Below are 67,461 nucleotides of genomic sequence, written 5' to 3' on the forward strand. Positions count from 1 at the left end.
TAAATTACTGTATTCCTTGTAATACGTCAAAATTACTCATATTTTAAGTCAAACAATATTCGCCGTAGGCTACTTAGTTATGACTAATGTGTATAGAATTCTTTATCATTTCGTCCCAATGTGCTTTTAGGATAAACAATATTCGCCGTAGGCTTACTTAGTTATGACTAATGTGTAGAATTCCTTTGTCTTGTTTATCATTTCGTTCCAATGCGCTATGTGTGCTCTCTGTTATTTACTTCCACGGTATAATACGTCAAAATTACTCACATTTTAGGATAAACAATATTCGCCGTAGGCTACTTAGTTATGACTAATGTGTAGAATTCCTTTGTCTTGTTTATCATTTCGTCCCAATGCGCTATATATGCTCTCTGTTATTTACTTCCGCCACACATAAAGGTTGTATTGAAACATTAACCGGCAAAGTAATAATAATCAAAAACAGGTTATTTGGTAAGTGTTACCACAGGAGCCGGTAGAGTAATTACAAGAGGTACTGCTTTTGATTATTATTCAGCAAAGTTGATTCCATAACTTTGGTCTCATGACCAGCTTAAAAGCTTGCCCTTTTAATGAGGTTATACTTAAAACAATTTGTTTTCCGTTTATTGTACAAGCGTTCAGCGTCATTCACCTTGACGAAGGCGGCTTGAATAGCTTGCCGAAACGTTGGTCGAAAATTCAAATTACCAGAGGAGCTGTTTTTTCATTTGTATTACTATGCCTGGTAGCAACAGTTTATATGTTGGGAGCCACTAGTTTAAATCCCAACAAAACGAAGTGCTGCAACAAAAAATATTACAGAAACGTTTCAACTTCTTGGCCTTGGTTTAAACTTGAATTATTTGCTATACACTAAATTTGAAAACTAAATTTTTTTTCGTTCTACCTTAAAAAAGTGGATTTAAGCAGAACTCTTTAGTAAGAAAGCGTTGGTAAACATCTCGTTTAAATCGCATTTGCCATAATCTTTCTTGCAGAAATTGAATGCAGTGACCCTCTGCCATCTATGGTAAGCATGGGTGGAGGAATCAAAGACTATTTTCCCGGTCCTTTTTACGTCGGACAAACCTTTACCTTCACCTGTCCTCCAACCCACAACCTGTTGGGTGATCCGAATAGAACTTGCGAAGAGGATGGAACCTGGAGCGGAAAACCCACTGTTTGCTCGTTAAAAGGTGTCGTTTAACAGCTAAACAAAAATAAAATATTAAATTACAATTCCTTACAAAAATAAAGATGTAACTTGAACAAAGCTAAATCTCAAACGTTTACCAAAAGCTAGCTACTTTTATGGGCTTTGTAATTTGTTCTACGTTTGATTACAAACTTCAGAGTTTCTTCGCCAATGTGAAATCAATCAAATTAATTAAAGTTCTGAGAAAATTTAGGTTTAATTTACTTTTTCTCCTATATAAATACTCTCTCTTAAATTTAAACACAATTTTTAAAAATATTGTCCTTTTGTTTTTAAGTGTGTCTTTTAGCACAAGGCTTCGCAATATCGCCAAAACTTCTCATCTAGCGTCATTTTTTTGGCTTGTCTTATACTTATTTTAATACTTAGATTCTGGCAACATGAACAACGCGGCAAACTGTCCACATCCGGGAGTCCCTATAAACGGCCGTATAAAGTCGCAGGCCAACTTCAGTGTAAAAAGCCTTGTTCAGTTTGAGTGCGATGACAGTTACTTGATGGTGGGAGATCAAACGCAGGAGTGCTTGTATTTTCTTCAGTGGAGTGGAGGCGCCGCTCCCAAGTGCATCAGTGAGTACAGTTTAATGGACGAGAAGCTTTTTCTTTTAAAGTTACGCAAAACGTCCGATAGCGCTTGTCTTAAATAATTTTGTTATTTCTAGTTCTGGGTAGCAAAAAATTTCGACAAAAAAATTTTCGTAAATTTTTTAGTTGGTAGGCTATATTCCTTAGTTGTTTTGCAACGTGAATGGAAAATATATAGGATAATAAATTACAGTAACTATACTAAAATACCATATGTAAATTATATAGCGGTGATATTTAGACGGTTTATAAAAACAGGTATTAAACAAAAGAAATGCTTTATGTTTATAAAAATATAAATTCAAAGTTTACATAAATCAATATTTCCGTATGAATACAGGTATTATCAGTTGTACCAAATGTGGGAAATGCGATCTTAGTGGCATTTTTTACAAACACCAAACGATTGTGCCACACACTTTACTCTTTCAACAACACCTATACGTAGTGTGCAGCTAGGCTAAAATTTAACATGCAGCAATTATGGCATTTATGTTGCCACCTGCCAAAAGTGGAACAAGCGGTATGTCGGTCAAACTAAAAACAAGTTTTTCTTACGTTGAAAGGTCCATCGCTCAACTCGGTTTAATTGTTAATAGCCAACAACGACAGAGCTACGCCTTTGTGGCGCTGTGAGATCAACGTATTGCCGTACCGCATTTAGACTATTGCTTTAATGTTGTTTTCGTACAAATTACACCAGCCAAGCTTCTGGATATCTTTAAAGATAAAATGCCCAACCGCGAGGAGTTCGTTACCGGTCCGCTTACTACGTAAAATACCATTTTTAAGGACAGTCCGTGATATAATGTCAGTTTTAATCCGGTCCGCAATGCAATAAGCATAGCTGATTCCAGCTCAACCACACTGGATGATAAAATTCTAATCAGTTGCGTGCTTATCTCTTTTTTCTCTCCTCGTTTTTTTCAAGCTAATTATCGTTTGTTGCCATTCTATGTTGTGAGTTGATGGACTCTACACTCTACAGGTGTTTGAGAATTTCACAGGCGGTTTTACATAATATTTACATTTTAGCCACCTTTTTGTCATTTTATACATGTTTGTTTGTTTTGTTTTTTCTGTACAGTAACTGATGTGTACGGCAAATAAAAAGTAAAAATTTACGAAATTATTTAATGCCTTATACCTGTTTATTTAAACATTCTAAATATCATCAGATCCGTAAGAAAGAATATTTCTTCTACATTTTCTTGACTGCGTGAGATTCCATAGGTTCGAAAGTATTTCAGCGTATACCTACAGCAGATTATATATCTCGTAATCGATTAAAATACCACAACCACAACATTTACTCGTTTTTTTATTGTTCTTCTTGCCCCAGATCCAGATTACAGATCACAGTCACGCAACGGAATTGAAAGGATCCAATCCGACGTGGAAACATTTTTTCGAAAATCTTACGACCAAAGTCCTGATCGTTCATCGGGAGGCTCAGGCTCAACAGAGCTGTACTTTGTTATTGACGCTTCGTCGGGAGATGAAAACGATTACCTGATGGACAACCTTCCAATTATTGTAAAAAGCTTTCTACAAAAGGTGATATCAAACCGCGTTGAAATAGATTTAAATATATTTGTCTTTTGGAGACTTTTCAGTTCCGCAGGACTAGACATTATTATATCCTTACAGTTTGTTTATCATAAGGTGGTCCTTACGGTCAACCTGGTGCCCTCACCTGCTGGAACTCTATTGGGGAACCCTGCTCTTAAAAACTAAAAATGAAAAATACAAATGTCTATTACAATTACCAAACCAGATAAACACACTCGATATGGAAAATAGAGCAAACCTCCTGTTGAATAACTGTATATATGTCCTTCATTACATTTACTGTATCATCGGAATATCATGCATGGTTTGTTTAACAGGTATTAAACGAGTCGATCAGTGAGCACCGTGTAGGAATTATTATGTTTGCTGCAAAAAGCGTAGTGCTGCAAGAAATCAAAGAGAAAGTCTATTCAACAACACAAATTGTCAATACGATGTCTCGAATTTCTAAAGATAAAGGTACCAAAAAATGAATATAAGAGTTTCCCTTCCGTATCTAAGCTTATACCTATAAGGATCTAGTAAAAGCCAACCAACCGATATTTATTAACGACTCGAAGTTGTATCGCGCTTTATCAAAGGCCTAAAGCAGGGGTTCTCAAACGTGGCCCTCGGCGCCCCCCGAAGGTCACGGAGCGGTCATTGGGTGGCCACGGGCATAACTCTCATGGATGTTAACCTTTTGTGTAACGCTTTCTAACACATTTTTCTGACACACTTTTAGACTCGTCAGTAGGGATGTTTAAAGTAGAGTATTCGATCCATTTATTTGTGCTGTTAGCCGAGCAACTAACGTGTAATGCAAGGTACAGAGGTTTTGAAATTTCTCTAAAGGGCGGTAAGTTGAAAATGATATATTCAATCGTATAACGCATTAAGTACGCTACAGCTGCAGGGTCAATTTTTCTCAAGGTCAATTTTAGGTTAATTTTAGGCCAATTTTCAGCGAGGTTATGTACACTACAGGTCATTCGTCAAGTAATAGAAATACATTAATAAAACGAAAATCGAGAAATCATTGACCAATGTTGTGAATATAAAAATACTTTGGCGGAGTCCAAGAACAAGCTTTGTAATGACTAACTAAGTTAATTTAAGTTCAATTTACTAATTGACTGATTTATTAATTTTTTAGAAAGTAAGCGCATTTATTTGTTAGTTAATGGCTATATTTTTTACATACATGAAGAAGTCAAACAAGTGAAAACACGTTAAATAGTATGCTAGGTTTTTTTTACAAGCAGGTGGGCATGGGGGTTGAGAGCCTTTCAAAGGGAGCCACGAGGGTTGAGAGCCTTTAAAAGGGGGCCACGAAGCATAAAAGGTTGAGAACCACTGGCCTAAAGAATACAATAGCGCCAAAAGACACAAAACAATGTAAAATAATAAACAAACATCCCAGAAAGGTAATAGACGCCTTTCGTTGAGTGTTAGTTGTTAAAACAAAAATAAACGCTTATTGTTGTAATTTCCTGGTCATCCTTGCCACACGTAATGCAACAAAATTTGTTTAATATTGTAACTATGGTTTCTGCAGAGAATATTCGTGATCGATTGGGAAGAGTAAGTTTAATTCGTCAAGGAGTAGCAAAATTGTCAGAAACTATTGAAAAGTCGTTCAACGAGATCGATAGTCGGATGAAACCAAGGCTTGTTTTTTTTCTATTAAACGGTTTGTTATGATCTTTATATGGACTGTGGTTGTACATTGTTTGTTATATATTACTATCGTAGATTTTACCAGTCTTGTATATGTTTTATATTATACCAGAGCAAACCAGAGTTGACGAAACAACATTGGGCTATATGACAAAAATGCATTCTATTTTCCGTGCAAACATTCCTACGGTAAATATTACATCTTCGTCAAGTATTTTAAGAAAACTTGTAAGACAATAATTCTGTTCCTCTTAGTTTTTTGTCCACTTTACATGCGACGGATGCAAGCTCCTTTTGAGAAGGCTTAAACGTGGCTTCCTTAAACTACTTTCCTCTGAAAGCCACTTGAGTATCTCTCAACCTCCGTTTGGATTGGATGATGAAGAGTCTTCGCTAATTCCAAAACGCAAAGGTAATAAACCTTCAATGCGCACCGTGCATTTCCATCACAGTGTACAAAATACTTAAATGCAAGTCGCGAAATACCTACAACTATTAACATTTTACAACACAATATATAATGTATTTGCTTCAATGCGCACCGTGCATTTCCATCACAGTGTACAAAATACTTAAATGCAAGTCGCGAAATACGTACAACTATTAACATTTTACAACACAATATATAATGTATTTGTAACTTTCGTATTGTAACACCTAGCTAATCTAATACAATTAAGCGCAGTGTATGATATTCTTCATTAGGCCTATGACATCATGTATAGATGTAACGTTACGTCTCCCCTAAATACCCCCAAAAATAAACTCGCCCCTGGTCATCATATTATGTTTGGCTGATATGAAACTAATTGTTTTGCAGAGCCTTCGTTAAATATATCTAGTTGTGGAAAGGCTGGCAACCTGCAAAAACTTAAAAAAAGTTTGTCATCAGTTGCAAAAATTTATTCGGGTTCGGAAGCTAAAAAAGGAGCTTGGCCCTGGCACGTTTTGATTTCCAAAAACAACTCTTCTCCGAATGTAAGTTTTGTTTTTGTTTAATTTGTTTAAAATCTGCAACGGCGTGATTTTACAGCAGACGCCACGGTGCAAGAATTATTGCGCAGACGAGAAAGTTTGATATAGCTACTCTAATCATTTAAAATTGTGCATTGAGAATATAGCTAATGCGACGAAAATATAATGTGCACAAATGAGTAACAAAATTGACTCACTTGTCTATCTTAAATCAACGAAGTGTAGTAATTAAGACAACTGCTGTTTAATCTGTCCTGCAATTTAATCCTTGCAGCGTAGCCAAAATTGTTTAATATAATGAAAAAATTTGCTGTGGCTTTCTAAAATGTTTACGGTTTTTAAAATTTGTTTAAATTCTATTTGTCGCGACTGAATTTTACACAATCATTAACACCAAATTGCACGAACAACCCCTTTAATTGATTTTGAAACCAAGGTTTATTATAATTCGAGATGCAGAAGTTTTACAATATTATTACCACGTTCGCCACCTGAACTATAAGGATTGTGGAGAACAAAGTTACCAATCTTTTCGTCATTTTCGGAGAGGTGGTATCATCACCACTTAGTGTAAGAAGCATATGGTTTAAGTCAGTCCATGAGCAATTTGATAACATCTTCCGTTATGGACTGTTTATCACGACAGTCGTTCGTGAAGTCAGTAGGTCCCCTATTACCTAAGAGTATTTGCAATAAAAGTCCTAATATATATTACCATAACAATAAATTTGTTTTCGTAAGTTATTATATTAATATATAACGGAACATTTTCAGGTGTTTGGCAAGTCTCTGTATTTAGGATCCATACTAAAAATGTATCTTCCCATTCAAGAAGTTTATGCGTAAATTTATTCTACAAAATCCAAAAAATAAAAAATACATTGAATGAGCTATTCTAGGATTCTGCTGCCTTGTTCTATGTAGTGGACATAAATTTCTTCTTTCGCTATTGTTTTGCTTGTGCTAATCATGTAATTATCTTGCTGTGTGTGGTGTCATACAAGAGTAACGTGGTGAAAAATTTACACACTAAAAGTTAAATTAAAAAATGTTTTTTTTTTAATATGGAGATTCTAAACGGATATATCGGAGGAGGTTCGCTAGTCAATCATCAGTGGGTTCTCACAGCAGCGCACATCTTTAACGACTTCGTCGGTAGAAATAAAATTCCCAGTCACTGGTTGGTAATGGGTGAGTAAGAAGAAAACATGATAAAACTAAATTCCAGGGTTGATTAGGTGTGTGATCAACTTAACGTACACTATATATATCTTGTCCAGACTATTTTCTAATAGTTTGTTGGACAAAAGAAAAAGTAGCCTTGAATAATATTATTAAAAAAATCGCAAGATAAAATTAAGTTTACTAAAGTTTTTTTTCTAAAATTCATTTTACAAATGTTCGCAAAAGAAATCGATACAATCAAATGTTTCGTGAAAAACAATGCTAGATCTAATTCATTTTTCTTGGATTTATTAGGTTTTATCAACTAAATTACTTTTATTTGTTTAAATTTCAAACAGCAAGCGCACAGCTCTTTCTCGTTAGTTTTACTGTAGAGCGACAAAAAACTAACAAATTCCACACCAGGGCGCTTTTTTGCAGAAAATTGTCTCAAGTGCACTGCCGAAATAAATATATAACGAAAATTTAGTTTAAAACTACAAACAATATCACTCACTTTTGAAATATTGACCAATGTTTTTTTCAAGCGTACTCCATTTATAATCCTAATTTACCATGAAGTGATTTTGTTTTTCAGGGACCAATAAAATAAACTTGGAGAATGAAAAGCCAAAGGCGTTTTTAGCCGAAAGGATTGTTCTTCATCCTGAATACAAGCAATTTAACAGTTCTTACATAATCTTAGATTTCGATGTTGCTCTGGTAAGTTAGCTGACTTCCAAGCTATTATTAAACGTTTCATGTTTTTACTACGATTACATCGTTTTTACGCACATGTAGATAAGAATTGGAAGGGAATATATCAGGCACGGAGAGGTGTTTCAACCACTGCAAAATGTCGGTTGGGTGGATTACGGAGAGTTCGTTAAACCAGTTTGTCTTCCATGTTCGCCTAATAACTGCTTAAGCAAGCTTGTATTATCACCTAACACCCGGGAGCACGATAGATGCCGGAAGGAAGGTAAACTTTGTTTAGTGACTCTTACAGAAACAATAGCAGTGTAAATGGAATAGAAAAAAAATAAATACTTTAGATGAAAATGAAGTTGTTTGTACTAACGGATTGAGCAAGCATTGGCGTATGGTTGTTTCTCGACTCGTTCCTTTTCTGAGCCCGTATATTTCAATTGGTAGAGCGAGGGTCCCGGCTTGACCGGAGGTCGTGAGTTCGAACCTCACTGCAGGCTAGTTATTTTCTAGCTTGTCCTGCTTGCATCATAGATCAACAGATTCGGTGAGTCTGTAATGACTTTCGCTGTACTAATTATACGTAAGCCGTAATCGTTGGTCAAAAAGCAGCTTCAGAAGGGCTAGATCTCAGTTATTAACACATTGTGTCTGCATGTTTCATACTTTAGATAAATCAAAAGTCTCCTTATTTCCCGGCAACCTTCGCCAGCTCATTGCTCAAACAAAATAGATTTTATCCCGAATCGTAGTTTTAATACTAATGATTTGGATTCCTAAATTTCGAGCTACTAAACCTGTGTTTGTTTGAGGTGCCTACATGTCCAGCATTCGAAATCGCAGTTTGGACATCGTCACTGGGTTCGGAGTGACGAGCGCTGATAATTGGTTTAATTCTGACGTTCTTCGTCAAGGAGCAATCCGGGTGAAATCAAAGGAGAAGTAAGCAATTTAAGGGATGCGTTTATTGTAACTAATTTCAAACAATTGGAAAATCAATCAAAACCATTGGACGATAATAATTAATCAACTTCCTGAAGTTCGCTTAACGCAAAAGTTTATTTGAGTTTTATATTATTTTATATATAACTACACCATGCATAATTATTTGAAGTGTGATTCCATTTAATATAGCCTACTTCTTAACATTTCTCTACAATTTTAACTTTGTAACGATAATTCGGTAGGCTTAACACTATTAAACAACAATTCAAACTGTATTAAGAAAAAAAATATTTGAAGTGTTTGTCATCATTGTAATACAATTTTTTCTATAACGGTAACACCTGATTTCCATATTTTGAGTTCGACCTATAAAACGATACTTTATAACTATTCAGTTACATTTTCCTTCGTTTACACCATAACTAAATTATTGTTTTCCTTTTCGTTTATACCGCAATTACGTAATGTTTGGTCGCAGGTGTACAATGGCAGTCTCGTCAATGAGCAATGAGCGCAAACAAACTTTTAAGTTCACAGAACGTATGTTGTGTGCACTTGGAGGGTCAAGGCACAACCCTGTCGACGCTTGCAAAGGGGATAGTGGAGGTCCATTAGTAAGAGAGGTGAAGTTCAACAAATAAAATGCTATTTGTTTTCTTCTTAAAATCAGGACAACCTTTTACGACGTACTTTTAATGTCATTTTTGACACACAATCAGATACTATTATATTATAAAAGAACAAAATAATGTATATACATGAAATTTACTGTCAATGTAAATATTAGCTTGTATATAAGATAATATCACTCATGTCTCACATAATTATGTTTTTTTTTACTATTTATTAAGTCACCGAATTGTTACTACGTCCCGATCTTACAGAAAACTGGAGGTGGAGGTCTATCATTTTAAAACTCGCAGATCACTTGAGATACACCCTATACAAGTGCTTCTTAAACTTTCTTAGTTTTGTTCACCCCTAGCATATATATATCTCCAGATTTCATTCACCCTTGTTCATGATATGATTAAACTATCTCGTCTATATATAACAGCACAAAATGACTTAGGTTGTTTTGATTTTTGTGAAGTTCAATTCAAGCTAAGTTTTACCATTGAAAATCTACAATTCCTCGAGTCCAGAGATATAAAGCTACAAAAGCACAAAACACAGTCACCAATTTTTTTGTAATATACACTCAGTGCAAACCAACTTCACTATTACAAAAAGCCAAAAAAAGCATTTCTGACGGTTCACCATTCACCAGATTAAGAAACACTGCCCTATACCCCTGCTGGTTTGAAAGCATCGATTAACGCATTCGTTAAAAGAAGAAGCATGCATTATTTTAATATATTTTTTGTTACAAACGTATGTTTTTTAATAACTATAAGGGCCATCAGTAGTGAATATTTAATCCTGGTCATGCAGTTCGCCACTTGATCCACTCGTGCAGGCTGCTTTTCATTGTTGGTTTTATGTAGTATATATTTTCTAAATGAAAGGTACTACAAACAACAAAAAGGGTTTAAGTGCAATACGGCGATGGGATCTGCTATTTGTTCTTAATAACATAGCCGTCATTTTAAAATATTGCAGATTGTTAATCGATTCACACATGAAAGCTGCTGGGTACAATATGGCATCGTCAGTTGGGGAGCACCTTGTGGAACTACAGATTATCCTGGTTTTTACACCAATATATTTACTGTTTTACCTTGGATTAAGAAAACCATGTTCAAGTCGACTGGAAATACTGTTGCAAGTACTAACGACGGTAATGTTCGTTAAAAAAATAAAATCAAGCTTGAATTTATTTTGAAAGTTCGATAGGTGGTTTACTTTATTGGTATAAAACAATGAGAAAATATATCTTCTATCTCAGAAGCGTATTCTGTGAGGTATTCACATACCTTTGTCGTATGCTCAAAACAACTGTTGCGTAGAAAACAGTTTTTTAACTCATATCAGTTGGTTAAGCATCACAAAAACATAAAACCAAGCTAGGTGACACAGCGGGTTAGAAATGATTGTTAGGTTTAATTTACAACAAGAGTTTCCATTGATCTGTTAAGTCTGATGGAGAATTAATGACTTTCATTGTAGGATCGTTGACTTCTACTTAATTGCTTATGCAGTAAATCTTTTTCCAGAAATTTGTTTCTCAAATCCAGAAGCTATAGAACCGGGCCGCAAATGCCGCAAGCCTTGTCAAACTAATGCTGATTGCAAAGGTCAGCTGAAACGGTGTTTGTGCGATGGCTTATGCGGAAAATCCTGCTACAATCCAGGTAGGAAACGACACCTTTTCGTTCCTTACTAGTTTATTCATATTTGATTTATACATCCATAACGAAGTGAACTATTTCACAGCATTGGAATATTATTTAATTGTAATTAAATATTTGTTATCGGTTTTGCACTGTAGTTGCGATCTGTTCTGACCTACCTCCGTTTCCAAACGGCCATATTAAGGGCGATCGCACTTACAACAAATCGGTAACGTACACTTGTTCTAATGGATACTTCCTCGTTGGAAATAGCACCAGGCAATGCAGATCAGATAAGCGATGGAGCGGAAAGCCACCTAAGTGTGAAAGTAAATTTGGTTTGTACTTATCACCAATGCTTGTAATTCTACTGTTCATAATCACGCATTCTGTATTGTATTATCTACGTTTCGTAACCCCAACGTATCTTGATTTTTTTAGCACTTAAATTGTTCAAACTTGACGTTGGCGAACAGAATAAAAAGGTATAGATTACTGTCCAATAGAAAACAATTACTGAAAAAATAACTTCAAGTGTGTTTTAATTTTTTGATAGAAAAATAACCAGCCAATGTGTTGCTCTGAATTAAAAAAAGAAGAAAATATTACACAAATTTTTCCATAATTTTAGACTTGATACCCATAGTGTGTTTAGTATATCCAACGTTATAATTTTTTTGCAGAGTCTCGATGCAATAACATTCAAAGTTTACCGAACGGATTAGTTGAAACAGATCGAGATGTTGGCGGCATTACAATCTTCTTGTGCAATCCAGGATACCAATTGGTTGGTTTACGGTATATTACCTGCCAAACAAACGCCACCTGGAGCAATCAACCACCCACATGCCACCGTAGGCTTATAGATTTTGCGTAAATTTAATAGTAGAAAAAATACATATAGACTGATCTTTTTGATTTAAAACAAGTTATTTCATCAAAAGGGCGCAATAACGAAGTGTATCACAGAAACTCTATAAATGTTTTTTTTAATTTAGATTAAAATGCCATCAAATGCTCAACTTGTAATTTTAGCGATTTCATGTTTTAACCTGCCACCAATCAAGCACGGTTACATAAAGGGAAACAATACTTTCGAAGGAACGGTTACTTATCATTGCAACGATGGATATGAAATTATGGGACGCTTTCACAATAGAACTTGCAACTCGGACGGTACATGGAGCGACGAGGCTCCGCGTTGTCAAAGTAAGAGAAAACGGTGTTACTTTGATTCAATAAATGAAACTTAAAGTAAAGACCGACGTTTTTTGCCAAAATTAAAACCAATTTTTTGTCAATTGTTTTCATACAATAGTGAGTTTTTCCGGCTTGAAAACAAGTCTGACTTACTACCAATATGTGCAGAACGTCTTTGCAGTGAGCTGGAATCAATTCAAAACGGCAAAATAGAGTACTCGACTAGTATTGGCAGCATAGCAATCTACGTTTGTAACATTGGTTATACACTCAACGGAGCACGATATCAAATCTGCGGTCCGAATGCATTATGGAGTGGTTCTGTTCCGACTTGCAATCGTGAGTATGGTTAAAATATGATCCGCAGTATCCATCAAATGTCGTTCTAAGGCTGTGCTCCGCAACCTTTTTTACGAGGCACCCTAACAAAGCTAAAACGATGCAGCGCAAACCTACGAAATATATTTCGATTGGCCCTGGACTACATCAGTAAATATTCTAGGAGCTATTTATGATTAAACCTGCCGAAGGCACCAAAAGTTAACGTGTAACATTTTTTATCGTTTGATTTTGTGGTTTTACGGTTATTCCAAAACCTTTTAAGTGCTGAATTGAAGCCCTTGCAATAGCGGATCAAACAACATTGAAGACTGGTATCAACATATCCAAAACAATTATACCTGACACATGTGCCTTTTACATTTTTGCTTAATTTTTTGCACCTATACTGGATTATTTCACAAAAATTGTAATTTTTTTGTGTTAATATACTGATTTTACCCTGAAAAACTTAAGTAAAACCCTCAGGAACTGCGCGATACACCTGTTGGCATGGTCTCGACATACCGGTTGCGCAGCGCTGTTCGATACCCGATATCATATCACTAAAACGTTATTTCTAAAGTGAAACATATTCTATAGTAGTTTGGTGTTTTTGTCAACTTTACGCGTTGTTTGGTGTCGGTTCAAATATGCAGTAATGCCTAATATTATATGACTAAGGATTTGCCTTCACAAACAAACTCCAAAATATAAATTAAAAGTAACGGTGCTTCAATATATGTTTTCAATCATGCATGTTTATAGCAATCACATGTGTGATTCCTTCGATTCGAAATGGAAAATTTACCGGGAAGCGAACGTATGGTCAAACTATTAAACATACTTGCAATGTTGGGTACACCCTTCAAGGTCGCAAAACAAGAACATGTAGATCAGATCGACGTTGGAGCGGGGTTTCTCCGATTTGTCAAGGCTAGTAAATGTATCTATTGTATTTTTCATATAACTGAAGTAATTTAACCGTTTAATCGATGTAAACTTGGATTTGTAGTTGTGACATGTCAGTCTCCTTCTCCCATATTAAACGGACAAGTATATGGAGCGACAAACTACCGCGATACAGTACGCTATGTGTGCAATTCGGACTTTACTTTAAACGGAACAAGTAGTAGAACTTGCAGATCGGATGGAACCTGGAGTGGAGAGCAACCTTTTTGTCAAGGTACGGGTTTTTATTACAGATGGCCAATGTTACAATTAAATTATGCTGAGGTGTTCCACTCTGTCGACTCTTTAGAACCGTCAAGCAAAGCAAGCTTCATTCTTCCAGGTTTTATGGAAAATATTATTTATGTATAAATTGCTAGACAAAATTTTGCATCTATAAATGCAAGAAAATTATTACACCAATACAATTGTAACTAATTTTATTCAGGTTAGTACTTATACCGAAGTTGTACATAAGCTTTTGCATCGAACGTTTAGAAACTATAGGGGGTAAGTTTTCCACATAACTTTCCATCTTTAGCGTATCATTAAAATAATTTAAAATGGGAAAGTTTTTGTATTTGAGAATTTATACCTTTCTATAAGGAAACACAAATCGCGGAATACTTTCTAAAGCAACTAAACCGTGATCCTAACCCTTCAAGACGGATAAGCGTTAGGTAAATAACTTTAACATTATAATTTTTTAATAGATAGTGGGCATTCATGCCTCGCATACGCCGATATGTTTATTTCTGATACGAATAGGTTATTTTTCCGACTTACAAAACGTTTCTCTACATTACATTTGCCTGGCATAATAGAGAAAAGTATTTAAAGAAAGCGATCACATACAGATACTGTTATAAAAACAAATAGAGATGATTCAACGCATAACTTAAATATTAGCCATCGTCCTAACGACGCACCTGAAGTAGGCCTACTCTGAAAACTAAAATACAAGTTAAAAAAAAGGATAAAAATATCGCTTATAAAGGGTTGATAAATTCTATCAAACAATTTTTTAACATTATTTTTATCAAATATTAACTTTATTTTAACCTAACGGAATTGCTCGTTTGTAGAGTCCACAGTTCTTCCTCGAATTGATGCCAGTTACCCAAACATAATATTTTGTCGATTTCAGACCCAAACGTGATATTTTGTCGCAAAGTCAAGGTGTTTTATGGATTATAAAAAGTGCATCGGGTTTTTTTTTTTTTTTTTTTTAGCTTGCTTAGGAATTTTTGTATTACAGAAGCAGGCTATTTCTAAAATCCAAATTGTTGATCTTCGCAAAGACCACGTTTATGAAGATAAAGTGTTTTATAAAAATTTTAAATACGTAACAATAAAGAAAAAAATGGGGATGAAAGTTACTGCTGATCCAAGTGGGCATTGTGCCATATTTCCTGCTTTTATGGGTTAATATGGTTTAATTGTGTCGCAGTTCCTGATTTACAATGCTTCCACGGCGATTTTTACAAAAACTATACTCTCAAGAAACACAAAAACTTTGTCAAAGGCTATAATTTGACAAATTTTGACTTTATTAATAAATTTTAACTTTATTGTAAATTTTAACTTTATTTTAACCTATAAACTTCCTAGAAACAGCCCCCTAGGTGCTAAAACCGACTTTATTTTTTGATTCCTGGACAGTTGAGCTCCTTAAAAAATTTTAACTTTATTGACTTTTGCGGGCCCTTGTTATAACTTAGAAATGCACGATTTTTAATATAGCTTAATGTGCTTAGGCTTTAGGCTAAAATCTATAATACAGTTAATGCATTGTGCAAGGTTTGACATTGCACACATCAAAAATCTCAAAACATCTCGTGACCACTGATTTAGTGTCATATTTTAATTGAAAATGCACAACACAGAAACGGACTACAGTTTGTGCGGGCAATCCGTTTCCGATGAAAAGAAATATTTGGGTAGAATAATTAGCGGAAAACCATCAAAAGAACGCTCCTGGCCGTGGCATACTCTAATCTCTCGTCGGCGCGGCAACCAATATAGAGTGAGTAATGCCTTACAACTCTAATTCAGTTTTGTTTATAAATATAACATAGTTAACGAACGATTCTTCAGCAGATAAAATACAACGCTAAGAACAAAACTTGGAATATACAGTAGAAACAGTTTGTCCTTTCCTATATTTTGCAGACATATAACGGTTGGCTATTGGGTGCTGGATCTCTTATAAACAACAACTTTGTACTTACGACAGCTCATTTGTTTGGATACAGCAAAAACGTAAAGCATCTACTTCTAACCTTTGGTAGGTAGTGTTATATTATACAATGCAAAATAGAAATGTGTGCTGTGACATACAGTCTATATTTGTAATGTGCCGATTTGTATTGTACGTATATTTATACCTAATTGTATGCGATAGGTTTAATTTAAACAACACGTGAATATGACTGTCAAACAATTTTTTAATCGACTATTACCAGCGATATTAACATATATTTTGTTACACCATTATTTTACCAAACTATTTGTGAACATTAGGAATGTTACACCGCCCATTAAACAATTCGGACACTTTAGCCTCTTCGGTCAGGTTATTCGGAGGATCTAGAGTATTTATTCACCCATCATATGTTAGAAACGAATATGACAACGATGTAGCTCTGGTAAGTTAATTTGTGTAGTTTGCTTAACTATAGCAATCTTGTTGTTGTCGATAGTTGAATCAGTGCGGAATCTTTGTTAATATGTCATACTAATCAATATTGTACTTAAAAAAAAATAATAATTATTGTTCTCAAAAAATACAGTATTTTAGGCCTACGTGTCTTAAAGATATCTAATACCCGTTAGTCCAACGCTCAAATTTTGCTGGCTATACATGCCCCTTTTTTTCTGTTGGAAGGACGTAATAAAAATCACGACTATTTTTCTCATTTCTTTTTAAGGACAATCACTCAAGTTTGTTCTATAGGTAAAGATTGGTGAGGAATTTAGTTTCGTCAACGGAAGTTGGAAAGTTGTTTCTCCAGGGGGTCGGGTAGAGTATACAGCTTACATACGACCAGTGTGTCTTCCTTGCATGGGAAACACTTGTGTTGGGAAACATTTGCGCAAGATATCAACTGGTGTAAGTTTGTTGAATGGTAGCGAATCAAATGAAGAAAAATGTAAGATTGAAGGTAAATATTAGTGTTATAAACAGTTACAATCTACTAAGACGAACAAATAAACAGCCCGTAACTACTTAATGCAGCATTTTATGTCAGGCTTCTAGGGACATTCTGGGCTTGGAAGCAAAATTTTATTAAAAACCTTTTAATAGACCCAGTTAGGCTTAGTTCAAGATATTCAGTTGCTCTGAAGAAAATGCTAACTTACGAAAAACCAACAGGTTTGTCTAAATTTAGATTTGTCATCAGTAAATTCATTTACAAGAAACCTGCTTCTGTCTGTAATGGCAATCTTCTGTCCAAGTCTACAATCACGACTGGATTGTTTTGCAATTCAAAACGGGTCTAATTGCATTTATTAGAGAAAAAACTGTTTGGTTTAAAATTTGAGTCTACACGGGGTCATATATAAGCGATAAACATGCTCATTCATGTCGTTTACGGTTTAATTTAAAGAGGGCGCGTAAACTTTCGATGCTATGTTTACCTACTATAAAAACACACAATGAAATCATGCAAAGTGGCCCAAAAATAAAAAAGATTCTCTCAAAACGCAAACATGCTATACCAAATGTATAAATGAGATTCGGATTTGCGTTTTGTATCCAGTTTGTAAAAGAGGTGGTTGACCGGATGATTTACATTGGAATGTCAGATCCGTGCCGCGGGCCGAAGGTTTTGATTTTCAGTTTGAAACAATCCACACTGTTACGTGTAGAATACATTATTTCCATAACCTGGTCAACAAATTCAGTACGAAGTTTTTAGCCTAATAGTCAAAATGTACAAAATGTTTAAAAAACATTTTTAGATCACTAAAAAATGAACACGTTTCTCAGAAAGAAGCATATTAAAATATTCTAAGACACTACTCATGATAAGCACAAATCTTAGGAATATGAACATTCCCAGGTTTTAAACATGAGTGAAGTCATGACCTACTGTAGTTTTAGCCCAACTAGTCCCCAATGACTTACATCCAAGTCAATGCATTTATCCGAAAGACAGAATTCCCTACAACACTGCAAATACAAGTATGGTTGTTCTGGAAAACCACAGGAAATGCAACGATAAAATAGTTTTTAGATTTTTGCTTCCATTTGTTTTATTTTGGAATAGTTGCATGATGTAGTCAATTAACTTGTTTAGTAGTTTATAGTTTTTTAAAGCCTAAATTGTAATGTTTCAGGGATTTGGTTATTAAAAGACGAACAATCTAACAGCACTTCACCACTTTTTACAATCATTGGCTTTGGCTATACCAGCATTAGAAAAGTACCCAACCGGTTGCAAGAAGGATTGGTGGAGATTAGGAAAGAAAAATAGTAAATTGTTATAAGACAATAATTATGTGTAGGCCTATTGGTTTCTAGACAAAAACAAGAATATAGAATATATACGAAGAAATTCTCAAATGATAGGATGAAATATTTTTTTTACTTACTATTTTAAACATGTTTATGCCCACTTGAGCTTCCCTCTTAATATGGTAGATTAGTTAGGTCTTCACTGACAAAGTACACACAGGCCGCAAGAAGATAATAATTATCGTTTTGGGTATTACTAGTACCAGTTGAATTTAATACGGTGTCTTATAGGCTACCTCAGTGGTCGGCAACCGCCGGTCCGCAGCAGGGTTTCCAGATTAAAATTATGATTTAAACCCAAACCGTAGGCTACGTATAAGCCGTAAAAAGTCAAAAACAATTAAATGTATATTTACCTTCAAAACACATTGTCTTTCGTTTAAATATAATCCATGGTTAATTGTTATAATAAAAAATCACTATTAACCAGGCACTCGTGAAGTTCAAAACAAACCAATGTGATGTGGCCATATTAGGCTACATAGCACGTTCACAACATCCTAAAATGCATTTTTTTGTAAAATCTTACTACACGTATTTACAATATATCAAAAACGCCAATAATAATGTTTTTTCTGGGAAAGTTTTCGACAACGTGTGCATTTTATTAGTTCATTGAAAAAGTTGCATTAAATTTCCTTTATTGAACATTTGTTAAATTTCAGTTTTAAACCGGTCCGCAGTGCAAAAAAGGTTGCCGATCCCTGTTATACCCCACGGACCACGGCACATCTGGCATAGTCTCACGGTACACCAGTGTGCAGCGGCCCACTGGTTGTGCGGCATTGGTTTTAAGAGAGTCGAGTAAGAGATATTTCCGAGTTAGTAAAAACGAAATAATTACCTACCGATACATGATCAAGTCAGCGTTTTTATAAAACCAAGGTGATAACCGTTTGTTGTTGTACTGTGTAGCGTGTTGTATAGATGATAAACTGAACCAGTTTAGTATCAATAACAAGATTGTTACGAAAACATACAATCAGTTTTCTAAAATTCCAAAAAAACATAAATATTTACTTTGGTCCATTAGTCGGACTCTTGTGGGCTGCGAAAATAATGAGAATATTCGAACTCATCTTGATCGTGTCTACTAATATCATAACAGGAACCTGAACAGTACACACATCTTTTTTTTTATTTGATTCAGTTGCCGTGATGCTGCCAAACATGCAAGCGCGGAACTGTATACTACTCTCTATTATTCAAAATCGATGTTGTGTGCCATTGGTAGGAATGTCAAACATCGTGTGGATGCCTGTAAAGGCGATAGCGGAGGAATGATGGCACGGCAGGTAGCATAAAAGCAGTGTCAACTCACAGTCCGAAAAATTAGTAATTAATGCAATTTTGTTGTTTTAACTATAGTTTTTTGTTTGTTTTAACTATAACATTTTTATTTTACTACATTTACCTATTTTTCTAGCAGTTTTATGTATCTATTTTTGTAATAGGTTCAAATCACCATAATTTTACAATCGACATAATTTCTTCCAGATCGTCGACACCGAAACAAAACAGTCTTGTTGGGTTCAAGTGGGCATTATAAGCTGGGGCATGCAGTGTAACAGCACCATGGAAGTAAACGGTATAAAACTTCCCATGCCAGGATTCTACACAAAAGTGTCCGTCGTCATGAGTTGGATAAAAAGCACGTTGAAGTCGAATGTCCCTTAAATCAGGGCTCGGCAACCTTTTTTGCACTGCGGGCCGGTTTTAAAACGGAAATTTTGTCGCGGAACGGTCTTAAAAATCAACAAATGTTCGGTAAAGGAAGTTATTACTACTTTTTTCAATCACTTATCAAAATGCATACGTTATTTTCGAAAACTTTCATGCCTCTACCAAAAAAAATCCACACCAAAATAATAAATCATTATATACGCTTGAACATCAAAGAAACATGATATTTTAGCCCATTTTTCGATATATTGTACATACGAGGTGTTATATTTTACAATAAGAACTGCATTTTTGGATGTTGCAAACGTGCTATGTAACTTATGTGGTCACAGCACACTATTGTTTTGAACCTCACGATAGCTTTATACTAATTGTGATGTTTTATCATACAAAATCAACCATGAAATATATCTTTAAATCAGTGATTCCCAAACTGTGTGCCTCGAGAGATTGCCAAGCGTGCCGCAAAACTTTTTGTAATTTCAGAAAAAAAGTATTTGTATTAACAATAGGCGTACACGCAAGCATTTTAGACTTAAATACGCACTATTCATTACATATTATTAATTTTGAGACATTTGCATACCTATAGTTTGTCGTGTGTTAACGGAGATTGTAAAATGACTCTATTGTTATTCTGTTAAAAGTTGCCGCGAAATAGTTAAGATTTTTTTCGCGTGCAGTGAGCCAAAAAAGTTTGGGAACCACTTAACTGCTTTAAACCAAAGTCAATATGTTTCCAATAAAAAATACATTGAATTTTTTTCGACTTTTTCCCACTTTTTACGTACCGTACACTTTGGGTTTACATACAAAATACCTAATCTAGAAACCCTGCTACGGACCGGTAACGAACTCCTCGCACCGGTCCGCGGACCGGCGGTTGCCGACCACTGCCTTAAATCACGACACCGAACATTTCCTTGTTGAACAAAATATTTTAATTGATCTGTCTGTTGGGTTAGTTGAAGCAAAACCAATCAATACCAACCATTCAGGAACGTGTTTTATTTTTTTTATTTTTAGTTTGAGTTAATTTACTTATCTACAAATCTAGCTAACAAAATAAATCATTTTTTGTTGTTGTTTTAACGACAATCAGGTGGTAGTCTTACGACGGAAGAAAACCTTTTACAGTGACACCAATTATAACACGTTACAAACGGTTTTAAGGTAGCACACGTAACAAACGGTTTTAAGGAAGAACACGTAACAAACGGTTTTAAGGAAGAACACGTAATAACTCAATATTGGACACTGGGAAGAATTTACAGCAAAATATACGAGAAGCTAACATAAAGTCATGCACAGCGTTAAAGTGAGAGATTCAGCCTAAATTAAATCAGGATTTCCTAACAAAATGAAATTCAACAAAGCAGCACGAGACAAAGAAAACAGCTTCAATTGTGACATTACAGAATTTCGACAAACAGAGAAACAAATTGCGCTAATAAAAACGGACCTTTAGGTGGTTAAAAGTGGACACTCAAAAACAAATGTATTGGAGTTTCAGAAGTTCCGCAAAAACAAGTACGGCACAAAATGTATTAGTTATATTCAGTTGACTGTGACCTAATCTCAACATACAAAGAACAGCAGTTATTTTAGGATTTTTTCCGTATACGTATTGGCCAAATTATAGAAAAAATGACGTTTAATATATATATATTTTGTAATATTGAAACCGGTGATGCAGCCCGTCATTTCACCGGGAGACTATTCCACAGTCGAATTGACTTGCAAACAAACGAGTCATTTGGGTTTTCGAGCGGATAACGGGCATTGTTAATGGGTAGCGAAACTAGTGGCTATAGGAATGTCTTTAATAAATTTAGGTATGTATGATTGTAAGTAAGATGTTCCAATGTGATAAATTAACTTAAAGAATAGTGACAAAGCATGAACATTTCGTCTTAAATGAAGACGAGTTAGACCAACGTCAAGTAGGATCTTACTGTGTGATGTGGTTCTCTTACACCCTAGAATTAGCTTAGCTGAATCGTATTAAACACTTTCACGTAAGTCACTGTCGGTATTACTACAATTGTTATCAATTATTTCGGCGTGTTCCAGTATTGGAAGAATATGGGCTTTGTAGAAAACAAGGGGTATGTGGCGCGAAACAGTTGTTAAAATTTTACGCAGAATTTTTAAGGCGGGTACGTGCTTTATGACAAGTATATAAGATATGTTTATGCCAGGATAACGAAGGAGTAAATATAATACCTCATAGGTATTTGTGACTGTCATCTTCAGGTTGTGGGTTTTAAGCACAATGATAGGATATTTATTGCAATTAAACAAACGACCATCAGTACTTACACAGATACTTACGATACATACATACAATAATTACCTCCGTATAACGTACGCGATCTGGACTCCACAATGAACAGTATGCAAGACTGCTATTTTTGGTATAAAATGAAATCCCTTATATACAGCATTCCAGCTGGCGGTAATTAAATATCGTGACAATGCGGTTCGGCGACGCATCGAAAAAGAGGAAACTCGGACAAACGACGAAAACACGATCAGGCAATAAACTGTCAAATTGATGAATTCACAGAGGCTGGTGTGACGACGTCACAACCGGCCAGCCTGCTTCATTTGGTTGGCCGGGGTTTCAAGCCGGTAACAATATGGAGCGCAAACGTTACATCACTCCCCTTGTCTTTGAAGCAATAGGTCCGGAGAGACTCCATGTTGGACTTCTTCCTCCAGGAAGTCAAACATTGTTCATGGGATGATCATGTCCTCCTTGTCGATCGGCTCTTTGTAGAACAAGTCAGGAACGGTGGCGACCTCCGAAACATAAATGACTGTTGTCCAACGATGAAAAAGCTCGCTTCGTACAAAGCACGTTGGTAGTCAAAGAGCTGAAACTGAACTGCTCCTTCTAGTGTTCGAGAATCCCTCCGTAATCGAGCTGGTACTTTGTTGCTGAACAATCTGTGTAAAAATACTTACACCGGCGTTTAACAACATGCGAATACAAGAAATGCACAGCCTACAATGCAGAAATAGAGCCGTAAAAATCGTAATTTTAATGTAGAAAGACAAAAACCGTCAGTCAAATGCCTAGAATCTATCGTTCTAGAATACCGAAATAAAGAAAGTTAAAGGTGCTAAACTCTGAAACTCGAAAACAAAATTAACGCCTTGTCCATTTTAAAAGTAATTCCTAAATGACAGACATTTTAACCTTGGCGTAAAGGTTAAACTAAAAGGTTACACTATGCAAGCCTGTAACTCAAATGGACATGCGACGGTACCTCAGCCGTCAGTAAGGTAAAAAGGCATCACGTGGCCTTGAAAACATCGGGAACTATGCCCGGAATACAAACAAAACGGTCAGGTTATTTTAGGTGTGATATCTCTGATCAAACACCGTAAACCATATAGGACCAGACTGCAGGTTAGCTGCAAACGGAAATGGCACTTTAGAAGGCACAACTTCTGTAAGTGTGAGAGATAAATATATCTGTTTATAGGCTTAGAGATTAGTTTACGAGAGAAGAATATTCTCCTACGTAAAGTTTCACCTTTAACTTAACAAAAAGAGACGTAATTTTGCAAATGACTGAACAGCTATGCCGTAAATTTAGTTAGCTCAAAAGCGGTTTTAAATCTGCATTGTTCGACCGATATGACAACATTAAAACGTGCGCATAATTACGCAACAACATACTTACAATGGCGGCGGCTTAGAGAGAAAAACAGGCGTGGTGCGTTAAAAGGTAAACAAGGCATGTATCAATAACTGACAATGCATAGCGCGCACAAAAATTACGAATAAACTATAGCTGCCATCCTTCGTGAGCGTATTAGTGAAATTCAATTTGATTATGCAAGGCCCATCCCTGCCTTAACGACAACTTTAAGCCATAGGCGCTAAAAATTACCCAAAAACGTTAACAAAACGTCTATCATAAAAAACTAGCAAGAGGCTGAGAAATAAGGGGAAACCATAGTTTAGGAAAGTCGAAGGTTAGAATAGTAAGAGGCCGTAGATGGATAAGGAAAGTAAAGTAATGAAAGCTTACTAGGTTATCATCAGGTGTAAACGTCGTAAGAAGATGCTGCTTCTGTCGCAACAGATGCGCAAGATTTGCTTGCAAGCTGTTAGGTCCGGCGGACGATACCAGTCATCGAGATACTTAAAATCATCAATCGATCGACAAGAATTCCTGTCTGATAAGATTAGGTAAAGAGAAAGTTGAAAAATATAGGTTAAAAGTACCTTTCAAATAAAGTCTATCTTTAAATAGCATGTCGTCATAGATGTTTTGAACATCGTAGATGCAGAAAACTCGCTTTGTTGACGAGGCTTCGCTTCTGCAGATGAAAGTTTGCTGTTGGACGTAACTGCTATAGGCTGAAAAGATTTCAACGGAACATTTAAAGGTTTTGCCGTGTTGCAAAACGACGATGGAGCGGCTTCGAAAGTTGAATGCGGTAAGTCGTTGTCCATCTGCTTCTCAGCTGAAGGAGCAGCTGCAGGTTGCAAAACTGAATCAGGAGACGAGAATGGCAGTGCAATCGGTGGAACAACTGTAACCGATGGCATTAGAACATCATTTTCTGTAACTTTCTTTTTAGAGAAAGGAGAAATAGGTTTAAAAAAGAGCCTATTTTCGTATGACGAAGCTTAGAAATGGAAAAGTTCGATTTAATTCCCTTAGGTTTTGGAAAAACATTACCTTCCCTTATATTACATAGCATGGCAGCTATACGCGTTGAAGTTTTGACGTTGCAAGCTTTAAATTTGCTTGAAACCTTTGAAAACAAAACGGAAAAGTTATTCTTCGACATAACGATTTTAAGAATAGCACACGGTAAATAAGACTAAAAATAGGTACAAAAGCGTAGGTTACAAAATAGATTTAAATCAACACAATAGGTTAATATTAATTATTTCAGAATATTAGTTAGTCAGAAGGAATTAATGCGTGTTCAATATCACGTCAGGTGCGTCTCCAATTTGTGGGTTTTAAGCACAATGATAGGATATTTATTGCAATTAAACAAACGACCATCAGTACTTACACAGATACTTACGATACATACATACAATAATTACCTCCGTATAACGTACGCGATCTGGACTCCACAATGAACAGTATGCAAGACTGCTATTTTTGGTATAAAATGAAATCCCTTATATACAGCATTCCAGCTGGCGGTAATTAAATATCGTGACAATGCGGTTCGGCGACGCATCGAAAAAGAGGAAACTCGGACAAACGACGAAAACACGATCTGGCAATAAACTGTCAAATTGATGAATTCACAGAGGCTGGTGTGACGACGTCACAACCGGCCAGCCTGCTTCATTTGGTTGGCTGGGGTTTCAAGCCGGTAACAATATGGAGCGCAAACGTTACAAGGTTATATTGAACCTTTGAAAGTGATTTTTGGATGCCCTGGTCGGTTTTTAGATATGGTGAGCACAGATGTTTTTATTGGATTAAAATTTACTGCCCAGATGGATGCCAATTTTTTTTTAAGAACTTTTAGAACGTTTGTTAAAGTTTTGTGTGGTACACGGACATTTAAAAGAATAGTATAAAGCTGTGTCATCTGCAAAAAGTGATACATCTGAAGTTAGATTAGCCGTAATATCATAAACCAGAAATAACAAAGGACCGAATCTGTAGTAATCCTAATCGGAATAAGGAAATCCGTAGCATATCTTTATACAAATAATATTTTCATCAGTCATTTAATGCAAGTGTTGCTGATGTTGAATTTGTTAAGTCAGTTGTGCGAACCGAGGCAGTAGTTTTGTTTCGAGTGCTCCTATCATAAGCAGATAAACATCCTTGATAAAAACTTTTTTGGTTTCAATTTCAACAAGAGCAAAAAATCTTTGCTCGCAAAGGTATGTCGTGGGCATGTGATAAGGATGGAAATCGCCTTTTCACTGAGATTTCGGTATTTAGGATTGTTCCAAAAAATAATTTCAGTCAATCTGTTAGAAATTAGTGCAGTTTCAAGCATAAAGGTCTACGACAATTAAAGTATCCAAGGGCACAAAAGTCTGACTTTCAGACCTTGAGGTCGTGGCAATGCACTAATTAGACATTTAGGTAAACTCCCGGCATAGACAAATTGAAAAAAATGAAAGTGTTTACAAAAGATAAGAAAATATGAGATAGAATTAATAATACTTGACCTACCTTAACTTAAACGCTATAACATTTAATAATTATTAGAACGCTGGGGGAAAAGCCCAAACTCTGGGGCAGATGATGTCACACATTAATGCATTGGGACCTAAAGCGTTTATGTAACTATTAAATCAACGCACAATATTTAAGGTTAGGGGGCTGGTTATCGTTTGGGTTCGGGTGGGTCAAGTATTATTAAATTTCATCTTTTTATTCAGATTTTGTTAAGTTAAATTAGTGCATTTTTTTAAGACAAAGTCTAAAAGTCAGACTTTTTTGATCCTTTGGACAGACCTTTTGCTTAGCACTAAGGTCACTGATCGAGTGAAAATTAAGTATAGTTTTTAAATGTTTTGAACTCTGCATTTCCAAATGTGATGATAGTTTAATAAGTTTACTGGTTAAGTATCTCAAGATACTCTTCGAAATGTGGCTCGCGGAACCAAAATATGTGGCCAACGGTGTGCTTTGGTTTTTGACCCGCAGCACAAATATTCAGTTGCAGGCTTTTGAAATTGCATCAGGGCATCATGACAACCATATTTTGCTCTAATCCTGGGGTAGGCAATTATTTGTAGCCGCGGGCCGCATGAGAAACTTAAAATGTTATGGCGGACTTGGTCAAAATTGGATCTAATATACACGCAATATGACGTCAGAAAGCTAACGAATTTGTTATATTACGTTTGGAGTTATGCGAAGATCTGCAATTTAAGTCGAATTTAAAGAAGGGCACAACGCGAAGCGCGAAAAAATTCCGACTATGTTTGTTTTAAAATGCTAAGTTTAATTTAGATTTAGAGGTGGACGTGAAGCATTAAGAACAGACAAAAATAGTACATTGGTTGATATATTGGCGTTTTTTAAGTTATGGGGCGCTTAGACCCAAAAGGTAAGATTAAAACACGAAAAACATTCCTACAAAAAACTTTTTTATTTGCTTTTTAAAGCTTGTGTTACTTGCGATACAACGGCCATATTGCAAAAACGATACAAATCGTGAAAAACACACAACATCGCATTAACTAAATTAGGTTAGAGTTTAGAAAACGTTTGGTATCTCGCTCATCTTTTAAAGACGGAATACTTTCAATGCGCTAAAAATATTTAGGTTAAGTTTGTTCAAATTTTGTTGGGAGAGTGTCACAGCAGAGGACGCAATTTGTCTGTAAAGTTGCCAAAGATAGAAGAGATGCGCGCAAAGCGCGAAAACAATTTCCGTTTTACTATTTAAAAAAGACCAAAATCGAAAATATAAGTCACGGACCGGATTAAACTGCTTGGCGGGACGGGATCAGGCCCGTGGGCCGTATGTTGCCCAAGTCTGCTCTGGTGTGTCACAAACTTTTAATTGAGATATCCTTAAGTTACTATTTTGTGCTGACAAATACTAATTGTGTACAGCAAAAACTGCAGATGCTTACTTTAACATCGTTTACGTCGTTTATATCGAATGCCACAAAGTCACGTCGAAAACAACAGGTTACTACAGGTCAACTGGTTGCACGATAATATAATATAATAGGAATATTACCTCACAATGGTCAAGGGAAGGCGGCAAAGTAACGCAACTGCTATCAGACGGCTAGTCATCGGCCTATTGTCACGCGTTTTCTGGTACACCCTGTAAACATTCTGGTGCACACTGGGGTGCACGAAACACCCGGTTGACAAGCACGGGTCTAGATGACGCAAAACATTAAAACGTCGAAAGGGGTAATCTCTTGTCAGTGTTTTACTTGTATGACAAACAAAACTATAGGAGGTGAAAGTCATAACACATTTTTTGAGAGCGTAGAAATAGAGGAGAAATGCTTATTAAATAGATTTGCTCTCTCGTAATCATCGGCTATATGTTCGCCAATATAAAAAAATTTGATGACAAATTATTGCTGCTGTAATTATCACAATAAATCAAACGTTGCGTGGCGGACCAAAAAGCTTCACTCGAGATTGGTTCATTACATACTTGGTTAGCAAGATGTGATTGATAATAGCAGTGCTGTTTGAAATTATCTTTATGTGAACTGTTTACAAAATTCCGCGCCAAGTTATTTTACGCAACGACCCCTTAAGTGCGTTCAGCGCCCCCCCCCCCCCTAATTATGAAAAGACCCAAAATATACCCTTGTAACTCGCCAACTCCCACAAGGGGGCGGTATCGCCCACGTTGGAAACCTCTGGTCAAAATTGAATGTATTAGTGGTTCAATCTCCGAACTTGAAGAAAATACGTGGTTATTATTTAAAAACATTGTCAAGGGATTTCTTGGAAATACACGTGCAGAGAATTATATCGAAATTGTTCAGAAGCTATTGTAAAGCTACAAATAACTTGGCTGCAACATGAGAATCAAGGCGCGTTTTTTGCATAGCCATCTTTCCAGGTCCTAGAAAACGCAATATCTGTTTTAAGGATCAGATAGAGCTGTACAAATGTATATTTAAAAAACATTGAGTTACTTTCGGTTGCTCCCATTCTTAAAACTTTTTATACAATAAACGCATATGTCTTGAATGTTGAAATTTTTTGTTGATTCTGAAACAATGTAGTAGGTGCCTAGTTCAAACAACGTAACGTGATAGAGAAAACTGATGTCGTTTTTAGATTAGGCTCCAAAAGTTAGTCAAACACAATTGCTAGATCAAAAACTGTGTCCCCCTGTGTAATTTTTTAATAAACTTGTTCTTTTACAATTTTCATAATTTCAACAATTTTTCAAATAACATAGGTAAAACTATACGACTAAGGTAGACTATACTTAAATTGTTACGGTATGTCTTTATTGGTCTTTAGTTATTTACCTTGCTTTGTTGTATATTTAATCAACCATAATATACTTAATAATCCATAATCATCATCAACACTAAAATACAGGACATTATGCACCTTTAAAAAAATATTTTTGCCAATTTAGGCCTAATCCGCATAACCTTTTGCTTCGTGCTAGTCTTGTTATAGTAGCATTGTTTTGGTTCCCTTTAATTTTTAAATTTGTTTTATCGTGTTTTTTATTTTAAATGTTGGATGAATTAAGAAGATAAAATGTTTGGTTAGTTAAACTAGCTTTTATTTTCTTTCTTTAGGCCAGTGGTTCTTAAACTGGGGGGCGTATGAGGTTCACAACGGGCGCGAAAAATTGACAAACTCTGTATGAATTATGACTAAACATTAAAGCGAAGTGATATTTCTCTGCTACTACTACTCAAATTAAACATTTGGTATCCAAAAAACAGTTACATCCTTCGCATTTATGCAACTTACCTGGAAATAAATTGCTGTTTTGCTTTATGTATTGGATTTTATAACAAGGTGGGGCGCGAGTTTTGTTAAAACTGTAAAAGGGGTGCGTGTCTCAAAAAGTTTAAGAACCACTGATTTAGGCCTTATTCGACATCAATTGAATTTATTTGAAGTCGATTTAAGTTACCTGTTTTATGGCGTGATTTTCAAACTTTATATTTTAAAGTTGTTATTCCGCGTCCCAATCAAATATTTTAAAATCATCCCCGGGTTTGTTGTAACATGGGGTCGTTTAAAGAATCTGTCGAGTTTGTCTTAACCATAATCAAACCGAAACCATGTTTTGTAAGATTGTAAGGAGTCGAACCGTAACTTAACCAAATATGTTGAAAAAACCCAAACATTAACCCAACCCAAAATTGTCAGAAAAACGGGTTACTCAAGCATGGCGTCACAAATTGTATTTTACAGGGTAAAGCTATGCCATGTTCGAAAATTTTTAAATAAATGAACGTTCATTAAAACTATAAACAAATTGTTCTTTTTTATCAGAAATAATTAAATTAGCTGATTATTTTAAATACGTCAATAAACTTAGATTAAATACGAGTTATGATTCATTAATTATTCTCTTACGTTTATTGACTCTTATTTTTAGGTTTAACGCAACTTACATGGTACCCGAACCGAAACTTTATAAATCGGTTTAAAAGTAAATTTAGTCTGACCGAGATGAATCGGATTCCAAAAGAATCTTCAAACCGAACCGAACCTGAATTGAAAAGGAAAACGGGTTGACTCTCTTTTTTTGTGTGTTTTTACCTTTTGCTTTGTCATGTTTATTGTTAAACTTCTATTGTTACAGTAGCTGAATTTGCAAGCTAAATTTGCCATACGCTTATTCTGGTGGTACTTCGTATTTTCGTGTAGTTGACACCTTAAACGGAGTACTGTATATTAAGATTATAAAGCTTAAACCTTTTGCGCAGCTTAGTACCCTAAAATGCTTTGTATAGCAGTATAACAAAACCTTTCCACGTGATTCGAAAAGGGCAAAATGCCTGTCCGTTTATATTAGAGATCAATGTGTATGAGTTACCAACAAAAGTTTCCAGCGATTACTCCACATATTCTTTAAAAAATTATTGAAAACATTAAACAGAGTATTCCAGTTAAATTCATCAGAAAGATTTTGCTATGAAAAATGATCTACCCATGGGTGATTTTTGCAGCCTATCTGAAGTAAGTATAGTTATACAAATGCCGAATATAACATTTCGTTTTCAGGGCCGCCTCTATAGAAACGTAATTCTGCACGAAATAAAAATCCCAGAAACACGCTAATTTATACTTTTTCTGTTAGTGTAAAGTTAAATAATTTATTGTTAAAAATGCAGTAATGTTTTACTTTAACAAAACATGACAAAACAAGGCCGCTGATATTTGCTTGCCTATTTTAACCAGCAACTAATTCCGAAAAAATAATCAAATGCGCCGCGGGGCTATTTGTTCAGTAAGGTTAAGTGTACTTAAGGACCATAGTCGCATAATCAAAATTTTTGTCTAGTAGCGCGTTGGTGAGGAACTCGTAATGCATCTTCAAGTAATTTCTCTTGTGTTTGTGTTGTTGTTTGACGCTAGTCACTCTACAAGTCAAAGTAATTCTGGTAAGAAGTTAAATAGCTAATACAAAACAATTGTGTTGACGTTGGTTTGATATTTAAAGGTAAGTGTCTGCCACGAAGCAAAAGTAAAGCTGACGCTGCGGGAAGACCTTGTCGCAAGTTGTGCTACGGACAAGGAGACAAAAGGTGTAAAGGGTCAAAGATTTGCATTTGTGATCATGAATGTGGGCTTTCGTGCATTAATGAAGGTAATGCTTGTTTTGTAAAGATAAATAGCGAATACATCAAGCTTTCGGATGTTGCCACAGAGTTCTTAATTTTGAGTATGCGTCTACAGTAAATAGGTTACATAGCCTATAATTCTCAGCAAAGTACAACTTTTCTGTAGACGAGGGTCAAATTACCTTTATATTCTTACATAGAAAATTTTTGTTCGTTACCCCCGGCAATTCCGCATATGAGTCAAATTCGAATTCACCGCGAAACAAATCAAGGTCTGTTATCTATTATCAAAAATCCCCCGTATCGCTACAACGATTTAGCAGTCTACGAATGTCTACCGGGTTTCCATCTTTACAACCCCGTCAAGCATATGTGTCATGGAAAGAGAAACTGGACTAACCTTCGACAATCCCGATGCATCCGTGAGTATAAATATTGTAGTTTTGAACCGTGTAGTTAGGTTTGAAACAAAACACGAAATACAAGACCAATTCCTGCTATACAGAGTTGTTATAATGGTAGTACATGTACTTGACATTACAGGTTCTTGCAAGTCTCGTAACATTTGGAAAGTAATTTCACTCGGCATAGCTTGTGGTGTGGAGTGTTTGGTAGATCAAGACTGCTCACAAAGCGAGAAATGCTTGTGTGACGGGCACTGTGGGAGATCCTGCACTAATCCAAGTAAACATATTTTTAGAACCTATACAATAGGTTAAAACAATTCGAAATTGAGAAATAAAATATGTTTTTGGTGCCATTTAATTGTTACTAATCATTATGGCTGTACTAAACTGAAAAAAAATCTAGAAAAGGTAATAATATTTCGACTGATCATTTTCACTATCTTTCCTGTTTTTGTTTACTTTTATTCTTGTAGACGTGGATTGCGGATCGGCGGGCATCGTTGCAAATGCCACCATCCGATACACAGGTTCGGGATTGAAAAAAATGGCCCACTACTTCTGTGACAGAGGATTCTACTTGTACTATGGTTCGCCCTCGCGAAAGTGCACCGGGTCAGGTATCTACGACGGAAATCTACCGGTTTGTCGAGGTTAGTGTAATTCGCTAAACTGTAATGAGCGTTGCTAAGTTGTCATTCATTTAAAAAGATTATTAAAATTTAGTTTTAAATTGCATCGAACAACATTTTAACTGTATTATGTCTTCAATAGAGCAACGTGAGTTATACACGTGTCGGCAGATATTGAAATTATTCTATTTGCTATTGTGATAATATACTGCTTGTTATTTTTTTGCAATTATTTTCTTGATACTACAGTGCTGTTTAAATTACTGTATTCCTTGTAATACGTCAAAATTACTCATATTTTAAGTCAAACAATATTCGCCGTAGGCTACTTAGTTATGACTAATGTGTATAGAATTCTTTATCATTTCGTCCCAATGTGCTTTTAGGATAAACAATATTCGCCGTAGGCTACTTAGTTATGACTAATGTGTAGAATTCCTTTGTCTTGTTTATCATTTCGTTCCAATGCGCTATGTGTGCTCTCTGTTATTTACTTCCACGGTATAATACGTCAAAATTACTCACATTTTAGGAGAAACAATATTCGCCGTAGGCTACTTAGTTATGACTAATGTGTAGAATTCCTTTGTCTTGTTTATCATTTCGTCCCAATGCGCTATATATGCTCTCTGTTATTTACTTCCGCAACACATAAAGGTTGTATTGAAACATTAACCGGCAAAGTAATAATAATCAAAAACAGGTTATTTGGTAATTGTTACCACAGGAGCCGGTAGAGTAATTACAAGAGGTGCTGCTTTTCATTATTATTCAGCAAAGTTGATTCCATAACTTTGGTCTCATGACCAGTTTAAAAGCTTGCCCTTTTAATGAGGTTATACTCAAAACAATTTGTTTTCCGTTTATTGTACAAGCGTTCAGTGTCATTCACCTTGACGAAGGCGGTTTGAATAGCTTGCCAAAACGTTGGTCGAAAATTCAAATTACCAGAGGAGCTGTTTTTTCATTTGTATTACTATGCCTGGTAGCAACAGTTTATATGTTGGGAGCCACTAGTTTAAATCCCAACAAAACGATAAGTGCTGCAACAAAAAATATTACAGAAACGTTTCAACTTCTTGGCCTTGGTTTAAACTTGAATTATTTGCTATACACTAAATTTGAAAACTAAATTTTTTTTTGTTCTACCTTAAAAAAGTGGATTTAAGCAGAACTCTTTAGTAAGAAAGCGTTGGTAAACATCTCGTTTAAATCGCATTTGCCATAATCTTTCTTGCAGAAATTGAATGCAGTGACCCTCTGCCATCTATGGTAAGCATGGGTGGAGGAATCAAAGACTATTTTCCCGGTCCTTTTTACGTCGGACAAATCTTTACCTTCACCTGTCCTCCAACCCACAACCTGTTGGGTGATCCGAATAGAACTTGCGAAGAGGATGGAACCTGGAGCGGAAAACCCACTGTTTGCTCGTTAAAAGGTGTCGTTTAACAGCTTAACAAAAATAAAATATTAAATTACAATTCCTTACAAAAATAAAGATGTAACTTGAACAAAGCTAAATCTCAAACGTTTACCAAAAGCTAGCTAGTAGTATGGGCTTTGTAATTTGTTCTACGTTTGATTACAAACTTCAGAGTTTCTTCGCCAATGTGAAATCAATCAAATTAATTAAAGTTCTGAGAAAATTTAGGTTTAATTAACTTTTTCTCCTATATAAATACTCTCTCTTAAATTTAAACACAATTTTTAAAAATATTGTACTTTTGTTTTTAAGTGTGTCTTTTAGCACAGGGCTTCGCATTATCGCCAAAACTTCTCATCTAGCGTCATTTTTTTGGCTTGTCTTATACTTATTTTAATACTTAGATTCTGGCAACATGAACAACGCGGCAAATTGTCCACATCCGGGAGTCCCTATAAACGGCCGTATAAAGTCGCAGGCCAACTTCAGTGTAAAAAGCCTTGTTCAGTTTGAGTGCGATGACAGTTACTTGATGGTGGGAGATCAAACGCAGGAGTGCTTGTATTTTCTTCAGTGGAGTGGAGGCGCCGCTCCCAAGTGCATCAGTGAGTTCAGTTTAATGGACGAGAAGATTTTCTTTTAAAGTAACGCAAAACGTCCGATAGCGCTTGTCTTAAATAATTTTGTTATTTCTAGTTCTGGGTAGCAAAACATTTCGACAAAAAAATTTTCGTAATTTTTTAGTTGGTAGGCTATATTCCTTAGTTGTTTTGCAACGTGAATGCAAAATATATAGGATAATAAATTACAGTAACTATACTAAAAGCACATATGTAAATTATATAGCGGTGATATTTAGACGGTTTATAAAAACAGGTATTAAACAAAAGAAATGCTTTATGTTTATAAAAATATACGTTCAAAGTTTACATAAATCAATATTTCCGTATGAATACAGGTATTATCAGTTGTACCAAATGTGGGAAATGCGATCTTAGTGGCATTTTTTACAAACACCAAACGATGGTGCCACACACTTTACTCTTTTAACAACACCTATACGTAGTGTGCAGCTAGGCTAAAATTTAACATGCAGCAATTATGGCATTTATGTTGCCACCTGTCAAAAGTGGAACAAGCGGTATGTCGGTCAAACTAAAAACAAGTTTTTCTCACGTTGAAAGGTCCATCGCTCAACTCGGTTTAATTGTTAATAGCCAACAACGACAGAGCTACGCCTTTGTGGCGCTGTGAGATCAACGTATTGCCGTACCGCATTTAGACTATTGCTTTAATGTTGTTTTCGTACAAATTACACCAGCCAAGCTTCTGGATATCTTTAAAGATAAAATGCCCAACCGCGAGGAGTTCGTTACCGGTCCGCTTACTACGTAAAATACCATTTTTAAGGACAGTCCGTGATATAATGTCAGTTTTAATCCGGTCCGCAATGCAATAAGCATAGCTGATTCCAGCTCAACCACACCGGATGATAAAATTCTAATCAGTTGCGTGCTTATCTCTCTTTTCTCTCCTCGTTTTTTTCAAGCTAATTATCGTTTGTTGCCATTCTATGTTGTGAGTTGATGGACTCTACACTCTACAGGTGTTTGAGAATTTCACAGGCGGTTTTACATAATATTTACATTTTAGCCACCTTTTTGTCATTTTATACATGTTTGTTTGTTTTGTTTTTTTCTGTACAGTAACTGATGTGTACGGCAAATAAAAAGTAAAAATTTACGAAATTATTTAATGCCTTATACCTGTTTATTTAAACATTCTAAATATCATCAGATCCGTAAGAAAGAATATTTCTTCTACATTTTCTTGACTGCGTGAGATTCCATAGGTTCGAAAGTCTTTCAGCGTATACCTACAGCAGATTATATATCTCATAATCGATTAAAATACCACAACCACAACATTTACTAGTTTCTTTTATTCTTCTTGCCCCAGATCCAGATTACAGATCACAGTCACTCAACGGAATTGAAAGGATCCAATCCGACGTGGAAACATTTTTTCGAAAATCTTACGACCAAAGTCCCGATCGTTCATCGGGAGGCTCAGGCTCAACAGAGCTGTACTTTGTTATTGACGCTTCGTCGGGAGATGAAAACGATTATCTGATGGACAACCTTCCAATTATTGTAAAAAGCTTTCTACAAAAGGTGATATCAAACCGCGTTGAAATAGATTTAAATATATTTGTCTTTTGGAGACTTTCCAGTTCCGCAGGACTAGATATTATTATATCCTTACAGTTTGTTTATCATAAGGTGGTCCTTACGGTCAACCTGGTGCCCTCACCTGCTGGAACTCTATTGGGGAACCCTGCTCTTAAAAACTAAAAATGAAAAATACAAATGTCTATTACAATTACCAAACCAGATAAACACACTCGATATGGAAAATAGAGCAAACCTCCTGTTGAATAACTGTATATATGCCCTTCATTACATTTACTGTATCATCGGAATATCATGCATGGTTTGTTTAACAGGTATTAAACGAGTCGATCAGTGAGCACCGTGTAGGAATTATTATGTTTGCTGCAAAAAGCGTAGTGCTGCAACAAGTCAAAGAGAAAGTCTATTCAACAACACAAATTGTCAATACGATGTCTCGAATTTCTAAAGATAAAGGTACCAAAAAATGAATATAAGAGTTTCCCTTCCGTATCTAAGCCTATACCTATACGGATCTAGTAAAAGCCAACAAACCGATATTTACTAACGACTCGAAGTTGTTTCGCGCTTTATCAAAGGCCTAAAGCAGGGGTTCTCAAACGTGGCCCTCGGACCCTCTCGGGGGGCACGGAGCGGTCATTGGGAGGCCACGGGCTTAACTCTCATGGATGGTAACCTTTTTTGTAACGCTTTCAAACACATTTTTCTGACACATTTTTGGACTCGTCAGTAGGGATGTTTAAAGTAGAATATTCGATCCGTTTATTTGTGCTGTTAGCCGAGCAACTAACGTGTAATGCAAGGTACAGAGGTTTTGAAATTTCTCTAAAGGGCGGAAAGTTGAAAATGAAATATTCTATCGTATAACGCATTAAGTACGCTACAGCTGCAGGGTCAATTTTACTCAAGGTTAATTTTAGGTCAATTTTAGGCCAATTTACAGCGAGGTTATGTACACTACAGGTCATTCGTCAAGTAATAGTAATGCATTAATAAAACGAAAATCGAGAAATCATCGACGAATGTTGTGAATATAAAAATACTTTGGCGAAGTCCAAGAACAAGCTTTGTAATGACTAACTAAGTTAATTTAAGTTCAATTTACTAATTGACTGATTTATTAATTTTTTAGAAAGTAAGCGCATTTATTTGTTAGTTAATGGCTATATTTTTTACATACATGAAGAAGTCAAACAAGTGAAAACACGTTAAATAGTTTGCTAGGTTTTTTTTACAAGCAGGTGGGCATGGGGGTTGAGAGCCTTTCAAAGGGAGCCACGAGGGTTGAGAGCCTTTGAAAGGGGGCCACGAAGCATAAAAGTTTGAGAACCACTGGCCTAAAGAATACAATAGCGCCAAAAGACACAAAACAATGTAAAATAGTAAACAAACATCCCAGAAAGGTAATAGACGCCTTTCGTTGAGTGTTAGTTGTTAAAACAAAAATAAACGCTTATTGTTGTAATTTCCTGGTCATCCTTGCCACACGTAATGCAACAAAATTTGTTTAATATTGTAACTATGGTTTCTGCAGAGAATATTCGTGATCGATTGGGAAGAGTAAGTTTAATTCGTCAAGGAGTAGCAAAATTGTCAGAAACTATTGAAAAGTCGTTCAACGAGGTCGATAGTCGGATGAAACCAAGGCTTGTTTTTTTTCTATTAAACGGTTTGTTATGATCTTTATATGGACTGTGGTTGTACATTGTTTGTTATATATTACTATCGTAGATTTTACCAGTCTTGTATATGTTTTATATTATACCAGAGCAAACCAGAGTTGACGAAACAACATTGGGCTATATGACAAAAATGCATTCTATTTTCCGTGCAAACATTCCTACGGTAAATATTACATCTTCGTCAAGTATTTTAAGAAAACTTGTAAGACAATAATTCTGTTCCTCTTAGTTTTTTGTCCACTTTACATGCGACGGGTGCAAGCTCCTTTTGAGAAGGCTTAAACGTGGCTTCCTTAAACTACTTTCCTCTGAAAGCCACTTGAGTATCTCTCAACCTCCGTTTGGATTGGATGATGAAGAGTCTTCGCTAATTCCAAAACGCAAAGGTAATAAACCTTCAATGCGCACCGTGCATTTCCATCACAGTGTACAAAATACTTAAATGCAAGTCGCGAAATACGTACAACTATTAACATTTTACAACACAATATATAATGTATTTGTAACTTTCGTATTGTAACACCTAGCTAATCTAATACAATTAAGCGCAGTGTATGATATTCTTCATTAGGCCTATGACATCATGTATAGGTGTAACGTTACGTCAGCGCTTCCCTAAATACCCCCAAAAATAAACTCGCCCCTGGTCATCATATTATGTTTGGCTGATATGAAACTAATTGTTTTGCAGAGCCTTCGTTAAATATATCTAGTTGTGGAAAGGCTGGCAACCTGCAAAAACTTAAAAAAAGTTTGTCTTCAGTTGCAAAAATTTATTCGGGTTCGGAAGCAAAAAAAGGAGCTTGGCCCTGGCACGTTTTGATTTCCAAAAACAACTCTTCTCCGAATGTAAGTTTTGTTTTTGTTTAATTTGTTTAAAATCTGCAACGGCGTGATTTTACAGCAGACGCCACGGTGCAAGAATTATTGCGCAGACGAGAAAGTTTGATATAGCTACTCTAATCATTTAAAATTGTGCATTGAGAATATAGCTAATGCGACGAAAATATAATGTGTACAAATGAGTAACAAAATTGACTCACTTGTCTATCTCAAATCAACGAAGTGTAGTAATTAAGAAAACTGCTGTTTAATCTGTCCTGCAAATGTTTATGGTTTTTAAAATTTGTTTAAATTCTATTTGTCGCGACTGAATTTTACACAATCATTAACACCAAATTGCACGAACAACCCATTTAATTGATTTTGAAACCAAGGTTTATTATAATTCGAGATGCAGAAATTTTACAATATTATTACCACGTTCGCCACCTGAACTATAAGGATTGTGGAGAACAAAGTTACCAATCTTTTCGTCATTTTCGGAGAGGTGGTATCATCACCACTTAGTGTAAGAAGCATATGGTTTAAGTCAGTCCATGAGCAATTTGATAACATCTTCCGTTATGGACTGTTTATCACGACAGTCGTTCGTGAAGTCAGTAGGTCCCCTATTACCTAAGAGTATTTGCAATAAAAGTCCTAATATATATTACCATAACAATAAATTTGTTTTCGTAAGTTATTATATTAATATATAACGGAACATTTTCAGGTGTTTGGCAAGTCTCTGTATTTAGGATCCATACTAAAAATGTATCTTCCCATTCAAGAAGTTTATGCGTAAATTTATTCTACAAAATCCAAAAAATAAAAAAATACATTGAATGAGCTATTCTAGGATTCTGCTGCCTTGTTCTATGTAGTGGACATAAATTTCTTCTTTCGCTATTGTTTTGCTTGTGCTAATCATGTAATTATCTTGCTGTGTGTGGTGTCATACTCTTATACGTGGTGAAAAATTTACACACTAAAAGTTAAATTAAAAAATGTTTTTTTTTTAATATGGAGATTCTAAACGGATATATCGGAGGAGGTTCGCTAGTCAATCATCAGTGGGTTCTCACAGCAGCGCACATCTTTAACGACTTCGTCGGTAGAAATAAAATTCCCAGTCACTGGTTGGTAATGGGTGAGTAAGAAGAAAACATAATAAAACTAAATTCCAGGGTTGATTAGGTGTGTGATCAACTTAACGTACACTATATATATTTTGTCCAAACTATTTTCTAATAGTTTGTTGGACAAAAGAAAAAGTAGCCTTGAATAATATTATTAAAAAAATCGCAAGATAAAATTAAGTTTACTAAATTTTTTTTTCTAAAATTCATTTTACAAATGTTCGCAAAAGAAATCGATACAATCAAATGTTTCGTGAAAAACAATGCAAGATCTAATTCATTTTTCTTGGATTTATTAGGTTTTATTAACTAAATTACTTTCATTTGTTTAAATTTCAAACAGCAAGCGCACAGCTCTTTCTCGTTAGTTTTACAGTAGAGCGACAAAAAACTAACAAATTCCACACCAGGGCGCTTTTTTGCAGAAAATTGTCTCAAGTGCACTGCCGAAATAAATATATAACGAAAATTTAGTTTAAAACTACAAACAATATCACTCACTTTTGAAATATTAACCAATGTTTTTTTCAAACTGCGAAAAAAGCTTTTACCTACGTAGCGTGAAACTCCATTTATAATCCCTATTTACCATAAAGTGATTTTTTTTTCAGGGACCAATAAAAGAAACTTGGAGAATGAAAAGCCAAAGGCGTTTTTAGCCGAAAGGATTGTTCTTCATCCTGAATACAAGCAATTTAACAGTTCTTACATAATCTTAGACTTCGATGTTGCTCTGGTAAGTTAGCTGACTTCCAAGCTATTATTAAACGTTTCATGTTTTACTACGATTACATCTTTTTTACGCACATGTAGATAAGAATTGGAAGGGAATATATCAGGCACGGAGAGGTGTTTCAACCACTGCAAAATGTCGGTTGGGTGGATTACGGAGAGTTCGTTAAACCAGTTTGTCTTCCATGTTCGCCTAATAACTGCTTAAGCAAGCTTGTGTTATCACCTAACACCCGGGAGCACGATAGATGCCGGATGGAAGGTAAACTTTGTTTAGTGACTCTTACAGAAACAATAGCAGTGTAAATGGAATAGAAAAAAAACAATAAATACTTTAGATGAAAATGAAGTTGTTTGTACTAACGGATTGAGCAAGCATTGGAGAATGGTTGTTTCTCGACTCGTTCCTTTCTGAGCCCGTATATTTCAATTGGTAGAGCGAGGGTCCCGGCTTGACCGGAGGTCGTGAGTTCGAACCTCACTGGAGGCTAGTTATTTTCTAGCTTGTCCTGCTTGCATCATAGATCAACAGATTCGGTGAGTCTGTAATGGCTTTCGCTGTACTAATTATACGTAAGCCGTAATCGTTGGTCAAAAAGCAGCTTCAGAAGGGCTAGATCTCAGTTATTAACACATTGTGTCTGAATGTTTCATACTTTAGATAAATGAAAAGTCTCCTTATTTCCCGGCAACCTTCGCCAGCTCATTGCTCAAACAAAATAGATTTTATCCCGAATCGTAGTTTTAATACTAATGATTTGGATTCTTAAATTTCGAGCTACTAAACCTGTGTTTGTTTGAGGTGCCTACATGTCCAGCATTCGAAATCGCAGTTTGGACATTGTCACGGGGTTCGGAGTGACGAGCGCTGATAGTTGGTTTAATTCTGACGTTCTTCGTCAAGGAGCAATCCGGGTGAAATCAAAGGAGAAGTAAGCAATTTAAGGGATGCGTTTATTGTAACTAATTTCAAACAATTGGAAAATCAATCAAAACCATTGGACGATAATAATTAATCAACTTCCTGAAGTTCGCTTAACTCAAAAGTTTATTTGAGTTTTATGTTATTTTATATATAACTACACCATGCATAATTATTTGAAGTGTGATTCCATTTATAGCCTACTTCTTAACATATTTCTCAACAATTTGAACTTTGTAACGATAATTCGGTAGGCTTAACACTATTAAACAACAATTCAAACTGTATTAAGACAAAAAAATATTTTAAGTGTTTGTCATCATTGTAATACAATTTAGTATATAACGGTAGCACCTGATTTCCATATTTTGAGTTCGACCTTTAAAACGATGCTTTATAACTATTCAGTTACATTTTCCTTCGTTTACACCATAACTAAATTATTGTTTTCCTCTTCGTTTATACCGCAATTACGTAACGTTTGGTCGCAGGTGTACAATGGCAGTCTCGTCAATGAGCAATGAGCGCAAACAAACTTTTAAGTTCACAGAACGTATGTTGTGTGCACTTGGAGGGTCAAGGCACAACCCTGTCGACGCTTGCAAAGGGGATAGTGGAGGTCCATTAGTAAGAGAGGTGAAGTTCAATAAATAAAATGCTATTTGTTTTCTTCTTAAAATCAGGACAACCTTTTACGACGTACTTTTAATGTCATTTTTGACACACAATCAGATACTTTTATATTATAAAAGAACAAAATAATGTATATACATGAAATTTACTGTCAATGTAAATATTAGCTTGTATATAAGATAATATCACTCATGTCTCACATAATTATGTTTTTTTTTACTATTTATTAAGTCACCGAATTGTTACTACGTCCCGATCTTACAGAAAACAGGAGGTGGAGGTCTATCATTTTAAAACTCGCAGATCACTTGAGTTACACCCTATACAAGTGCTTCTTAAACTTTCTTAGTTTTGTTCACCCCTAGCATATATATATCTCCAGATTTCATTCACCCTTGTTCATGATATGATTAAACTATATCATCTATATATAACAGTACAAAATGACTTAGGTTGTTTTGATTTTTGTGAAGTTCAATTCAAGCTAAGTTTTACCATTGAAAATCTACAATTCCTCGAGTCCAGAGATATAAAGCTACAAAAGCACAAAACACAGTCACCAATTTTTTTGTAATATACACTCAGTGCAAACCAACTTCACTATTACAAAAAGCCAAAAAAAAGCATTTCTGACGGTTCACCATTCACCAGATTAAGAAACACTGCCCTATACCCCTGCTGGTTTGAAAGCATCGATTAACGCATTCGTTAAAAGAAGAAGCATGCATTATTTTAATATATTTTTTGTTACAAACGTATGTTTTTTAATAACTATAAGGGCCAGTACTGAATATTTAATCCTGGTCATGCAGTTCGCCACTTGATCCACTCGTGTAGGCTGCTTTTCATTGTTGGTTTTATGTAGTATATATTTTGTAAATGAAAGGTACTACAAACAACAAAAAGGGTTTAAGTGCAATATGTTGGTTGGATCTGCTATTTGTTCTTAATAACATAGCCGTCATTTTAAAATATTGCAGATTGTTAATCGATTCACACATGAAAGCTGCTGGGTACAATATGGCATCGTCAGTTGGGGAGCACCTTGTGGAAATACAGATTATCCTGGTTTTTACACCAATATATTTACTGTTTTACCTTGGATTAAGAAAACCATGTTCAAGTCGACTGGAAATACTGTTGCAAGTACTAACGACGGTAATGTTCGTTAAAAAAATAAAATCAAGCTTGAATTTATTTTCAAAGTTCGATAGGTGGTTTACTTTATTGGTATAAAACAATGAGAAAATATATCTTCTATCTCAGAAGCGTATTCTGTGAGGTATTCACATACCTTTGTCGTATGCTCAAAACAACTGTTGCGTAGAAAACAGTTTTTTAACTCATATCAGTTGGTTAAGCATCACAAAAACATAAAACCAAGCTAGGTGACACAGCGGGTTAGAAATGATTGTTAGGTTTAATTTACAACAAGAATTTCCAATCATCTGTTACGTCTGATGGAGAATTAATGACTTTCATTGTAGGATCGTTGACTTCTACTTAATTGCTTATGCAGTAAATCTTTTTCCAGAAATTTGTTTTTCAAATCCAGAAGCTATAGAACCGGGCCGCAAATGCCGCAAGCCTTGTCAAACTAATGCTGATTGCAAAGGTCAGCTGAAACGGTGTTTGTGCGATGGCTTATGCGGAAAATCCTGCTACAATCCAGGTAGGAAACGACACCTTTTCGTTCCTTACTAGTTTATTCATATTTAATTTATACATCCATAACGAAGTAAACTATTTCACAGCATTGGAATATTATTTAATTGTAATTAAATATTTGTTATCGGTTTTGCACTGTAGTTGCGATCTGTTCTGACCTACCTCCGTTTCCAAACGGCCATATTAAGGGCGATCGCACTTACAACAAATCGGTAACGTACACTTGTTCTAATGGATACTTCCTCGTTGGAAATAGCACCAGACAATGCAGATCAGATAAGCGATGGAGCGGAAAGCCACCTAAGTGTGAAAGTAAATTTGGTTTGTACTTATCACCAATGCTTGTAATTCTACTGTTCGTAATCACGCATTCTGTATTGTATTATCTACGTTTCGTAACCCCAACGTATCTTGATTTTTTTTTAGCACTTAAATTGTTCAAACTTGACGTTGGCGAACAGAATAAAAAGGTATAGATTACTATCCAATAGAAAACATTTACTGAAAAAATAACTTCAAGTGTGTTTTAATTTTTTGATAGAAAAATAACCAGCCAATGTGTGGCTCTGAATTAAAAAAAGAAGAAAATATTACACAAATTTTACCATAATTTTAGACTTGATACCCATAGTGTGTTTATTATATCCAACGTTATAATTTTTTGCAGAGTCTCGATGCAATAACATTCAAAGTTTACCGAACGGATTAGTTGAAACAGATCGAGATGTTGGCGGTATTACAATCTTCTTATGCAATCCAGGATACCAATTGGTTGGTTTACGGTATATTACCTGCCAAACAAACGCCACCTGGAGCAATCAACCACCCACATGCCACCGTAGGCTTATAGATTTTGCGTAAATTTAATAGTAGAAAAAATACATATAGACTGATCTTTTTGATTTAAAACAAGTTATTTCATCAAAAGGGCGCAATAACGAAGCTTATCACAGAAACTCTATAAATGTTTTTTTTTAATTTAGATTAAAATGCCATAAAATGCTCAACTTGTGATTTCAGCGATTTCATGTTTTAACCTGCCACCAATCAAGCACGGTTACATAAAGGGAAACAATACTTTCGAAGAAACGGTTACTTATCATTGCAACGATGGATATGAAATTATGGGACGCTTTCACAACAGAACTTGCAACTCGGACGGTACATGGAGCGACGAGGCTCCGCGTTGTCAAAGTAAGGGAAAACGGTGTTACTTTGATTCAATAAATGAAACTTAAAGTAAAGACCGACGTTTTTTTTCCAAAATTTTTTTTGTCAATTGTTTTCATACAATAGTGAGTTTTTCCGGCTTGAAAACAAGTCTGACTTACAACCAATATGTGCAGAACGTCTTTGCAGTGAGCTGGAATCAATTCAAAACGGCAAAATAGAGTACTCGACTAGTATTGGCAGCATAGCAATCTACGTTTGCAACATTGGTTATACACTCAACGGAGCACGATATCAAATCTGCAGTCCGAATGCATTATGGAGTGGTTCTGTTCCGACTTGCAATCGTGAGTATGGTTAAAATATGATCCGCAGTATCCATCAAATGTCGTTCTAAGGCTGTGCTCCGCAACCTTTTTTACGAGGCACCCCAACAAAGGTGAAACGATTCAGCGCAAACCTACGAAATATATTTCGATTGGCCTGGACCACATCAGTAAATATTCTAGGAGCTATTTATGATTAAACCTGCCGAAGGCACCAAAAGTTAACGTGTAACATTTTTTACCGTCTGATTTTGAGGTTTTACGGTTATTCTAAAGCCTTTTAAGTGCTGAAAATTGCAGCCCTTGCAATAGCGGATCAAAAAACTTTGAAGACTGGTATCAACATATCCAAACAATTATACCTGACACATGTGCCTTTTACATTTTTGCTTAATTTTTTACACCTATACTGGATTATTTCACAAAAAATGTGTTTTTTTTGTGTTAATATACTGATTTTACCCTGAAAAACGTAAGTGAAATCCCTCAGGAACTGCGCGATACACCTGTTGGCATGGTCTCGACATACCGGTTGCGCAGCGCTGTTCGATACCCGATATCATATCACTAAAACGTTATTTCTAGAGTAAAACATATTCTATAATTTTTGGTGTTTTTGTCAACTTTACGCGTTGTTTGGTGTCGGTTCAAATATGCAGTAATGCCTAATATTATATGACTAAGGATTTGCCTTCATAAACGAACTTCAAAATATAAATTAAAAGTAACGGTGCTTATATACGTTTTTAATCATGCATGTTTATAGCAATCACATGTGTGATTCCTTCTATTCGAAATGGAAAATTTACCGGGAAGCGAACGTATGGTCAAACTATTAAATATACTTGCAATGTTGGGTACACCCTTCAAGGTCGTAAAACAAGAACATGTAGATCAGATCGACGTTGGAGCGGGATTTCTCCGATTTGTCAAGGCTAGTAAATGTATCTTTTGTATTTTTCACAACTGAAGTACTTTAACCGTTTGACCGATGTAAACTTGGATTTGTAGTTGTGACATGTCAGTCTCCTTCTCCCATATTAAACGGGCAAGTATATGGAGCAACAAACTACCGCGATACAGTACGCTATGTGTGCAATCCGGACTTTACTTTAAACGGAACAAGTAGTAGAACTTGCAGATCGGATGGAACCTGGAGTGGAGAGCAACCTTTTTGTCAAGGTACGGGTTTTTATTACAGATGGCCAATGTTACAATTAAATTATGCTGAGGTGTTCCACTTTGTCGACTCTTCAGAACCGTCAAGCAAAGTATAAGCTTTATTCTTTCCGCTTTTATGGAAAACACTATTTATGTATAAGTTGCTAGACAATAGCGAATTTGCCATAAATTTTTTCCTCTTTAGCCTATCATTGAAACAATTTAAGACGGAAAACTTTTTATATTTTAGAATATATAGCTTGTGGTTCCTAAAAGTTGTATATTGCCTTACATTAGGAAGCACAAATCGCGGCACACTTTCTAAAACAACTAAACCGTGATCCTAACCCTTACAAGACGGATAGGCGTTAGGTAAATAACTTTAATATTATAATTTTTTAATAGATAGTGGGCATTCATGTCTCGCATACGAAGAAAGCGATCATATACAGATACTGTTATAAAAAAAATAGAGATGATTCAACGCATAACTTAAATATTAGCCATCGTCCTAACGACGCACCTGAAGTAGGCCTACTCTGAAAACTAAAATAAAAGTTAAAAAAAAAGGGTAAAAATATCGCTTATAAAGGGTTAATAAATTCTATGAATTTATTTGGCTATGCCTTAGGGTGGATTGACATATTAGGCCTGTAATTAGGAATGATTTCGGCTTTTTGGTGCTGACAACGATGGTTATAACTAAGGCCATTTTTATTTTAACCTAAACAAACAATTTTTTAACATTATTTTTATCAAATTTTAACTTTATTTTAACCTAACGGAATTGCTCGTTTGTAGAGGCCACAGTTCTTCCTTGAATTGATGCCAGTTACCCAAACATAATATTTTGTCGATTTCAGAACCAAACGTGATATTTTGTCGCAAAGTCAAGGTGTTTTATGGATTATAAAAAGTGCATCGGTTTTTTGGCGATAGTTTTAGCTTGCTTAGGAATTTTTGTATTACAGAAGTAGGCTTTTTCTAAAATCCAAATTGTTGATCTTCGCAAAGACCACGTTAATGAAGATGAAGTGTTTTATAAAAAAATTTTAAATACGTAACAATAAAGAAAAAAATGGACAATTTGCGATAAAAGCTACTGCTGATCCAAGTGGGCATTATGCCATATTTCCTACTTTTATGGGTTAATATGGTTTAATTGTGTCGCAGTTCCTGATTTACAATGCTTCCACGACGATTTTTACAAAAACTATACTCTCAAGAAACACAAAAACTTTGTCAAAGGCTATAATTTGACAAATTTTGACTTTATTAATAAATTTTAACTTTATTGTAAATTTTAACTTTATTTTAACCTATAAACTTCTTAGAAACAGCCCCCTAGGTGCTAAAACCGACTTTATTATTTGATTCCTGGACAGACGAGCTCCTTAAAAAATTTTAACTTTATTGACTTTTGCGGGCCCTTGTTATAACTTAGAAATGCAAGATTTTTAATATAGCTTAATTTGCTTAGGCTTTAGGCTAAAATCTATAATACAGTTAATGCATTGTGCAAGGTTTGACATTGCACACATCAAAAATCTCAAAACATCTCGTGACCACTGATTTAGTGTCATATTTTAATTGAAAATGCACAACACAGAAACGGACTACAGTTTGTGCGGGCAATCCGTTTACGATGAAAAGAAATATTTGGGTAGAATAATTAGCGGAAAACCATCAAAAGAACGCTCCTGGCCGTGGCATACTATACTCTCTCGTCGGCGCGGCAACCAATATAGAGTGAGTAATGCCTTACAACTCTAATTCAGTTTTGTTTATAAATATAACATAGTTAACGAACGATTCTTCAGCAGATAAAATACAACGCTAAGAACAAAACTTGGAATATACAGTAGAAATAGTTTGTCCTTTCCTATATTTTGCAGACATATAACGGTTGGCTATTGGGTGCTGGATCTCTTATAAACAACAACTTTGTACTTACGACAGCTCATTTGTTTGGATACAGCAAAAACGTAAAGAATCTACTTCTAACCTTTGGTAAGTAGTGTTATATTATACAATGCAAAATAGAAATGTGTGCTGTGACAAACAGTCTATATTTGTAATGTGCCGATTTGTATTGTACGTCTATTTAGACCTAATTGTATGCGATAGGTTTAATTTAAACAACACGTGAATATGAGTGTCAAACAATTTTTTAATCGACTATTACCAGCGATATTAACATATATTTTGTTACACCATTATTTTACCAAACTATTTGTGAACATTAGGAATGTTACACCGCCCATTAAACAATTCGGACACTTTAGCCTCTTCGGTCAGGTTATTCGGAGGATCTAGAGTATTTATTCACCCATCATATGTTAGAAACGAATATGACAACGATGTAGCTCTGGTAAGTTAATTTGTGTAGTTTGCTTAACTATAGCAATCTTGGTGTTGTCGATAGTTGAATCAGTGCGGAATCTTTGTTAATATGTCATACTAATCAAGTTATTGTACTTAAAAAATACAGTATTTTAGGCCTACATGTCTTAAAGTTATCTAATACCCGTTAGTCCATCGCTCAAATTTTGCTGGCTATACTGGCCCCTTTTTTTCTGTTGGAAGGACGTAATAAAAATCACGACTATTTTTCTCATTTCTTTTTAAGGACAATGACTCAAGTGTGTTCTATAGGTAAGAATTGGTGAGGAATTTAGTTTCGTCAACGGAAGTTGGAAAGTTGTTTCTCCAGGGGGTCGGGTAGAGTATACAGCTTACATACGACCAGTATGTCTGCCTTGCATGGGAAACACTTGTGTTGGGAAACATTTGCGCAAGATATCCACTGGTGTAAGTTTGTTGAATGGTAGCGAATCAAATGAAGAAAAATGTAAGATTGAAGGTAAATATTAGTGTTATAAACAGTTACAATCTACTAAGACGAACAAATAAACAGCCCGTAACTACTTAATGCAGCATTTTATGCCAGGCTTCTAGGGACATTCTGGGCTTGGAAGCAAAATTTTATTAAAAATCTTTTAATAGACCCAGTTAGGCTTAGTTCAAGATATTCAGTTGCTCTGAAGAAACTGCTAACTTACGAAAAACCAACAGGTTTGTCTAAATTTAGATTTGTCATCAGTAAATTCATTTACAAAAAACGTGCTTCTGTCTGTAATGGCAATCTTCTGACCAAGTCTACAATCACGACTGGATTTTTTGCAATTCAAAACGGGTCTAATTACATTTATTAGAGAAAAAAACTGTTTGGTTTAAAATTTGAGTCTACACGGGGTCATATATAAGCGATAAACATGCTCGTTCATCTCGTTTACGGTTTAATTTAAAGAGGGCCCGTAAACTTTCGATGCTATGTTTACCTATTATAAAAGCACACAATGAATTCATGCAAAGTGCCCCCAAAATTGAAAAAGATTCTCTCAAATCGCAAACATGCTATACCAAATGTATAAATGAGATTCGGATTTGCGTTTTGTATCCAGTTTGTAAAAGAGGTGGTTGACCGGATGATTTACATTGGAATGTCAGATCCGTGGCGCGGGCCGAAGGTTTTGATTTCAGTTTCAAAACAATCCACACTGTTACGTGTAAGAATACATTATTTCCATAACCTGGTCAACAAATTCAGTATAAAGTTTTTAGCCTAATAGTCAAAATGTACAAAATGTTTAAAAAACATTTTTAGATCACTAAAAAATGAACACGTTTCTCAGAAAGAAGCATATTAAAATATTTTAAGACACTACTCATGATAAGCACAAATCTTAGGAATATGGACATTTCCAGGTTTTAAACATGAGTAAAGTCATGACCTACTGTAGTTTTAGCCCAAGACACTATAGTCCCCAATGACTCACATCCAAGTCAATGCATTTATCCGAAAGACAGAATTCCCTACAACACTGCAAATACAAGTATGGTTGTTCTGGAAAACCAACATAATAACAGGAAATGCAACGATAAAATAGTTTTTAGATTTTTGCTTCCATTTGTTTTATTTTGGAATAGTTGCATGATGTAGTCAATTAACTTGTTTAGTAGTTTATAGTTTTTTAAAGCCTAAATTGTAATGTTTCAGGGGATTGGTTATTAAAAGACGAACAATCTAACAGCACTTCACCACTTTTTACAATCATTGGCTTTGGCTATACCAGCATTAGAAAAGTACCCAACCGGTTGCAAGAAGGATTGGTGGAGATTAGGAAAGAAAAATAGTAAATTGTTATAAGACAATAATTATGTGTAGGCCTATTGGTTTCTAGACAAAACAAGAATATAGAATATATACGAAGAAATTCCCAAATGATAGGATGAAATATGTTTTTTACTTACTATTTTAAACATGTTTATGCCCACTTGAGCTTCCCTCTTAATATGGTAGATTAGTTAGGTCTTCACTGACAAAGTACACACAGGCCGCAAGAAGATAATAATTATCGTTTTGGGTATTACTAGTACCAGTTGAATATAATACGGTGTCTTATAGGCTACCTCAGTGGTCGGCAACCGCCGGTCCTCAGCAGGGTTTCCAGATTAAAATTTTGATTTAAACCCAAACCGTAGGCTACGTATAAGCCGTAAATGTCAAAAACAATTAAATGTATATTTACCTTCAAAACACATTGTCTTTCGTTTAAATATAATCCATGGTTATAATTGCTATAATAAAAAATCACTATTAACCAGGCACTCGTGAAGTTCAAAACAATCCAATGTGATGTGGCTATATTAGGCTACATAGCACGTTCACAACATCCTAAAATGCATTTTTTTGTAAAATCTAACTACACGTATTTACAATATATCAAAAACGCCAATAATAATGTTTTTTCTGGGATAGTTTTCGACAACGTGTGCATTTTATTAGTTCATTGAAAAAGTTGCATTAAATTTCCTTTATTGAGCATTTGTTAAATTTCAGTTTTAAACCGGTCCGCAGTGCAAAAAAGGTTGCCGACCCCTGTTATACCCCACGGACCACGGCACATCTGGCATAGTCTCACGGTACACCAGTGTGCAGCGGCCCACTGGTTGTGCGGCATTGGTTTTAAGAGAGTCGAGTAAGAGATATTTCCGAGTTAGTAAAAACGAAATAATTACCTACCGATACATGATCAAGTCAGCGTTTTTATAAAACCAAGGTGATAACCGTTTGTTGTTGTACTGTGTAGTGTGTAGCCCTGTTGTATAGATGATAAACTGAACCAGTTTAGTATCAATAACAAGATTGTTACGAAAACATACAATCAGTTTTCTAAAATTCCAAAAAAACACAAATATTTACTTTGGTCCATTAGTCGGACTCTTGTGGGCTGCGAATATAATGAGAATATTCGAACTCATGTTGATCGTGTCTACTAATATCATAACAGGAACCTGAACAGTACACACATCTTATTTTTTTATTTAATTCAGTTGCCGTGATGCTGCCAAACATGCAAACGCGGAAAGTCTCACTGTTGAGGCTCTCTATTATTCAAAATCGATGTTGTGTGCCATTGGTAGGAATGTCAAACATCGTGTGGATGCCTGTAAAGGCGACAGCGGAGGAATGATGGCACGGCAGGTAGCATAAAAGCAGTGTCAATTCACAGTCATAAAACTTAGTAATTAATGCAATTTTTTGTTTTAACTATAGTTTAAACATTTTTATTTTACTGCGTTTACCTATTTTTCTAGCAGTTTTTGGGAACACACAATAATACCTAAAAAGCAACAAAATCTAAAGCAGAATAAACTATAAAACCATAGTATTAAGTCCAACGACATATTATTGCCAAATACGCAGTAATATTCAGTACAGCATAAAAACAAAATCATCTGAATAAAACCTAAATCTGTCTGAATAAGGCCTAAATTCATCGAAATAAGGCTAAAAATTATCGGAATAAGGCCTAAATTCATCCGAATAAGGCCTAAATCCACCGATATAAGGCCTAAATTCATCAGAAGAAGGTCAAAATAGCCAAAATACCCCCCGAACCTGTAGGTAGAGGGTATGGGACGTTCAGGGGCCATCGGTCTGGCATCGGCCGTTTTACTAACTAAGTTTGGACGCCCTAGTCTGACCGACGCCGTCAGGGCGCCCCTGTTTTGGCACCGGATTTTTGGTCTTGTTTGGGGTTATTGGTGGGTAATAGGTGGGGTTACAAAATGGTTTAGTGTTGAAATTATTAGGGGAGTTAGTGATGTACTTGGGGGTGGGGTTTGGAGCTAGGTAAAGTGTTGTTTAGGCCTGATTCTGACCTTTTACGTCTTATTCCGACGGATTTAAGACTTATTCCGATTTAGACTGTACTAATAGCATTAGGTATTAATCCTATTTTGGCCTTATTCCGAATTGTGTTTTATTCTGACGTTGGTATTGTTCTTTTCTCGGTCTTATGGCTGGAGTCCAGTTTTATGTATCTATTTTTGTAATAGGTTCAAATCACCATAATTTTACAATTGACATAATTTCTTCCAGATCGTCGACACCGAAACAAAACAGTCTTGTTGGGTACAAGTGGGCATTATAAGCTGGGGCATGCAGTGTAACAGCACCATGAAAGTAAACGGTATAAAACTTCCCATGCCAGGATTCTACACAAAAGTGTCCGTCGTCATGAGTTGGATAAAAAGCACGTTGAAGTCGAATGTCCCTTAAATCACGACACCGAACATTTCCTTGTTGAACAAAATATTTTTAATTGATCTGTCTGTGGGGTTAGTTGAAGCAAAACCAATCAATACCAACCATTCAGGAACGTGTTTTTTTATTTTTAGTTTGGGTCAATTTACTTATCTACAAATCTAGCTAACAAAACAAATCATTTTTTGTTGTTGATTTAACGACAATCAGGTGGCAGTCTTACGACGGAAGAAAACCTTTTACAGTGACACCAATTATAACACGTAACAAACGGTTTTAAGGAAGAACACGTAATAACTCAATATTGGACACTAGGAAGAATTTACAGCAAAATATACGAGAAGCTAACATAAAGTCATGCACAGCGTTAAAGTGAGCGATTCAGCCAAAATTAAATCAGGATTTTAAAAATGTAATTCAACAAAGCAGCACGAGACAAAGAAAACAGCTTTAATTGTGACATAAAAATTTCGACAAACAGAGAAACAAATTGCGCTAATCTAAACCAGTGTTTCCCAACCTTTTTTACGCTAGTGCCCCCTTGGAGTCAGTATTATTTCATATCGCCCCCCTCATCTTGCTTTACAGTAAAGTATTATATTAATCGTTGTCTAACATCATATTTTCGTTTCGATAAGCTGTCAGTGATATTTTAGGTTGCCTGCCATACATTCACTATTGGAATTTATACATACATTATTTCATCAGGTTATGTCATTACCAGGAAAAATTCATATCTTTCTGCACCAAGACTTTAAATCCTTTTTTAGTCGCGGGCCGCAACCAAACTCATAAATGTCTCTGTGGGCCGCGTAAAATGTTAACTAAGAAAAATGTAAGAACAACTGTGAATCAGGCGGGCCTCGGATTTTTTTTATCCATACTAATAATGAAAAGTGTAATAGTGTTTGTTAATGTTTTGAAGTCCGGGCGCACCTGGCGAGCTTTCTTTTGCATAAGAAAGTCAATTATTACGTAACAATGGTCGGGAAACTGCTACAACTTCGCAGTGCGGAAGTTGCCATTTAAGGTTTTGCCATTTTTAAGAAAAGGTTAAAAGTTTGACCAAGGTCAAGTAGGATTTTACTGTGTGATGTGGTTCTCATACACCCTAGAATTAGCTTAGCTGAATCGTATTAAACACTTTCAAGTAAGTTACTGTCGGTATTACTACAATTGTTATGAATTATGTCGGCGTATTCCAGTATTGGAAGAATATGAGCTTTGTAGAAAACAAGGAGAATGTGGCGCGAAACAGTTGTGGAAATCTTACGCAGAATGTTTAGGCGGGTACGTGCTTTATGACAAGTATATAAGATATTTTATGCCATGATAACGAAGGAGTAAATATATTACCTAGGTGTTTGTGACTGTCATCTTCAGGTTATATTGCACCTTTGAAAGGGTCTTTCGGATGGCCAGGTCGGTTTTCAGATATTGTGAACACAGATGTTTTTATTGGATTAAAGTTTACCGCCCAGATGGATGCCAATTTTTCAAGAACTGTTAGATCGTTTGTTAAAGTTTTGTGTGGTATAAACGAACATTTAGAAGAGTAGCATAAAGCTGTGTCATCTGCAAAAAGTGATACATTTGAAGTTAGATTAGCCGTAATATCATAAACTAGAAATAACGAAGGACCTAAAATGGAACCTTGGGCACTCTAGCATTAGTGAATAGTGTATCAGACAAACAGTTATTTAAGTGGACACGCTGAAGGCGATTCGTAAGGTAAGATGCCATGAGATCCAAAAATGACACGTTAATAATCCGTGATGTAAAACACGATCGAATGCTTTTAAAATGTCGAGAAATACGATTCTGCAGTCCAAACCGTTTATCATGTTGTTTGGAGTATCATGTCTCTAAAGGAAAACCTCCCGTTGATAAAATAAAGTTAAAAAGGTAACACAATGGTGTACATAAGGACACAGCACAGAGCTTAAGTAGTCTGTTGGAAAAATTAAATGGATCAGGTGACTTGTTATGGTCTAGAACAGGGGCGTGCGACCTGCGGCCCGCGGGCCAAATGCGGCCGGCGGAACCAAAATATGTGGCCCACGGCGTGCTTTGGTTTTTGGCCGCATCACTAAACATTTGGGTAACTGTTAAAATATTGAAACTTCCTGACTGTTCCTTAGTCTAGGTCGCCTTATATAGCATGTAAATTTTTAGTTTATTAGAATAAGAATAGAACGTGACCTGCTAACAAAATTAAACTACAAAATGTGTTTGGATGCTGTTGCTGAAAGTCTACAACTTTGTGTGAAAGTGAATTGCACTAAGCGCTGCAATTTTTTTGTTTTTTGAAATGCTTTCGAATAGCTTCTCATGGCCATGTAAAGAAAGCTTATTAAAAATGTCCGTTTAATCTTTTTCGCACATTTAAAATGTAATTATTTTATATTTAAATTTAATGTTTATGTGAGTTGTAAAAAAACAAATTTCTCTGCGCAGCGCACCAAAAAAGTAGTTTTTTATCTCGAATATCTCGATCTTAATAAGTTTTCACAGCTGAGAAAATTCGTCGCTTTGAAGGTGGCAACGGTTCGACGTACGTGTGTTAGCAATTTTTTTTTGGTGGTAGTCAGTGGTATGCCAACTGTGGACCGCGAGTTATTTTTGAATAGCTTGGTGTTATCATGTACCGTAGTTCTTGGCCGCATGATAGCCGTACATTCATTGCACTTTATTTTAACAATTGGTGTGGCATATAGTGATTTAAATTGGCTCAGCATGGAAAGACCCACGTGCCAAATGTGGTCTTGTGAGCCTGTACAACTATATTTTTTGCCAAATTTAACTCTATGTAAACGCAAAATTTTGGCGCTTCGCGCGTATATTCTTTTTTTTATATCTCACCTAAAAAACAAATATCCCCCTGAATCCGCTACTGTTTTCGTAGTGGTTTTACGTAGTGGACCTTTAAGTAGCTCTGAAAAGACTACTTTTGGCCGCAACAAAAAGTGATAACGCATTTTTGGGAGGCGTAGAAATAGAGGAGAAATGCTTATTAAATAGATTTACTATCGCGTAATCATCGGCTATATGTTCGCCATTATAAAAAAGTTTGATGACAAATTATTGCTGCTGTAATTATCACAATTAATCAAACGTTGCGTGGCGGACCAAAAAGCTTCACTCGAGATTGTTTCATAACACACTTGATTAACAAGATGTGATTTATAATCGATGTTGGACATGAATAAAGACTTATTCGAAACGTTCAAATTTATACCTACTTCTGTATGGGCTTTGATATTCTTATTACGTCTTACTACAACCTCCAAACATTATGCTCCAAAATGATTTATAATGGATTTTTGCTTCCTTGATTTTACTTTGGATTTTATTACGGAGTTGATTGTATAGCGCTTTGTGTCAATCCCTGCGAATGGACAACGTTCTATTCTAGACTCGGAAAAAAGTTCAGACCATGGAAGACTAAAATAAATAAAACTAGCTATTTTACCGCCACCTTAACAGAAGTTATCCAAATAAAAAAATGCTTTAGTTTAATTGGACGCCTAAACTATTACTTTTGGTTTTTACATAGGGTCGCTTAGCCAGATTCGACTCTAAAATAATATTCAGAACGATTTTATTTACTCATACTGCGTTTAGTGTAGTGTATAGTGAAACCAGGGAGGCGAACCGTTTGACTTTTCCGGCGTGATGTTCGGTTCGGGTTCAAGGATTTTCTCGAAATACGGTTCAGTTCCGGTTTTGGGTTAGGGGCAAATCAAAAGTTCCAGTTCAGCTCCGGTTCCATTTTTATTTCAAAACCGGTTCATAAAGTTTCGGTTCGGATACAATTTCTATTAAATCTAAGTTTGTTGGTCAATAAATGTAGAGGCAAAATGATTAAATTTTAACTCGCATTAGATCTAAGTTTCGTGACTTATTAAAATGCTTATTATTAAAATATTTTTGACCATTGTCACTTCGGCGAAATAATTGTTTGGAAAGTTTTATCATTTTTTTAATGCCGTTTGTCATAAATGCACTAAACCTGGTTTGAAAGTTAAAACAAAATCCAGACATGTTCCTCCACGAATTCTTGGCTAAAAATCGCCATATAGTAAAAATTAACCTTACTTAACATAATATTAGTAATCTGTACTTTCAATCCTCACTAGTTTACCTGCCAAATTCCTTTACTCAAGCGCAAATCGTATTTTCTACTTTTTCGCACCAAAATTGTGTTTTGCTGGATTTTTGCCCTAAACTAGCCCCGGGAAAACTTATTTAGATGGAAAACGGCTAATGGGGCAAAATGTTAACTATCTTTATGTTGTTCAGTGATGTTTGAATATACAATGTAGAGATTTTGAAAAAAACTTGTTGGTGAGTAAGTGTTTTAAAACTTTCCTACTTTTTCGCTGCTGTGATCGAGTTTGACTGGGTTTTTGCCCTAAATTAGCTTTCGGTAAAGTTATTTAGATGAAAAACTACTTATCAGGCGAAATCTTAACTATCTGCATGTTGTTTAGTGCAATTTGCATTTAAGCAGTACAGCTCAGATGCAACGGTGATTTAAAATTTATTTTATCAAGATTCATGTTTGGTCGTTTTCGTTCAGTTAAAGTTTTAAAACACTTGTCATAAAAACAGTTGTGTTTTACGTTATTTGGTAAAATTCAGACTGTTGACAAATCTTAGTTTTTGTATTTTAAAATAAATAAAAAGTTCATTTTTTTAACAACAATAAATTGTATTAGCTTCTAACAACAACGAAAAACACACAAAAAACAGAGTTCTTATAGTAAATTTGTCTTTTCGTGCTGCATAAGGCCTACTAGTGTTAAAGTGTTTTCACTTGGAATTGTCACCTGGTGGTAAGTTTCTTCGTCTAAACCAGTGGTTCTCAACCTTTTTTCTCTCGTGGCCCATTTTCGTTGCACAAAAATGCTGTGGCCCACTAATTTTTATGAAAGAACAAACTATAAAAGGGTTTAGAACAAATAATAGCGGAGCATATATCAAAATAGAATATTTATTCAAGCGTCCATAGTGAGATACTTGCTTCTGAACAATAAATTTAGTTTTAATTTACATTCCTTCTTAATTTCTCCCCAAGCCAATATTCCTGTAAAATTAAGTATTGTTACACAAGTCAAACTAAAATCTTTATTAATCTAACTTTTTTAAATTGTTGTGTGGCCCACCAGTGAGCCATAGCCCACTGGTTCAGAACCGCTGGTCTAAAATTTATTTTTCAAGGCTTCGATTTGATATTCGCTTTGTGTGTGCATAACACAAACAAAAGACAATTAGAAACAAGGTTTAAACTAATGAGAGTATAGAGACGTCAAAAAAACGAAAAATATTTATATTTACCTGATTAAATTTAAGCGCTTAAGAGTCTGAGAGTTCTTTTACGACACGCTACCAAACAAACTATTTTGTGTTTAACTTTGCTTTTACGCAAATCTTGTTAAAAAAATTATTATGATTAAAAAAAGGCATATCACAAAGTTGCAGGGGTTGTTAACAAACTAAACTCTTTTAGCAAGGTTACAATGCTTGGTGGCTTACAAATGGAATTCCTTCAATTGTTTTCGAACATATTCGATGAGTCTACGACAGTTGTGTATCCCGTGATCTGAAGCTTATTTTTTGTTTTTAAAATGGTGTTCTATGTCAATTCACTGCTGGCTTCTAAGGAAAGTAACAATAAAAAAATCATTCGAGATATATACGCAAAACATAAGAGGATTTAAAGTGGACCTTGGCCAAATAAGGCTCGCCAAGTATAGTCTAATCCGGCAGGCAGCTAATATATTTAAAACACTTTTTGTCGGTATTTTCTACGTAACCTGCCGACATATTTGCAACTTTATTTAAGAAAATGTACACTATTATGAAGTCAGTAAGGCTTAAGAAGAAACAAGCGCGACGTTTTATACAATTGGTTGTAACATTATTATAAATACATTATTCTTAACGATCTCGTCCGTCTTTCTTTTCCAAACTCACCTGTATTTCTCGTATGTTTTACGCGTTTTTTGACTTCTTTACATCCAAAAGGCGTACTGTGGCACTATTACAATTTGTCAAACTTAATACTTATAAATTCATTTTTTGCGCTTCGATCGAATGAATTTCGTCTTTAAAATATGCAGAAAAATTACTATACCAACCGTTCTCCGGATTCAACCTATTTCTGGTGATGCCATATTTTTGCGTTTTGTCCGACACACCTCTTTGCAATATACAACTGATAAGTTAACGCCGAGCTACAAATTGATAAATGCCAATATATCAAGCAATGTACATATCTTTTATCCGTGCTCAATGATTGACGACCCCTCTACATTTAAATTAAAGTGTGCATGTTAATCATTTTTTCGCGTCGAGCGATGCATAGCTTTTTCTCCAAATTTGACTTAATTTGCACGTATGCTCATAACTTATAAGGTAATTACACGTTATTTAAGGTTGCTTTTTTGGCGTCACAAAATGACGTTATTTTGTGTGCATTTGAAATCCTCTGTTTGACCATTCTCGCTACAACATTTATATTTTTCATGCGAGCCGCAGTAAAAAATAATTGCCCACTCCTGAGTCTTCGAAAATGTTGAAATCAAGCACGCATAAGTTTCTTCCGCAAAAAAACAAACAATTGACATTGGCGGCGCATATAATTATCGATTACCCAAAATGGAAAAATGTTCCGCTTTATCAGGCCGATTAAAAAAGGCAACAAAACTAAATTATTTTGGTTATCCTGTTTAAAATTACGTTTAGCAGGATTCCTTCGGCGAACCCTGCTTATGCTTTCCGCGAAACCAAGACACTTTCAGCAAAACCAAGTTTCGGCGAAAACGCTTCTTTTGAGAAAACAAGGTAATCTTGTATATGGCTAACGGTACAAAACATTCATGTGTTTACGTGTAAAACTCAAGTAGTGTGGTTTGAGTAAAATGGTTAATAGGTAGGCCCGAGACCATGTCCACCCCAAACCAAACAATACTTTTGCCTTTTTTAGCTAAACCTAAATGAGAAACAATCGCGTATTTGTTTCTACTTATATATGTTAACCCATTCGACGAGACTATTGTTAGTTAAAACGCGCCTTTCGTATAGCATTGAACCCTGTAAGTTTAAAAAGTTTGCGCGTTTCCGAAAGTTTTTTTCGTTCCACGTTTTCCATTTGATCGTAGGCAAGGCACGTGAACTGCAACTCTTTCTAAACTGCTTTTCCTAGTAAATTAATTTAGTTAATGCGATGCATCTGGCTTAACATTCCTCGAACTTGGAGATTTAAGATAAATGCACTAGAGTTTATTTGCGCTTGGCGATACATTATACCAGTGTTTCTCAACCTTTTTCACCCTAGGGCGCACTCGTAAACCTTTCAAAACGCGGCAGCGCACCTGACGAGTGAGTCGACTGCTAACTTTGTTTGGATATTTTGTTTTTGCTGGCAGTTGTTATTACATCAGGCTCCTAATTTTATTATCTATAAAGAAGCCTGCGGAGTCGGTTAAAAATAACCCGACTCCAACTCTCGAGTTCGACTCAGACCAAATGTGCAATTTCGTCAAATTCTGAGTTCGGCTGCCACTCTACAGCCTTTATTTCACCCATTTACGCAACTAAATTAAAGTGGATTTTCAACTATCCCCTCATAGGGGTGTCATATATCTCATCCACCCACAAACCATTGCTGGCAAATATCCACCATATGCTATTCCGCCTTTTTCAATTTGCAGTTTTTGAAATTGTTACTGCGCACGTCGAACTCGGGACTCAGGCAGTCCGACTTTAGCAAAACAAATCGACTACGGTACGTAGAGTCCTAAATCTGACTCCGACTCCACAGCCCTGCTTTAAAATACGATGTGCTTAATAAGACAGGCCTAAATAAAAAGAAAAAAAATTAAAATAAGCCCTTTATGTTGTAAATTATAAAAACACACGGTATGTTATTTAGAGTTCGATGGAAACACAGAATAAGGCCCGAAAGCAATAACATCTAACTCGGAATAAACGGAATAAGACCTAAATGGACAAAATAACGCCCAAAACAGTAAAAGCAGGGTGTGGCCTGGGACGGTTAAGGGACATCTTCTTGGCATCGGCCGTTTTGGTGTCGACGTTTAGGTGCCCTAGTTTAAAATGCCGTTAGGGTCCCACTTTTTTGGCACTGCATTGGTTGCCTCTGTTTGGGGTTAGGCGAGTAATGGGTAGAATAAGAAATTTGAGTAATGGGTAGAATATGAATTTGGTTTATGGTTCAAATTATTAGGGGAGTTAGTGTTGAAGTTATGGGTGGAGTTTGGGGTTAAGTAAAAGGTTTTAAAGGCCTTATTCTTGCAATTTAGGTCTTATTTTGAATTAAACGTTATTACGAGTATTAGGTATTAGTCCTATTTTGGTCTTATTCCGAACTGTTTTTTATACCGAAGTTGATGTTGTTTTAATTGCGGTGTTTGTTTTAATTGCGGTTATGGCGAAAGCCCCGCTAGATACATGTTGCAATAGTTCCTCGTTCTTTGTTAGCGAAAAGTCAACATCAACCATTGGGACTTCAATAGGGGCTACGAATCCAGTCATATTGCTCAGTGTTTATTCACAGAAAATAGTGACTAGAGTTTATTTACAAACATAGACCTTTATTAAAAAAGATAAATCTGAATGGTCATCTTTGATTAAAGAATCAACTCCAAATAACCTAATTTAACTTTCCTTCTCCAAATCCCTTTTTTCTTGAGAAAAGATTTAATTTTATCTGTGGATGAGTGTTTTCAATTTGATTCTGCATTGGCAATTTTAAACTATTCAAATGTTGGAATATGTCATTTAAATTTTTAACTTTGAATTCCAAAATTGACCAACACCATAATAAAACCCAATACATTTTCGGTATAAGATCCAAGTGGCCTAAATAACATCCTCATCCGCAGGAAATGGATATAAAACGATTAGGCGCCGCCGCCGACTTATAAGGGCCATGTTTTTTCAAACGGCGGTGCTTGTAGACGCTGTTTTGAAACTGGACTGTTGGTCCGATAGGGGTTTGGGTATGTTATCTATTGGTCCTTTTTCGATCTTATTCCGAACTGTGTTTTATTCCGATGTTGATGTTATTCTAATTCTGGTCTTATTGCTGGAATCCACCATTAGTCGCAAATTCTAAAATAATACAGAATTTTTGTAACATTTTTTCCCATTTTCTCACGGCGCACCTGGCAACCTTCCGCGGCGCACCGGTTGAGAAACGCTGCATTATACGATGATTTATGGATATGTGCAGTCACACAGCTTCCGAGTAAATGGCTCCAACTTGTTCGACAAAACCATATTGATATATGCTTATTGGGTTCACCTCCTCTAAAAAATGTTTCACGATTTAAACCAAGCTATTTTTTTCGAACACCTAACCTTCGTGAATGTATAATATTTACGCTCGGTTTAGTTTGCCTATTTGCGCAATATTTCCACCGAACAGCAAGGTTAGTTGTTTTATGCAGCCAATGACGTAACTTAGGACGCATTCAGTTAAAAAAACTTCCCCAACAAAAATAAACTTCTGACCGATGCTTCGAAGTATTTCTTGATGAGCCTTATGCAAGATATATAACCAAAAATCGAAAAAAGGATAAAACCTCGTTGACATAACTTGAACCGTTCTGTCATTCCACATTACTTTGTCTTGACGTAATGAGCGACAAATAAATTTAGGACGACACGCTTCAGGAGGATTTCGGTCGGTACAAGCCTGTTTTCGTCCGATGAAATTAGCGGGAAACCACGAGCGGGCGATTAATTTGTTGTACTTGAATTTTTTTGTCTTAAACACAAACCTTAATAATTCCCTTGAAAATATGTTCCTACTATTTTACTGTTTATGCCTTCTTAATTTTATTAATTTTATTGATCTACAAGTTGATTAAACAATAAAAATTTAAATTATTTTGGTCGACAAATCATACATAAATGCATTTAGTTGCGTATCCCAGCTGATATGATGATCAACGCCTTTTAGGGTTACCCTAACGCAAATTTTATTATTTATCTTTTTCAATATTCGCTAAATATTAGGATTTTTCTTCCATCGATAGGCATTCTGACGCTTAGTACAACCTGGATAGGTTTATTGTGACAAATACTATTTGTTGCCAGCTTTCCATCGACAGACGTGTCGGGAGAGTCGAATTTCTGTCGGAGATCATTGCGCGTGGTCGAATGGCGAAAGTCTGTTCACCAAAGCGGGTGTTCAACCAATTTCAGGTATTTTGTTTCTAACTTAATATGGACACCAGAGAGATTGGCATTAACTTTTAGATCGAATCCTGTACGACCGGTCTGTAAATTTCGGGGTAATTTTTAAAGCAGAAACCCGTTTTTCTTGTGAAACACTTGGGCTCACGAACCGTTTAGGTGCAGTTACATTTAAGCATTCCATTCAGTTTTCCTCTAAAAATATTTGGGTGTAGTCGTTGTTATGTAACTGGATTTAGAAAAAGATCGGGTTTGGAAAGACCACCGGACGAGCAGGTTTAAGCACGCGCAGTTGGTCCCTTTTTGATTGCAAACGGCAATTTGTCGCGAGGAAATGCATTTATGATGTCATGGCGCAATAAGCGGCCACTCGGCTCGGTGACACTCTTTGTTGTTTTTGGCGGATCGCGAACGGTCCCTATATTGCTCCTGCTCGCAACTGGTCGATTTTAAGTTGCCGTGGCCCCCGGGCATTAACCGAATTGCGCTCGCACGAAAACGGCCACTCTGTAAAATTGCGGCGCGCACGCTTCCACGCCGCTCGTTCGAAAGGCCTTCTATTAAGTGTCAGGTTTAGGTTGGGGTCGCACATTGCAGCTGATAACTTTCAAAAAGGCAATTTCGTGAGGTTCGACGGGCCTAATTGCCCAGCTTTACTAAAACAGGTTCCCGAAAATGACTCCAAAAATCGGTGGATGAGCTCGAATCGTTAGGTCGTCGGATGTTACCTGGCCAGACAGAAAAAAGGAAACAATAGGTACGAAGGCCATCGGCCTAGGTAGTGCAACGATTTAGAACAGAAATGCTAGGAATTTAAGGGCGGTGTCGATATTAAACTTTAGCCTGTCTAAATTGCAAGTTGTATTATGCTTGAAAACTTATCCAGGAAGCGAGCATTAGACCAACGCTTCGCGCGGTTGTTGAATAATGGATGTCCTGAGCCTAACAGTACTTCAGAGAAAAGTGTTTGTTTTGAATATAACAAATACCTGGAATTTTGACTGTTTTTAATAGCCTAGTGCCTAGTAAATAATAAGCATTTTAGGCAACAGTATAGTAGAACCATTTTAAAAAGGTAACCTCAGCATGTTCTATTCGCCATGCTCCTTCGTCGCGACTTACCGTATAGCCTTTGTTATATTTTGCGTAAGTTTACTGATTATTTAGGGAGAATCATGTTTGGTTTTACAGGTCTTCTGGTGCAGTTTCGCAGTAAACATCACGTATTTGTTTGTTATTATGGAAACCCATAACTTATCTGGATATTCATCCTTCTGGCGATGTTTTATTTAAACTCCTCGGTTGGTATGACTAAATAATTCATGGAAATAATATGGAGTTGAACAGCTTTGCCATGCACTAGGCCTTGGGAAAAATAATTATTTTTTTACTTCATTGTTAAGGGCCTATGCAAAACAAGCATTTGTAGGTCCTTTTTAAATAACATTTTCTGACCAAACAATTTTTTAACTGTACTATGGTTATGAAGCATAATATCGTTTAACTCGTTCGTGATATTTTTCTTAAAAGCTTTACCGATGTTCGAATTTAGAATTTTCGGCGGTTGGTATATGAAATACACCTTGTAGATTTAATTATAATCCTGTTTGTTTTGTAGTTAAGACACGCTCTAAGTGTTGTTTTTCTACAAATATATAACGACAGACACACGCCGAAAGCACTTTAACAGTAAAGCAAATTAATAAAATAATTGCACAAAAAGTACAACGCAGGTGTTGTAGATTAAGCTAGTCTAAATCATGGAGTATAGTTACCGAACAGTTAGTGACCCAAGCAGATATTTACAGATGGTCAACCCAAGGTTTGCAATCAAAATTTGAGAGCATATATTTTTTTTGTGTGTGTGGGCAGTGACAATAATTTTTCTCGCTTCTAATTGTTCGCCGAGACAATAATTGTTCACGTATTTAATTGCGTGGGGCGCCTTCTACTTTTGCGAAAGTGAAATGGAGAAAGTGGCCCTTGCCTTATTGGACTGATAATTTACAGCGCCCGTCCACGTTGCCTACGCAAGACAGGGCCTTATAACGATAATTACTTTTGCCCGCCAACTTAGGCTGTGCGTTGTAGACAGAGGGATTCTTTATTACGAGGTCGGAGAAGGGACGATGGATAAAACTCGATTATTGGTGTTATCATAGATGAACCAAAAAATTAGCTGTACTTTAAAACATTGTGAAGAAGAGGAAAAATATTGTAAATCTATATCAACTGCTGTTCGAGAGCCAGTTAGTTCGCAGCCAGGAAGGTTTTGATTTGTTTACAAGTATTGTGCATTGTGGTGTCCAAAGCCTAATCCTTAATCTGCTGCGCAAATGCGATTAATTCTAGCTGCCCGAGAGGTTTCAGAAGTACCTGTGACGCAATCCAATGTCTTGTTTATTTATGCAGATAAAAAAGGTTTTACAATATTCCCATGACGTCTAAATTCTGAATTGTTTTCCAAATCATTCCAAATTCAAACAAAAACTTATTTTTGAAATAACAAGATTTGCGTTAGAAACGTTAGATGACATAAATTTCTGTACCATCAACATCTATGTTTTATAACGTAAAACGTGTTGTGTTTAATTTTGTATTATCACGCGAAATTTATATTAAAACATTTTAATAGATTGTGTCTGATTTGTCCTTAAAAATAATACCAATTAAACTTATATTTTTTAGTTCTAGTAAGTGGCCATATCATTTTTCGCTAGTAAAGCCATTCCCATTTATCTAAAGGCCACAAAAGACGATAAAAGCGCATGCAGGCATTGCACATTTAAAGTGGCCGCGTAAAATGGCTGCGTGAGTGCGTGATGGAGAGGCACGAAAGCGTTGACAAAAATACAACCTGGCAAACTGTGCCACAGAGTTTCTCAGCACCTGGATCAGAGCGCAATAAACGTTTCGAAACGGCACCTCGTCGCATCACAAATTGCCGATTATATTGCCGCCTCGCAAAGATGCCATCATATCTCTGAAGGAGAGAGAGAGGAGGTATCGCATTTTGGCAGCGCGGTGTTTCTTATCTGTTTATAATCACGCAAGAGGAACAAAGACCCGGGCCCGCGATTTTAAGACAATCGTTGCGATAGTATAGTAGTGCTTTGAGCAGTTTGATTAGATAAACGAAGGGCATTTTCGTTGTCCCTGCTTCTACAGCAATACCATAGGTAGGTAGTCTCCTCCATGTTTTCACGCCAAACAAAAGGGGAATCTAAAGCAACGCCGTCAAAACATGCGTATTTTTTTTTCGTGGAAGCCGAAGTCTTGTGAGCTATACATTAGTGCCGTGCTGTTGTGAAGTGAGCACGACATAGACGGTACAGCCAGTCGTTGTTTGGGGTGAACAACCTCTGTTTTAAGTTTATAACGTGGGCGGGTAATGCGCGCCTTGATTGTCTGCCAGCTAATTGTCCTTCTGACATTTGGCCCTTCTGACGTTAGTTACACGTTGGGTTGCACTAGTCATCCTGAATAATATTCGTTTAATGCCGCTGATCATTTTCGCTTTATGGTTCTGCGTTCGTGTAAAATCTCCAGAGAAATACTTTAAGTGCATGTCTTTATTGGAACGGATGTGGTTTAGGTGACCGAACCCTGCATTCATAATTGTTCACCCTTAGACACTTTTGAACAGTATCAAAATAGGTATACTATAATCATCCTACAGGGTCATTTACTTTAATTTTCGGTTATACTTTTGAGGTTTTTATTTTCAATATAATAAATTCAATATAATACTTTTACAATTGAAAAAAACATGTTAAGCTTTAATTAACCTTTCACAAAGTTGGAGAACGGGGCTCCTATTTAATTCGGAAGGCTATACGAAATGCTGTACTCCATATCTATTCCTTTGTGTTAACAACACATATAGATTCCTAAGAATTAATTGTTTTGTAAGCACAGTAAGGAATAGCTTTTGCAGCAAAAAACGTGCTTCTTGCTTGATATTTAAAGAACGTCGTGACTCGTGACGATTGTAAAGCGGCGTCGCAGCCATTTTGACTCGTATCCAGTTTTATGTACTTTGACCGACAGTTTTGTTTTGCACTAATGTGTGCATGTTTCTGCTGTCTTTTAAACCGCCAACTATATGTGGCCGAAGCAAAAACAAAAGTTACTCGTGCCTTGTCGACAGACGTTAAACGATTCTGACGATAAGTTTCTTTTGTTAAAGCTTATCGTTACAACCCGCATGCGCACACAAAATTGGTTTGGCAGGACAAAGAGTTTGAACGATAAAATCTTCTCCGACTTGCGACTGTCGCCATACGCATCGGCGTCTAACAAATTGGTTGTTTGGATAGCCCGTAGCGTTCGGGTGCAGTGGCGGATTTATCTGCCATGTCTTATGTACGGTTCGCATTCGGTCCTATTAAAATGCCTTGGGTCAATTTGAAGCCAATAGTAATTGTCCATTTTGATCCTGTCGCAAGTTGTGTGGGAAACATTAAGTTATTTTAATTTCAAGTGGACAACATTTGGATCGAACTATTGGAGTATAGATATTGCAAAGACAAGAGTTCTTATACATTCAGCTTACGTAAGACGAACGACACAACTGTACGTGACAGGAGTAGCCAAGCTTACAAGCCCCTGTTTGCGTCAAGCCGGTTATTATTGTTATCGTAATCCCAAACAAAACGTTGCCGTTGCAAACTTGCCGTACAGGTCAATCTGC

The 67,461-nt window shown here is 35.8% G+C and overlaps 2 protein-coding genes across 2 annotated transcripts; both read left to right on the top strand.

Annotated features, from left to right (window-relative positions):
• Nucleotides 1-15,424: 15,424 nt before the first annotated feature.
• LOC146164522 (serine protease 38-like) lies at nt 15,425-16,563 on the top strand. The gene is made up of 4 exons (XM_083380747.1): nt 15,425-15,577; nt 15,724-15,838; nt 16,075-16,199; nt 16,482-16,563. The coding sequence occupies exons 1-4, from the start codon at nt 15,425-15,427 to the stop codon at nt 16,509-16,511; spliced, it is 423 nt and encodes a 140-aa protein (XP_083236873.1). The 3' UTR covers nt 16,512-16,563.
• Nucleotides 16,564-30,759: 14,196 nt separating this feature from the next.
• Nucleotides 30,760-45,703, top strand: LOC146164523 (sushi, von Willebrand factor type A, EGF and pentraxin domain-containing protein 1-like). Its single transcript, XM_083380748.1, has 24 exons — nt 30,760-30,839; nt 30,899-31,045; nt 31,220-31,441; nt 31,900-32,076; nt 33,296-33,493; nt 33,883-34,083; nt 35,438-35,652; nt 35,985-36,126; nt 37,205-37,339; nt 37,439-37,515; nt 37,582-37,738; nt 38,044-38,201; nt 39,204-39,324; nt 39,925-40,049; nt 40,127-40,307; nt 40,848-40,977; nt 41,459-41,603; nt 42,581-42,758; nt 43,135-43,272; nt 43,410-43,580; nt 43,936-44,106; nt 44,289-44,462; nt 44,615-44,785; nt 45,531-45,703. Exons 1-24 carry the CDS (start codon nt 30,764-30,766, stop codon nt 45,701-45,703), a joined length of 3,783 nt encoding a protein of 1,260 aa, XP_083236874.1. The 5' UTR covers nt 30,760-30,763.
• Nucleotides 45,704-67,461: the final 21,758 nt, after the last annotated feature.

This window comes from Ascidiella aspersa, chromosome 2 (assembly GCF_963924565.1).
Source record: "Ascidiella aspersa chromosome 2, kaAscAspe10.2, whole genome shotgun sequence".
NCBI classification, from domain to species: domain Eukaryota; kingdom Metazoa; phylum Chordata; class Ascidiacea; order Phlebobranchia; family Ascidiidae; genus Ascidiella; species Ascidiella aspersa.

Coding starts and splice junctions, on each gene's coding strand:
- LOC146164523 (XM_083380748.1), top strand. CDS start 30,764: ATGCATCTTCAAGTAATTTCTCTTGTGTTTGTGTTGTTGTTTGACGCT. Junction 32,077..33,295: donor AAATCTACCGGTTTGTCGAG/GTTAGTGTAATT, acceptor TCTTTCTTGCAG/AAATTGAATGCAGTGACCCT. Junction 40,978..41,458: donor CGGGTGAAATCAAAGGAGAA/GTAAGCAATTTA, acceptor GTTTGGTCGCAG/GTGTACAATGGCAGTCTCGT.
- LOC146164522 (XM_083380747.1), top strand. CDS start 15,425: ATGCACAACACAGAAACGGACTACAGTTTGTGCGGGCAATCCGTTTCC. Junction 15,839..16,074: donor GCATCTACTTCTAACCTTTG/GTAGGTAGTGTT, acceptor TGTGAACATTAG/GAATGTTACACCGCCCATTA. Junction 16,200..16,481: donor ATGACAACGATGTAGCTCTG/GTAAGTTAATTT, acceptor TTTCTTTTTAAG/GACAATCACTCAAGTTTGTT.